Consider the following 65,077-nt stretch of genomic DNA (forward strand, 5'->3'; position numbering starts at 1 on the left):
TATAACGGTACCCCCGATTTACGGTATTTTGACGTTTTTAGCTACGTTTTCAGACCGATTTATCTATAATGTGACATTTAGAGTTATTAAGTGTCAATAAACTTATATAACAAAAGTTGTGGACATAGGTCCACGTTTCGGTATAGCCCCCATATAACGGTACCCCCCGATTTACGGTATTTTGATGTTTTTAGCTACATTTTCAGACCGATTTAGCTATAAATTGATATTTAGGGTTCTTAAGTGTCAATAAACTTATATAACAAAACTAGTGGACATAGATGGACATGGACAGCCCCCATATAACGTTCCCGCCAGATTTCAGGTATTTTGACGATTAAAGTCGCATTTCTAGACCGAATTAGCTATAATTTGATATTTAGGGTTCTTAGTGACCAAAAAACTTATATTCGAAAAAAATTATGAACATAGGAACATGTTTTGGTATAGCCCCATATAACGGTACCTCTGTATAACGGATTTCGGTATCCCCATATAACGGATTTTCGGTATTTTGAGAATTTTACCTACAAGTTTTAACCGAATTATCTGTAATTTGAACATTTGACATTTGAAATTCTTAGTGGTCACCACAACTCTCCACCAAAAATTGTCAAGAAAGGTCGATGTATTGATAAAGCTCCCATTTAAAAGTACCTCCCGATTTCCAGTAATTGGCAATTTTAGCTAAAATTTTTAACCGAAGGTTGTAGTGGTCATCTGCATCAACAATTTTCAACATAGTCCCAATATAACGATACTTCCCGATTTTCGGTACTTTGAGGATTTTACTTAAAATGTTTAACCGAACGTATGTCCATGTTTTGGTATAGCCCCAAAACAAACCTCCCGATTTTCCGTACCTTAGCTTTATTTTTTGGACGAACTTTCTGTAATTTGAAATTTAAAAGCCAACAAAAATTGTTCATTTTTTTAATTAATTTTTCGTTAGAAACGAGCTTAATGACCTAATGATGCGAGTGAAAAAGGGAAGCCGACGATACGAACCCACACAACCACCACTATGTGACATGCATGTTTCGCCTTCGGTAAAGGCTCCTCAGACATATCGGCTGTGGGGCGGCTTCGATATCATCCAACTTTTTCTCTTTCAAACGCAATTTGTTTTTTACAACGCTGAATATTTGTTCAATCATTGTATGGCTTTCATGTTAATTTAAGTTCATATTTTCGTATAGCCCACATACCTCCGAACTAGCTGTTAATGACATTTGAAGTTCCCACGTTATGTACGGATTTTCGGTATTTTGAGGATTCTAGCTACAATTTTTAACCGAATTAGGAGTTATTTGACATTAAAGGCTCCCATCAAAAACTATCAACATAGGTCCATGTTTTATTATAACCCCTATATAACGGCATCGGCCAGTTTCTAGCCCACCAAAAATTGTCGACATACATAGTTAGATACGAGTATAGGCACCATAAAAAGGGCCTACCGAATGAAACATTTTATATACATTATCTGACATTTTAACGTACCCACTTAAAGTTGGGGACAGGAATGAAAACTAATTATTCCAGTTCAGAATATTTTATGGTGGAGGGTATGAAAAGTTCGGCCCGGCCGAACTTAACGCTTTTTTACTTGTTTTTTCTGTTCTTGGGCGAATTGTAGGGATGTGCAAACTGACTTACATATGTACTTGCAGAGACCTCTAACAACTGCTAATAGAATGCAACGAACGGAGTGTCTTTTTAACAACTTTGTTTGAACTGCATCCGGATTCTATTAAAATGTGAGAAATGGATGTCGTTCGTTGGATCGCATCCGAATGCTCATAAAATGTGGGGAATGGAGTGCATTTTTCACAACTCCGGTAGAACCGCATCAAAACATGCCATGAAAGAACTAGAAGTCGTTATACTTAATTTACCCACACCGCACATTTTTAATCAAATATTTATCAATTATGAGCAATTTTGTTCCTATTTAACAAAACCGGTTTTTGAAAATATTGAAAATTTTGGTTAAACGAAAACCGTTTTGTTTAAAAAAATCGATTTCTTGGACACCCTAATCGGAACGCTTGAATCTTTATCTGGTCAACTGTTGTAGCACAGTGTCATTTATCGATATTTTCCAAAAAAATTTGCACTGTTTAAAGGCCAAAACTGCCTGAAGGAGCATTCCTATGCTTTTGCGATGTGCTAGAAAGTTCTTAATTATTGTTGAATCGCAATATGCCAAAATATCCAAAAACTTGGATAAATCGGGAGGCTCGATTTTCACTGTAAACATATGCTCTAGTAGACTATTTTTGCTCAGTACAATCCCAGGAATCAGAAACGCGACGCTCCCCTTAACGTTTTTTTTTTCATTCCATAAAAATCGCCCCGTCCTACTGTGAATATGTAAAAAAGTTTTATATTTAGTTTCCATTCAGTAATTACAGTACTGAGCTCAACCACAACGTCAAGGCTTATTTCTTTGGTGGTACATGAAACATTTATGTCTCGATAAGTAAGCACATAAAATCGATCGAAAATATTTATGGAAGCTACATCCACATCGATATAAATATTAATTGGCATATTTATTTCTAGACCAAATAACGTTACACATTCAAAATTTCATCAGATATGGCGTTTGGTGCATCAGATACCCCAAATATGGGACCTTAATCAAACATAATTTTTGAATTTGTTTCAGTTAAATCTCATCAAAATGTTACGGATATAGCGGGTTTGGTACGCCCAAAACTTTTCATCGGAGAAAAATATATATAGGAGCTGTATAAAAATCTGAACCCGTTTTTATTAAAATAAATAGCGTTCACCCTTTGGGCAAAAAAAATTATGATCTTCTCTAATTTTTATGCGACTTGTACGTTGATTAAAAAAATAAATGTACAGGCAGGCGGACCTGCATAAATCCACTTAAAATGAGACCTTATGTACATATATCCCCCAAAGTAACTATTGGTCTATCTGGTTTCCTTTGGCATGTAACAAATTCACAAAGACATAATACCCCTTATAACAGGGTGGTTCAGTATAGTAGTGGCTAAGATTTACACTTTTTTCAAATGAAATATAAATGACATTTTGTTTACCAACTATAGCGTATAAGTTGGACATTAAACATTTAAAACAAAACGCTATTTAGCTATTCGGAAAATTGTTTCACTCGAATGGAAATTGTAATGATAATTTTCTCGTTCACAAACCAAAACAAATAAAAAGAAAATTGCTGTGGTCAAAAGGGATGGGCGCTACCGGTCATGGTACATGCTCTTGACTTTTTTCACCAGTAATTCTTCTATCCACCATTCAAAAGAAACTGACATTTTGTATAAATTAGAAATATTTTCAAATAATTGAATTAGTTGATAATTAGTAAGGGAACGTGCATCAAACGGGATCAATCAACCTGTACCAATTCTGATTGCTGGTTATCCGGTTGAAGAAAATGTTGAAAAATTTTATATTTTTATATTTAAAAATTCAATTCATGATCCTGTTGTGTCAGGCTTCCCTGCCTGAGGAGGATATTGAAAACAACAACCACAGCAACATCGACGATTGTACAAATAACTCATTGGAATCTATGGTGTGGTGTCGCGGTTCAAAAGCTTTACAAAACGCCCTGAATAATTTAAGTAAAACAAATAAACCCGTTGTCATAGTACGTGGATTAGAATTGGTACATTCAAAAAATCAACATTTGACTAATTACACCTCCGACGGTAGCGATAGCAATCAGGTGAATGCAAATTTCGCTGATAATACGGTTGATAATGGTGACAGCGATGACACCTTCCTGGGACGTTTTTCCCGTTATTTGAAAACACATGAGTTGAATATAAAATTTTCGGATTTATTGGCGGATGTCAGTGAACGTCATTACATGGCACGTGATTTGGATCAGAGTGGAATGCAAATTAATTCAATGAGTGAAGAAGGTAAGTTGAATTTTTGACACGCGACATGTATGTACGTACGTACGTACAAGCGTACATACATAAATTGTTGTCATGCCAAAATGTTATGTTGGTAATTATATTTAATTGCGTAGCGTGCGATACGAGGTTTGTGCACAAAATGTGGAAGTGAATTAAAATAACAATTTACATATATTTGGAATACAGCATAATATTAAAAATATGTATTAAAAATTAAATATAAAAAACAAGTAAAAAAGTATTAGTCGGCTTTACCGACAGAGATATACACTAGTGGATTTTATTTTGAGAGTTATATCGTGCCCACATGTCATTGTATAACTTTTGGACCAGTATGCCACGAAGCATGACTTGACCATGGAAAACATCATTTGGCTGTAAACAGGACCACAACGAACAGCATCGAACAAACCCTAAACTGAACTTAGACACTAGTGCTGAACTTTTGTGGGGGACGTACTTTAAGGAGAGAATCGATATGGGCCATTTTAGAAGTTAAACTAAATTTGGAGAAAAACAGATCCAAAGTTTGGACCAAATTGGTTGCCCGTTCAAGACACATCGGGCATACCATTTTAGTTACATTTTTTAAATATTGGGGGGAAGTATGGGAAGTTGTAGACCCGTATTGCCGATCTTCGAACTGAAACTAAGTTTGGACAAGATACGACGAAGGCCAAATTTTGGACCAAATCGGTTGATCAGTTCGAGAGTTATCGTGCTATCCAGCCATCACATATGGTGTCATAGGAGGATTTACACCTTTCGCGGTTTTTTCACAAGAAGTATGGATTGCCCGTGAAAAATCTTTTACCGTCGTAATTGACGCAGCGAATGCAAGTTGCTTTAACAGAAATCAAAATGGGAAGTACCCGAAAGAGTGCGCAAATATAGTCCATATTCGAACCTGATCTATACCTGGTAGATATATTGGGGTGTGTAAAGTATGGACCAAATCGGTCACTCCCTTCAAGAGTTATAGTGAACACAATTTTAAACAATATTTTTCAACTTTTGTGGAGGATTGGACTGATATGGCTTATTTTCGAACTTAAACTAAGTTTAGAGAAAATATTACGTAGGCCAATTTTTGGACAGAATCTGCAGATCAGCTCGAGAGTTATCGTGCTCTCCAGCTACTACATGTGGTGCCATAGGGGGGTTTTCACCTTTCAGGCTATTTTCTCAGGAAGTATGGACTTGCCCCTGACGAAACTTGCACCGTCGTATGGGGGCAGTGAATACAAGTTGTAACAACAAAAATCAAAGCGATTCGAGACCATATGCTAAACTGAACTTTTCCGAAATTTTGTGTGGGAGGTATCCGAAGGAGTAGACGTATGGAGTCCATATTGGAACCTCATTTAAGTCTGGTAGAAATTTCACTATGTGCAAAGTATGGACCAAACAAATATAGAAAAATTTCGAACTTTATTGGGGAGGTACCGGAAGGAGTGGGTCGATATAACCCATCTTCGAATTAAAACTAAGTTTGTACAAAATATTACTAGAAACAAATTTTGGACCGAATCACTTGATCCGTTCGAGAGTTATCGTGCGCTCCAGCCAGCTCCAGACAGATAGACGGGCGGACATTGCTAAATCAACTCCAAATTGAAACGGATTTCGTCCAAACATACTTGGGGCTTAAAACCATTATTTTGATGAAGCACATGTTGAGGCTATAAACATTTCGTACGAACATAATAGGAGAGACAACGAGAAAGTTTTCAGTTCATTACTACGGCCTGCTTCTTGTCGCACAGTCCACAGGTTTAGTATTTTAAATATTTGACCTTATTTCCCATCTTCGGTGACGTATGGTGGTGTTATAGCTCCCATAAAACTGTTCCTCCTGATGAAGCTTTCAGCGTCATTAACAAACCGATATGGATGAAATTTGGTATATCAGTATAGGTTCACGTCTTCATACCGTCCCCATAGTACACCCCGATTTTTGGTATTTTGAAGGTTGTGACCTCAATATCCAACCTAAATGGCTGAAATTTGGTATTAATTGCCTGTTTCACTAAGACGATTCGAATACAAATTCGTTCGAACTAGTACCAAACTTCTGTTTTTTCAAAAATATTTCAACTGTTCTTATTTTCTATCAAACAAATATTCCTACAACAACAGGAGTTTGGTAGTAATTCGAACGAATTTGAATTCGAATCGTCTTAGAGAAACAGACCATAAGTCTTCGTTGGTGGCAAAAAAACTTTCCACCAGAAATTTGTAGGTGTAGTCCACGTCTTCATATAGACTCCATAGAACGGTTCCTCCAGATTTTCGGTGTTTTGAAGTTGTAGCCTCAATACCCAACGGAAATGGCTGAAATTTAGCATTTTATATTCGTTGGGGGTATAAAACGTTCCAAATGTACTATTATAATAATAATTGTTCTACAAACATACCAAAAAGGACAAAGTAGACTTATGTCATATCAATGAGTGCACCCCGATACACATTATCTCAATGATATGGAGCCTACAGTTTATCACGGAGTCCGAACGGCGTGTCTTAAGATACCACTTTTTGAGAAATTTTACATGACTGCAATACTTAGGAAATGTCGCCAACAATACACTGAGGTATATTTTGCCACCGTTGAAAATTTGATGTTGCCTGGCCTAGGAATCTCACCAAGGCACACATGAAATGAAAAGTTACAGTCAACAAAAAACATAGAACGGACATTTTTTAATACTCAAACAAAAACTCAACAAATGTTAGTGTTTCTTTTATTAAAAAGGTACCTCCTAAAAATTTAAATCACTGATTTCATTTAAATTAAGACAATATATTTATTTTAATTTCTGCCTAGGGTTCTGCGATTTCATTGGATTACCTATGTATTTGTAAAACAAATCAAAAAATAGGGGACTTAGCGTACGTGCGATGAAAATAGAGGACAAATAGAGTGCGTTAACAAGTAAGAACGGTGTTAAGTTCGGCCGGGCCGAACTTGTTATACCCTCCACCATGAGTTGTATTGAAGTAAAATGGAACAATTAGTTTCATTTCGTTTGCGAAGAAGACTAAATACCAAATTTCAACAATTTCAAAATACTGAAATTCTGGAGGTACTGTTATACTGTTATATAAAATTTCGATCAATACCGACCTATACTGATAACTCTCTCATGGAATATTTTATAACCCCATGGAAGACTAAGTAAAAATGGCAGTTATTTCGTTGGGATATTGAGGTCACAACACTCAGAATTACGAAAATCGGAAAGTACCGTTCTATGGTGTCTATATCAAGACGTGAACCGGTACCGAAAAATTTCTGGGGGAAAGTTGTATACCCGCAATGAAGACTAAATACCAAATTCCAGCCATTTCGGAGTAATATTGGGGGCACAACCTGCAAAATACCGAATATCGGAGGTATTGCTCTATGGGGCAATATGAAGGCGTGCACCTATAACGACAATTTGCATATGGAAAGTTTTGTATCCCAAATGAAGACTAACTACCAAATTTCAACAGTTTCGGTGGAATATTGATGTCATAAACTTCAAAATACCTGAAATCCGGTGGTACATTTCTATGGGGGCTATATCGACGCCTCCAAACAATAGTATGGTAAGTCGACTTAGCATGTTTTCAAGTTCTTTACATTTTTATATTTAACGTCCTTTAACTTAAATTCTGTCAAATTTTGGTAATAATCGGACAATCCGAACAGAAGTTATAAACAAATATTTACTTAGCATAGTACTGAAGGTCAAAGAAATTTCCAAACTTTTAGAGCTTCTACTGCAAAACTCAATGGGTGGTAGCATTCTATTGGGGCTATATCAAAACGTGGACCGATATAGCCCATTATCATATTAAAGAATTTTCTCTTAAACACACCTATCACTGCGTTTTCTGCTAGCGCAAGGATCAAGGCTTCAGATCCATACATTAGCACTAGTACTATCAGTACGGCGACCACTATTTTTCGGCTGCTACATAAGTTTCTGGCCTAGGCAACAATACGAGTAACCAGGCGCCATTTCCATTAAAAAGTTCGACACTTTTTTGCATAAACGTACTCAGTATGGTTTGACGTACTACATGGTGGTGCGACTTGAAAAATCAATTAGCCAAAAAAGGAAATAATTTGTGAACATTTTCGTCAAAACGTGGACCGATATAGCCCATTTGCAATACCAAACATCCTAGGAGTAATAGAAACTTCTATATGAAATTACATAGCTCTATCTTAAAAATATCGAACTGTATCTTGAATTCAACAGACGGAGGGACGGACGGACGGACATGATTATATCGACTTAGAATTTTACCCTGATCAAGAATATATAAACTTTATAGGGTATCTGATGAATATTTCGATGTGTTACGAACGGAATGACAAATTTAATTATACCCCCTATATTGTGGTGGAGGGTATAAAAAAAGGTCCGGCACAAACCTCTTTTATTTGTTATGATATATGAAAGTATATGAAATAAAGTTACATATATACTATTAAATGATATATATGTTATAATACGATGATAAAATTGATGACCTTCCCATACCCATGCCCTTTTTTCAGTTAACAGCCTGTTTTTGTAAAAATGCTTGCATGAACACGAACGTACACGTCCAAAATTTGGTTCTTGTAAAATTTAAAGAACCATTCCTCTTTATCTAAAAGCTTTCATCTATTTTGGTAAAGCTTTTATATTTCAAGGCTTCCATAATGTTTATTTTGTTATTCCCGATATCTCCCCCACAAAAGTTCGAAAATATTCGCTAAAATGGTACTCTAAATATTGTCGAAACACAGTTTAAAAAAGCCTTATCTATCGATATCCCCGCAAATTTTTGCGCTTTTATCCTATCCACATTGTCTTGGAAACCCCTCTAAATACGTATGTTTTTTTTTGGAAAAAAAGTATATCAATCCACACATACTGAGGGTATATCTCTGTCCATACTTTTTTACTTGTTTTAAATAAGGTTAGTGTTATAACAGAGAATAAGCTTTCAATTTAATATGATGATCATATAGTATTTGGCGGGAAAAATGGAGCGAGTGAAAATTTTTAATATATAAGAAGACACATTCCACCCACGAGAATTATATTTATAGTAATGTACGTAGTCAAATAACATAGCTGCGACCTAGTATATAGGGGGATGCCATAGTCTTAATTGTGTAGTGTATATTATATAATTACGCTAGAGGTCGCAATTTTTTGCTTAGTACTGACAAATTTGTGCTCGAAGTAAGAGGTTTGGTCAAGGAAAATTACAACAATTTTGAAAAATTATCAGAAAAAATTATCATTTTGGGAAAATATCCATTTTTGGGCGACATTTTAAACTCTGGGGCATATTCCGACCAATTACGAATACAAAACTTTTAAACCAACTCTTGACCTCTCCTTCGATGCAAGTTATATCAACAATAATTAATGAAAAATATCAATTATTTATAGCGTGTCGCAATCATATAAAATAAATTCCATGGAAAAGAGTGTCCAGAGCAAATGGTGTAGGATATCACCTGGTCGGCCTCGTCCGACTATAGCCCTCTCTACACCACTTTGTGGAGGAAGGGTATTATAACTTGGTTTTGGCCCAAAAGTTTGTTACGTATCGAAATAATGGTCGGAGACCTATATTTATATGTATATATAACAAACTGACGAGCTCAGTCGATCTGGCTTCGTGTATCCGTCCGTCTGTCCATCTGAACCTTGCAATCGTGCTACAGGTCGCAATTTTGGTCAGATCGTTTTGGTGATGGTCAGGGGTGGGAATGTCAAAAAACTTATTTGGGGAAAAATCTAAGGTTTTATTCTTATGCGAATATCTCCGCTTCTAATAGGGGTATTCTAAAGGCAAAGCCTGTCAATGGAAGAGGAAAAGATCACCTTTACAATGATGCAAATGGGTTGGTGTATGTGGTCAAACAAAGGATCCAACCCAATTTTTCATACTTGGAATTTTAATTGTAATGACGAATACCACAACCCTGGATGAGGGTCTTCCAAAAGCAAAGCCTGACGATGAAAGTAGGAAATCTCGCCTTTACAATGATGAAAAGTAGGTTGGTGTAGGTGATCAAACAACGGAGATATCGCAATAGTCGCTAATGGGTCCCATTTTTATTTTTTTTTTTTTTATTTAAAATGTAAATATGAATATCGTATCTTTGGTTGGGCGCATTACAACAAAAGCGAGATTTTGAAAAAGGCACTCAAGTACCCAAATTTCCAATTTTTGGGATTTTATTTCCATGACGGATCTCTCCACTTATGTCCAACAGAGAATCAAGGGGAGAACCTTTGTTGTAATCACCTTTTTATTTGCAATATTTAGACTTTAAACTTCGTGCAACTTTTCCGAAAATACCTTGATTTCGAGAGTGCTATAATTATTATACCCTCAGCCTTTAGGCTAGAAAGGATATATACACATTGATACGACCAATAATGTGCCTAATCGAAATAACGGGTTTAGACCCCGAGTATGTTTGGACGAAATTCGTTGCAGACAATTTGGAGTCGATTTAGCCATGTCCGTCCGTCTGGCTGTCAGTCTGCCTGGTTGGTGCACACGATAACTCTCGAACGGATCAACCGATTCGAACCAAATTTTGGCTATCGTAATATTTTGTCCAAACTTAATTTAAGCCACTTAAAATAAGGCCACATCGGTCCACTCCTTCCGGTACCTCCCCCACAAAAGTTCGAAAATGTTCGGAAAATTTGTATGCACAATAACTCTTGAAGGGAGTAACCGATTTGGTCCATACTTTGCACATCGTGAAACTTCTACCAAACTTAGATGAGGTTTCAATATGGACTCAATCGGTCCACGCCTTCGGGTACCTCCCACACAAAATTTCGGAAAAGTTCACTTTAGAACCTGTACTCGAATCGTTTTGATTTTTGTTGTAGCAACTTGTATTCACGGCCCCCATACGGCGGTACAAGTCTCATCAGGGGCAAAACCATACTTCCTGAGAAAATAACCTGAAAGGTAAAAAAACTTATGACACCCTGTATAGTGGTTGGAGCGCTAGATAACTCTCGAACGGATCTGCAGATTCGATCCAAAATTTGGTCTTCATAATATTTTGTCTAAACTTAGTTTAAGTTCGGAGATAAGCCATATCGGTTCACATCTTCAGGTACCTCCCTTACAAATGTTTAAAAATGTTCGGAAAATTGTGCGCACGATAACTCTTGAAGGGCAGGACCGATTTGGTCCATACTTTACGCATCCTACCTCCCACACAAAATTTCGGATAAATTCACTTTAAGACCTGCTCTTGACTAACTTTGATTTCTGTTGAAGCAACTTGCAATCGCTGTCTCAATTACGACGGTAAAAGCTTTTTCAGTGGCAAGTCCATACTTCTTGGGAAAACAGCCCAAAAGCTGTAAAAAAACCCCTATGGCACCATATGTAGTAGCTGAAGAGCACAATAAATCTTGAACTGAGAAACCGATTTGGTCCAACATTTGGCCTTCGTCATATTTTGTCCAAACTTGGTTTAACTTCTAAAAAGGCCCATATCGGTCCTCTCCTTAGGATACCTCCCCCACAAAAGTTCAACATTTGTGTCCAAACGCAGTTTAGGGTCTGTTCGGAGATCCTTTACTTCCTGGCATACTGGTCCAACAGGTGTAAGATAACCCACTGAAATGACTAGTGGGCGCGATATCTATCGAAAATATATGACTCTCAAAATAAGACCCACTTCCGTAATGCACTATGTCGTCCATTCCCTCCTCCGCAAAACTTTTGAACTTTAATCGTCATCCACATTTTTGTCGGCAAGTTCAAATGTCCAAAAAGTGCCACAAAATTCTGAAAAGACTCTAAATACATTCGATCTGTCCGTAGGTGAAAGTTCCAATTCACATAGGCTGAGGGTATATATATAGATATATCTCTGTCGGTAAAGCCGACTGATACTTGTTTAACTTCCAGTTACCATAGAATAACTAGTTATTTTAGTGGTCATAGAATAACTAGTAATTCAGTGCGACATGCCCTTGTTAAAATAGTTTAGTAGGGGGTTTTGTAAGTAGTTTCGGCTGTCAAAAATCCCTTACAAAACCCATTAGTTTGGTAGGATTTTTTTTGCTGGGAAATGTTGAGTTAATTTACATTTATGGTTCCCAGTGATCAATAAACTTCTCCGCCATAAATTGTGGACATAGGTAAACGTTTTGGTATAGTCCCCAACGTTACCGCCCGATTTCGGGTATTTAGAAGACTTTATCGATATTTTCGGCCCAAATTTTCTATAATTTGTAATAGGGTTCCCTTGGTAAAAAAATCGCAGCAAAATTGGGGATATAGGTTTACGTTTTGGTATAACCCCATATAACCCCGATTTTAGGTAAATTTTAGCTGCAGTTTCCGGCCGAATTAGTTATAATTTAGTTCCCAGTTATTAAGATTGGATTGGATTTTTGATTTTGGGTTTTTGATATTTTTAGCTAAATTTTCTGCGAAAACTAGGTTTAGTTTAGAATTTTGGTCCGCCTGAACTTAACGAATTTCTATTCGTATTAAACTTAGGTCCACCACTCCGAGTAACATTTCCTTAACTTTCAAAATAACACTCGTACATTAATGCACACATAAGTTTGTCTATGTTTGCATTAATATTTAATCCATTGACTTACTTTAATTACTCGACAAAACATGTACAATGCACAAAGTATGCTCATACATATGTATGTACGTTATTTAGTTACCTGGACAACGGGTCGTTGGACGACTTTGTGTGTTTGCAGATGGCCGCACGGAAAGTAAATTATTGTACTACTGATATATTGGCACAAATTGTTGTGGTTGTGGGAATAATTGGCTTAATTTTAATGACAGTCACGCACAATGGCATACAAACATGTTTACAACTTCCGTGCACTGAGGCAGAGTAGTAAATCAATTAATCATGGCATGTGAATCAAATCAAAATGCAATGAAAAAGAAGAAAACGACAATAAGCTCAAATTAATTGATCTTATTATAAATACGTTTGTATGTACGATATATGAATATAATAATTCCGTAATTTCCAATAAAACGTGTCATGATTTGTCAAATATGTAGTTTTTAGGTTGTGAACAACAAAAAATAAATAATTGAAATAGAAAATATATTAATTAATATGTGGTATTATATTTTGAGTTACTAAATAATATGGTTTTTATAATAGCATGGATTAGAGTTTATCAGTCCGTTTTTCTATGTCGATAAGCAATTTGAAATTACAAAGGGGGGTTTCTCTTTTGCTTCGTTTTCTAGAATAGCCATAGCTAGCCCAGTCAAAATAGACATTGAAATTGCATTCCCACAAAGATACATTTTGGAGCAGTGCTAGTGTTTGACATTAGAAGCAATGCCCTAAAAGTCTCAATCGATCCCATGTGTGCAAAAAAAAGTTATTCGGGGTCAAAGGTCAAAATTTAAGGTTTTTTAGGTTTTCGGAATTTTTCAAGTAACTGGTAGGACCAATCGAAAAATTGACTAGAGTAAATGTTGAAAAATTCCCCACAAGTTTTGTCTTATGATTTTTTCCTAGAACGAACCATTCTTGAGATATAGCTGTTCTAAAAGACACGTCATTTTGTCCTGATAACGTGTTTTTAATTCGCGTGAAACGCGTGTTTTAGTTCGATTCGGTGAAAAAAGTTTCCACGCCGACTAAGATTTCTAAATCTCTTTTGAACATTTTTATAAAGAGAATTTTGATTTTAGTTTTTGAGCAAACATTTATATATATACATTAGGGTTATGACTGTTTTACAACCACATATCCCTGCATGATATTTCGATGAGCTTTTACTTAAGATTAGATAAAAACTTAGTTATAAGGTGATTTTTTAAAAAAAGCTCACACAAAAAAAGCTTTTAAATTTTTTATATATGAGTTTTTTGGAAAAAATTTGGGTTCACTTTAAGCCCATATATAACTCAAAAAAAGCTTTAAAGCCACACGACATAACCAAAGTTACATAACCTTTTGTTTCTCGCCAATCTTATCGTCATGTCATTACATATATATATCATTTATATCATATATAACTTTATTCCATATATCATGGTTTGTGCTTGACTTTTTTCAATATTAAAATGAAATAAAAATTATTTTTTTTTTGTTTTGCCTTATTAAGGCGAAGGTCATTTTAGAGTGATATTTGAATTTATTCTCTTTCGAGTTGAGCTATTTTGACCTAAGAGGTACATTGAATTAAATGACTAACATAAAAATAAAATAATTCGAATATACAAATTTCGAATGATTTGTAATATAAATGCTAGTTTCCAAGCTTAGCCTTCGTCCACCCACTAAAAACAACATTCAATATGCCTGATGATCGGTCTAACCACCCGTGGTTGAATGTGTGGGGCTTCGGTGGATTCCTAATTTTTCAATGTACCTCTTAGGTCAAAATAGCTCAACTCGAAAGAGAATTAATTCAAAAATTATTTTAGTTATTAAATGGCAAAAGGTCATTTATTCGTGCCACAGTCAATATCACGATTTAAAGAAATTTATGTATTGGACGTGTGTAGAATTTTCCTATATTGGGGATTATATGCAATTTCAATAATAAATAGCTTATTTAATAACGATTTGCTATTGTAATGGAAAACATATAGGAAAAAACTGCACTGAAAAACACTTGTATGCAATCGGTGCGGAAAGTTTTTTAAAGGTGATAATGCATATCTTAATATTTTTCCATGCTCTATTCGGCTATGTGGTGGTATTTTTGATCTTTGCAAAAGTGCAGAAAATTATAATCCTACTCTACACTACTATGTGGGGAGGGTACTATAAGTTGTTTTGGCCCAAAAGTTGATAACACATCGAAATAATGGTTGTAGACTTATAATTATATGCATATACCAAAATGAATGTCTCGACGAGCTGAGCCGATCTTGCTAGGTGTATCCGTCCGTCTATGATCACGCTGCAAGTCGCAATTTTGATCGGATCGTCACGATGGGGGCCCCAGAGGGGAAGAATCTATTGATTTTGGTGATGATCGGAATTTATTCAGGGATCGGAATGGGCAAAAACTTGCGTGGAGGAAAAGTAAAGGTTTTATTATTTTACGAATATCTCCGCTTTTATTGACAAAATCCCAAAAGCGAGTTAGAAAACTTCACCTTTACAATGATGCAGATTAGTTTTAGAGTTGTGCCAAAAGGAACTATATGGAACTATCTCGTTCACTTCGCAGTTCCAATGGCCAACATTTTTTCTTTGGACAAACTGCGTATACTTACTATCACACGTTACATTTCATGATGTTACTCATACGCTTTGGAACTAGTACAAGGAACTAGGAACTAGATTACCCAACTCTAATTAGTTTGGCGTGGATAAATATCGCAATATGTAGTCGCTAATCCATCCCAATTTTTCTTTTTTGGGTTTGAATTGTAACGACGAATGCCGCAGCTTTGGTTGGGGCCATCCCAAAGTAAAGGCTGATAATGAATGTAGAAAATCTCACATCTCGCAATGATGTAAAGTAGGTTGGCGTAGGTGATCCAACAACGGAGAGATCGCAGTAATCGCTAATACTTCCCATGATTCCATTTTTTGGTAATCGCTCTACAGACCGCATTTTTGATCTGATCGTCACGGAATTTTGTGTATTGATTAGAGGTGGGCGCGTGTCGTGGACTGAGTGGAGCGTGTTCGTGCTTTCAAGAAAAACGCCGTGTTTGTGCGTGTCGTGCCGGAATAATTTTTGGTCTTGCTGGAATAATTTTTGGCCGTGCGTGATCGTGTTTTTTTTTTGTTCGACACGATTTAGCACGATCTGCACTATGTGTCACGATCGTGTTAAACTTTTGGGTACAAAAATTCACCTTTAAAAGTCGTGTGAAGAGGTCGTACTAAACACGAAAATTGAACAGCAATGTCAACAAAAATTTAAAACCGACCAAAAAATACCCAAACTTTAGTTTTCGTACAATTATTTTCTTTGTTTGTCTGCTAAGCCTGATTATTTTGCCCCTTTAAAATATCACCAGATGATGGAAGGAGGAAACGACACCTTTTCAATGATGTATAGAAGGTTGGCGTATGTGGTAAAACGGAGATAACGCAATAGTCGCCAATCCAACCCAATTTTTGGGTTTGAATTATAATGACGAATATCACAGCTCAAGTTGGGTACTTTCCAAAAACAATGCTTGAACGTAGAACGTCTCGTCTTTACAATGATGCAAAGAAAATTGGTGTAGATGGTCAAACAACGGAGATATCTCAGTAATTATAAATATGCCCCATTTTCCATTTTTTGTGTAATCGGCCTACAGGTCGCAATTTGATCGGTTCGTCACGAAATTTTATGTGTTGACGGTGGTCCCAGAGATGGAGAAGCCTATTGATTTGGTCAAGATGGATAATACTCAGGGGTCGGAGAAAACTTCAACGTTATATTCCTATGTGAATACTTCCGCTTCAAGTAGCGGTATTCCAAACCAAAACCTTTCAATGGAAGTAGAAAAGACCACCTATAAAATTATGAAAAGTATGTTGGCGTAGGCGGTAAAAAAACGAAGATATTGCAGTAGCCGGTAGTACATCTCATATTTAAATTTTTTGGATTTGAATCGTAATCACGAATATCCCAGCTTTGATTGAGCGCATTTCATCAAAAATAACAAATCTTGAAGAAGACATTATGAGCATTTAATTGATTCCAATGGCGGTAACAAAAGTGGTCAAATACTAGAGATATAACCAAGACGCTCAGCTGTCTGTCTGTCCAACTAAACCTAGTAATCACTCTACATGTCGCAATTTTGATCGTATCTTTAGAAAATTTTGGTGGTTGATGGGCGACCTAGAGAGAAAGAAGCATGTCGATTTTGGTGATGGTGACTATCCCAACTAGAGTTGGGTAATCTAGTTCCGAGTTCATTGTACTAGTTCCAAAACGTATGAGTAACATTATTATATATAACGTGTGCTGTTAAGTATACGCAGTTTGTTCAAAGAAAAAATGTGGGCAATTGGAACTGCGAAGTGAACTAGATAGTTCCATATAGTTCCTTTGGCACAACTCTAATCCCAACTATAATATTTTGAATCTTTTATTTTAATGGCAAATATCTGTGCTTTTATTTGGTGTATTCGAAACATTTATTCAGCTTATCAAGAAGACCAGTAGAGATTTTAATAATTACATTTATGGTCTAATAGATGAACATTTTTACCAGTTTATTGTTGTAACTAAAAAATGGATTCTACAAAAAATTGTGAAAATCGGATGGGATTTTGATATAGCTCCGATAGGCCAATTTTAGGTATTTTGGGTCTTATATAGCTATATCGAAATCTGATCCTATTTTCAACATTTTTTGTAGAATTCGTTTTTTAGCCACAAAATTTCATAGAAATTGAACATACATAGGGTGTTTGGTGCATAAAATACAGGATATCGGTCGAAAATATATATAGGCGCTACATTCAAATCTGAATCGATTTCGATATAATTTTGCACATTTATTTCTGGAATAAATTCCGTCACACATCGCCACGTTTTTGTTCAAAATGTTCTCATACCGACACTGTTAAAGTTTCTTCAAATATTATTTTTGGTACAAATATAAGTATATCTTGGCTATAAGTTTTGATATATAAGTGGCTATAATTTTCTTTTCAAAATATTATTTTTGAGAATTTACGAAATGTTAAAAAAGTGGCGAAGCCTCCCCAACCATGGGGAAGCTTCGCCATCGATATTGAACATTCGCCAACGGACCCTAAAACTGTAATTTACCATACTTCTTCCTTAAATATCAGCATTATGCAAAAAAAGGAACATGTTTTCTATTGAATAATCAAAAATGATTTTAAAATTCACAAAACGTAACCGATTCTAGCGGTTAATTGAAGTAGGTACCTTAAATTTAGGTACAAAAATCATAATATAACTAAAACAAGATACGATTACTATAATATTTGATTTTAACTTCACATTATAGTGTGGTATATCTATGGTATAAAGAATTTAAGTTAAACATGACAAATTACTAACATTAACCAAAACCGACCCACAGTGTTGCCGCTTCCATACAAAAGTGGACAAAAATAGAAGGAGTTTACCTAGGTTGATGAATTTTTGCACAAGTACTTATAAGAGCATAGGAATGAAAAATTTCAACATTGGTCCATATCGGTTCAGATTTGGATATAGCCCCCATATAAATCTTTCCCCGATTTTGTTATAACTCGGTCAATTTTGATCGAATTGTCTTCATATTTAATATGTAATAATGTAATATGTAAGCCCCTGAGGAGCTCTTCCGATTTTCACAAAAATCGGTTCAGATTTGGATATAGCCCCCATATATATATCTTTCCCCGATTTTGCTATAAATCTGTCGATTTTAATCGAATAGCCTTCAAATATATACAGTATCGACCAAAACTAAAGCACCCCCACAGTAAATTTTTTTGAAATGATAATTATACCCTATACCACAATGTGGAAAAGGGTATTATAAGTTTGTTTTGGTAAAAATTCATGTAACACCGCGAAATATTCGTCGGAGACCCCCAATGTGGTATACCAATCTTCATATCTCGACGAGATAAAGCGATTTTGAGATGTGTGTCTGTCCGTCCGTCCGTCCGTCCGTCCGTCTGTCCATTATAAATTGTAAACACGCTCCAGGCCGCAATTATGGACCGATCGTCACGAAATTTTGTATGGAGGTCGGGTTCAGATCAGAATAGATCCCTATTCTTATTGGTGATGATCGAGAAATATTAAGCGGGTGAAATGGACCAAAAACAAAATTTTTATCCGATTTTGTAGCGGCTCTGTATGTCGCAATTATAGTCCGATCGCCTCGAAATTTTAAATAATGTAAGATTATATGACAAAGAAGAAGCTTGCAATTTGAGATGGTGATCGGATGATGTTTAGAGGGTCAAATGGACCACAACTTCTGTGTGAAAATTGTGAAAATTTTTAATATACCGGTAATATCTTTATTCCTGGACCACACATTCCGCCCACATAAATAATATTTGGAAGGACAACTCTTGCCCTTTTAATTAATGTCAATTATGTTGATTTATGTGGTCAGATAACAGAGTTACAGCCTAATATATCAAGTGTTTTGCTTGTAATGTAATCAAAAGCATACTAGAGGTCGCAATTATAGATCAATAGTCACGAAAGTTTGCATGAGGTAGGGGTTAGGTCGAAGAAGATGCCTACAATTTTGGATGATGATCCGATAGTATTTAGCGGTTGAAATGAACCATTACTTTTGTATGAAAAATATACAAATTTTATTTTTGGTCCATATTTTTATTCCTGGATGGCATATACCGGCAAAGTAGTCTACATATGGAAAAATAAATACTGATATTTCTCCTGATGCAAATTGCCGTAATGTGTCTGCTAGATAACGGGCCTACTTCCTAATATAATGGGTTTTGTGTGGAGAACCACAATTTCCTCTCATACTACAAATTGTTTCAATCATGACAGAGAAATTTTCAGTTCAGTTGTCGCCACCTATTTTATACCCTCAGGTTAATACAAAATATACAAAATACGACCAAAGATGTGCCCATCGAAAAAGTATGATTGGAAGAAATTCGTTTCAAACAGTTTGGAGTCGGTTTAGCCCTGTCCGTTCAACTGTCTCTCTTACTGTCTAGCTGGTGGTGCGTACGATAACTCCCGAACGGATCTACCGATTCGAACCAAATTTTGCACTTCGGAATTTTTTGCCCAAACTTAGTTTAATTTCGAATATGGGCTATATCGGTTCACTCCTTCGGGCAACTCTCCCACAAAATTTCAAAATTTTTCTTAAAAATTGTGTGAATGATAACTCTCGAATCCCGAAATCGATTTGGTCCAAACTTTCATATATTATTATTCCTTCCAGATATAGATCGGGTGAGACTATATCGGTCCACTCCTTCTAGTAACTCCCACACAATGTTTGGAAAAGTTAAATTTAAGAGTCCTATCGAATCGTTTTGATTTTTTCAGCAGATTTTCCTTGCGGACCTCTTTACGATGGTACAATTGCAATGGCAAGTCTGTACCTCCAGAGATTATGGCCGAAAAGGTCCAAGAAACCCTGAAAAACAAACAAAAAACTAACTAAAATGGCAAATCCGCAAGATAACTCTCAAGGGGATTTTCTGATTGGTCCAAACTTTGCACATTCTATTATTTCATCCAGTAATGTATCAGGTTGGAACATGGACTATATCGGTCCCGTCCTTCGTCCTTTTGATGATGATCTGATATTATTTAGCGGGTGCAATGGACCATTACTTTTGTATGCTAAATAAAAACATTTTATTTTTGGTCCATATTTGAATCCCTGGAGGCCATATACCGGCAAAGTCGACTATATAAGAAACATTAACTACCGATCTTTCCTCTGATGAAAATTGCAATAATATGTGTGCTTGGTAACGGACCTACTACCTAAGATATAATGAGTTTTGTGAAGAGAACCACATCTTCCTCCCATGCTACAAATTTTCTCTATCATGACAGACAAATTCTCAGTTCTTACAAATTGCGTGTTACCCTATCATATTACCTGTCCAATTGTTCAAAATTTAAAGATGTAGCAGAAATTGCTAAACAACGCCAATTTTCAAATTTAAGAATATTTCTTAAAATGTACTGTATATAATTGTTCCACAAACATCCCAGTAGGGTCAAGGGAGTCTTCTCTCATATCAATGAGAGCACCCCGATTAATATCAGCTCAATGATATGTAGACAGCGGAATTTTATGCAACACCTATTTTTGTAAAATTTGCATATTTTTGGCTTCTAATTAAATTCCAATCGAAAAATATCACATATGCAAAAATATGCGAAATGTATAAATTATGCATATACAAATATTATTTTTGCATATGGAAAATTTCTGTATTTCCCATATTTTCGTATGCTACATATATTTCAATAATAATTTCAATAATTCTGTTTGAAATTCACTTCAGACAAGTCAATAAAATAGAGAAATCTGTAACCAGAGCCACAATCTTCAAAATATCGAACATGAGGAGCCTTTGTTGTATGGGAGCTATATGAACGCCTAGACCCATACCGACAAATTTCAGATGGAAAGTTTAATACCCCCAATGAAGACTTAATACCAAATTTTAGCCAATTCGGAGGGATATTGAGACCATAACCTTCAAAGTACAGAAAATCGGTAGGTTCTGATTATGGGAGCTATATGAAGACGTGGACATACAACGACAAATTTCAGGTGGAAAGTTTTTTTTACCTCCAACGAAGACTGAATACAAAATATCAGCTACTTCAGTTTGATATTGAGGCCACAACCTTCAAAATACCGGGTACCGGGAGGTACGGTTCTATGGGAGCTATAAGAAGACCTGGACCTATACCGATAAATTTCAGGTCGAAAATTGTGATGAACGAATACTTAATAACTCTACTATCAGCCAATTCGATGGGATATTTAGGGCACAAAGTCTTCCATATGGTTTAGCAAATAAAAAACTAGGTCCAGACTAAATGTCCGTTCTAAAATTACTTATTGGCGCCACCATAGTACAATTGTTTGCACACCCGCATTGCACGCTGAAGGTCGAGCGTTCGATTCCCGGCCAGTAAACATCAAATTTCCAACGATGGCAAAATACCCCTCAGTAAAGTTGGCGACATTTTCTGAGTATTTCAACCATGTACGCAACTACAGGTGGTGTTTTAAGACATGCCTTTCGGACTCGGTGATAAACAGTAGGCCCCATACTATTGCTGTAATATGAATCGTGGTGCACACCCTGTCCCTTCTGGGATGTTTGTGGAACAATTATTATATTGCTATTTAAACTTAATGTGATAAGGTTGCAGACTCCAAAAATTTATTTCTTACAATGAGCTTGTTTGTCCAAAAGAAACTTTGATTTGCTGAAAGCTAACTCGCAGGGTAGTGGTGTAGGGTATCGTATGGTCGGCCCTGTCCGACTATAGCCTTTGCTTACTTGTTTTTTTATGAAAACTAAATTATAAATTTATTTTTTATTTTTCTTTTTATTTATTTATATCTTTATAATTGAAAAATACAAAAATAAGGACATCAGAATTTAATAAACAAAAGTTAAAATTCAAAAAACATTTAAGGTCGCAAATATAAGCGGACAAAACTAAAGCACCCCCCTATTTGAGGTACAGCAAAAACTATTGAAATCAATATTTCGTTGCTTATCCTCTATTCTGGATGACACAATCACATCTTATTGGTATAGAAGATACTAAATTATTATTTACTGCAGGCGAAATAATTGATTTTCGGAAAATTTAGCTTAAATCCTCAAAATACTGAAAATCGGAAGGTACCGTTATATGGAGGCTATACCCAAACGTGGACCCAGGTCCACGATTTTTGGTGGATATGTTTAGTGACCACTAAGAACCCTAAGTACCAAATTACAGCTAATTTATTATAATTACAGCTAATTTAGTAGGAAAATGTGGCTTAAATATCCGAAATACCGAAGATCGGAAGGTACGGCTATAAGGGGGCTATACCAAAACATTAGCCGATATTATTCATATTCATCCAAAAATGATGCTACAGCATCCACAAGTCAAATACAATACGCTAACGTTTAAAAATTAGCAAAAGAACGAATTACAGAAGAACAATAGACGCCGGCTTATTCAGTCGACGACCAGCAAAAAAAAACCTTTCATATCGACTAAAAATTAAGGAGCCAGACTGGCATTCGCCAAGACCCATTTGAACTGTTTTCCGATGAATCTATGTTGAATTTAAAGTATTCAGATGGTAAAAGGCTTGGACCAAATGGGCAACCGTTAAATCCTAAATATTGCAAAGACGCTGTAAAACATGGAGGCGGAAGTTTTTTTGCTGGTCGTCGACTGAATAAGCCGGCGTCTACCGTTCTTTTACAATTCGTTCTTTTGCTAATTTTTAAACCTAAGGGATTTAGTATTTGACCAGAGAATGCTGTAGCATAATTTTTGGATGAATATGAACAACATTTCAAAAAAATTTACTGAGGGGGTGCTTTAGTTTTGGCCGATACTGTATATGTGATATTTTCTTAGGCCCCTGAGTAGTTGCACTGATTTTCAAAAAAATCGTTACAGTTTTAGATATATCTCCCATATATATCTTTCCCCGATTTTGGTATAAATTGCTCAATTTTTGATGAATACCCTTAAAATTTAACATGGGATGTTTCCTCAGGCCACTGTTCAGTTTTACCGATTTTGATTTGATTTCGCAAAAATCGGTACAGATTTGGATATAGCCTCCATATATCTTTCTCCGATTTTGCTATAAATCGGTCAATTTTTGGAAAATAATCAAATATAACATGGGATGTTTTCTTAAGCCCTTTTTAAGTTTCACCGATTTTGAGAAAAATCGGGTTAGATTTGGATATAGCTCTCATATATATTTCCGCCCGATTTTATGTATTCGATGCACTAAAAACGCAATGTATGTGAGATATTGATTAAATTAGGAAAATATGACGTAGTTATCCGTAATTGAGTGACATCGGGCGGAATTATATATGGAAGCCATATTCAAACCTGAACCGATATGGACCAAAGTTGATATTTTTATTGTGCCCTCATAAGTACTTGTGCAAACATTCATCAACCTAGGTCAACGGTAAAACTGAACAGGGGCCTGAGGAACCTCCCATGTTAAAATTGAAGGATCTTCATAAAAAATTGAGCGAATTATAGCAAAATCGGGGAAAGATATATATGGGGGATATATCCAAATCTGAGCCGATTTTTACGAAAATCAGTGAACCTATTTAGGGACCTAAGAAAATATTACATACTAAATTTCAAGGCTATTCGATCAAAATTGACCGAGTTATAGCAAAATCGGGGAAAGATATATATGAGGGCTATATCCAAATCTGAACCGATTTTTGTAAAAACCGGTGTAGCTATTCAGGGGCCTAAGAAAATAACACATATTAAGTTGCAAGGCTATTCGATCAAAATTGAACAAGTTGTAGCAAAATCGGGAAAAGATATATATGGGGGCTATATTAAATCTGAACCAATATATCTCAGAACGATGCACGGATGGGCAGAATGTTTTTACACATTTCGCTTCGGAAGAGATGTCCAATTAACGGAAATCAAGAGCCAAGGTGGCAATAGGTGGCAATCAAAAGATATACTCTACAAAATATTAAGAATTTATACTTTTTTATCAAATTTAAATTTTTAGTTCTTGATAACGGTACTTTGCCCATGTGAAGTTGATGTCAACTTTTTGTACTAAATTTTTTTTTATTTATAGCCCACCCATCAATCCCCATCCAAAACTTTTAATATTTTTGTCCACGCGGCAACACTGTACGACCCTATCATGGTGTAGGCGTCCCACCCTTTACATATTTTATAATATAAATATATTAACATGTGCAATTGCTTTTTCATGCGAATTATTGGGATTTATATTCTTCAGTAGTTGTCTTCTAACGGTATAAAATGTGTTTTTGATATCGCAAAAGGTAAAGAAGATATCACAAAAAATACCTACCATAATTATTTTTCCCAATACTCTGAAAACACAAAACCGCGTGCGTCCGCTATCATACCTATGACGCAACTTCCAACGTTTGGGACTCACAATTTTGCCCTTAAAGGATTTTTTCTAGCACTTTTATTTTGCGAGAAAATCGGCGCTGGCCAAGCCGCCCCAGTGGCGAAGGCGCCCCATGTTACCATATATAGCGTGTTTGGTGCATCAAATCGGCCGAAAATATATACATATGGGAGATATATTCAAATCTGAACCGATTTCGATATAATTTGGCACATTTATTTCTATACCTATTGAAATTGGCCATATATAGCGTGTTTTGTGCATTAAATAAGGAAGTCGACCGAAAATATATGTATATGGGAGCTATATCCAAATCTGAACCGATTTGAATATAATTTGATTTATTTCTACATCAAATTCCGTCATACATACCAAATTTGGAGATTGTATCTGTAATAGTTCTAAAGATATTTGCAAACAAAATCTAATTTTTTAGAGGTACCTCCTGTTTGCATGCTGTATCTCCAGATCAAAGCGGAATTTCAAAAATGATATAGCCTATTTTCATTCTAGGCGATGTGGTAATATACTCTAAAAATTTCAGGAAAGTCTGTTCAGCGGTTTTTGAGTCCATAAGGCACAAACAAACAAATGTACAAACATTTTTTTATATATAGCATTTCCAGATTAAATGAAACCTTTTCCAAATTAAATGAAACCTTTTCCAAATTAAATGAAACCTTTTCCAAATTAAATGAAACCTTTTCCAAATTAAACGAAACCTTTTCCAAATGAAATGAAACCTTTTCCAACGGAAATGAAACCTTTTCCAATTGAAATGAAACCTTTTCCAATTGAAATGAAACCTTTTCCATTTGAAATGAAACTTTTTCCAAATTAAATGAAACCTTTATTTTTTATTATAATGAACATTAAATTGATATTGATTTTTATTGTTTTAAAATAAAATAATTATAACAAATATAGTTATATAGGAATGTATTTGTGAATAAGCGTTACAGATACCATTGTTTTTTAATTTTTTTGAGTTATTATTTCATAGTTTTTACTTTAGTCTTAACAATAAAAAACTATGTTTTCCAAACCTTAAAAATGAAATACGGAAATTGAAAATTACTTTAAAAACAGCCTCAGTCGAAATAGAACGAGCCTAAAACGTCGAAGTTAAGAAAAAACAGGCTCGGTATTTTCCAAAATGGATACTTCAACAAAGGGAACATTTAATATTTATAGAAGATAGTGGATTTAATCTTCAGACTGTGCTGCCTTCATTATAAGATCGATATGTAACTCTAATGGCAGTAAATAAAATCGGGGGTTTTGTGTACCATAATATAATTTCAAGTTTAAGTGTGAATGCAGACAAATTCAAACAATTTATAGAAGGTATTTTGAGGAAGATTACACCAGACTTAGAAAACTCGTTTCTGATAATGGATAATCAGCAAATACGTAAGAGGAATGACATAAGAACTTTATTAGAATTAAACAGATATCAACTTAAATTCCTGTAGCCATATTCCCAAAGTTCAACCGATTTAGAATTCATTTTCAAAAATAAAATGCTGCGCTACAACTGAACTTCGAGATCCTTCATCTGACCATAACATAACTGAGGCGATAGAGCGCAGCATTCAACAGAAAAATCAGCAAGATTGTTCGAAAAGGCAATTGTATTGAAAGTTTCCCAAGCAGAAAACTTAAGGGACTGACTACGTAAGAAAAGTATTATGTTAACATAGTCAATTGATATATTTCTCATTTCCAGATCTATATTTAACAAAACAATCAAGAATTTCAGCTTTTGTTTTTTGTTTATTGTTAAAAAAAGTTAAAATTATGAAATAAGAGCTCAAAAAGAGTCGAAAAAAAAAACAAAGATACCTGTAGTGAGATTCTGTAACACATTGCTGTCCTTACCGACAAATGCCGTTAAAATTAAAATGCCCATAATTTCCGATTTTTGTCGGTAAAGGTAAAAATGTGTTAAAAAAAAGCCCACTACTGTAAGGTTTATTCACAAATACATACCTATATAACTATGCTTGTTTTAATTACATCAATTGATGTTAACATTTTAATTTAAAACAATAAAAATCAATATTAGTATCAAGTTCCTTATAATAAAAAATAAAGGTTTCATTTAATTTGGAAAAAGTTTCATTTGAAATGGAAAAGGTTTAATTTCAATTAGAAAAGGTTTCATTTCCGTTGGAAAAGGTTTCATTTAATTTGGAAAAGGTTTCGTTTAATTTAGAAAAGGTTTCATTTAATTTGGAAAAGGTTTCATTTAATTTGGAAAAGGTTTCATTTAATCTGGAAATGCTATATATAGATGCATATGAAAAGTAATTACCAATATTAAATTACCAATATTATGCTTTGTGCAACAAAATATTTACATTCACCTTTTTGATTCAATTATAAAACTTCCAGTTATAAAATTTATTGGGCATTTAATTTACTAAAGAGCACCATTTCTTTGAGAAAAAACACTGATTTATTCACACACTTTACCATCTTTACTCAACGATTGTATTTAGAAAACTGAAGAAAGAAGAACAAAAGTAATTCATAGCATTTTTTTCTTTTCCTCTTCGCTTGCTAGGTTGGTTATCTGAAAGAAACTACTGCTTGTGAAAAAAAAACTCAACACAACAACTCACGAAACACACGCACAAACTTTGTTACCCTCCCGTCTTCGCTTCTGCGTCTCCTATTACACCATACACACAGCTCTTTATTATAAAACAGCATTCCGCAGCCGCGAGAGCTCTGTTTTTACTCTCTTCGACAAAAATCCTCCATAAAAAATATGTTGGTACCAGGGATGCCAGATAAGTTTGGTCGAAAATCGGCACTTTTCGGGTGCCAAAATCGGCAAAATCGGCAAAAATTTTTCAAAATCGGCAAAAAATCGGCATATTAAAAAACATTATTTCAGTTCAAATTGTCGCTTTATTTAATAAGCATAAGTTTAAAAAATAAAATTTTAAGTACAACAAAACAATTAACAATTCATAAACCAAGGCAATAATTCAAAATATGTATGAAAATAAATGGTTTTACCATATGCATCTGTAGTATATATTTATGAGTACGTGAATATATGAGATCAATATATTTTCAATTCAGTCAATCTAAACAAAACTTATACAAATATTGTCTTAAGGGGATAATTAATAAGGTGATTGTTTTTATACCCTCAGCATTTATGCTAACGAGGGTATATAAACTTTCATACGGGCAAAATGTGCCTCATTGAAATAATGGTTTTAGACCCCATGTATGTTTGGACGAAATGTGTTTCAGACAATTTGGAGTCGCCCGTCTGCCTGTCTGGCTGACTGGTGCGCACGATAACTCTCGAACGGATGAGCCGATTTTTTTCCAAAGTTTGGCTTTCGTAATATTTTGTCCAAAGTTCGAAAGTGGGCATTATCGGTCAACTCCTTCAGGTACCTCTCCCACAAAAGTTCGAAAATGTTCGGAAAATTTGTGCGTACGAAGGGAGTAACCTATTTGGTCCATACTTTGCACATCGTGAAATGAGGTTCCAATACGCACTCAATCGGTCCACTCCTTCGGGAACCTTCCACACAAAATTTCGGATAAGTTCAGTTTAGGACCTGCTCTCGAATCGCTTTGATTTCTGTTGCAACAATTTGTATACGCTGCCTCTATTATGACGGTAAAAGCTTTTTCAGGGGCATGTCCATACTTCATGAGAATATATCCCGAGAGGTGTAAAAACCCCTATGGCACGAAATGTAGTGGCTGTAGAGCACGATAATTCTCGAACTGATCAACCGATTCCGAACTGATCAACCGGTTATACAATGACCCACTGAAATGACTAGTGGACGCGATATCTATCGAAAAGATATAACTCCCATGTCGGTCCATTCCTTTAAGTACCACCTCTACAAAACTTTTGAATTTAAATTTTAATCCACATTTTTCGGCAAGTTCAAATGTCTAAAAATGGCCACAAAATTCTGAAAAGACCTTAAAAACATTCGATCTGTCCGAAAAAGAAAGTTTCAATTCACATAGGCTGAGGGTATACCTCTGTCAGCAAAGCCGACTGAAACTTTCTTACTAGTTGTATTGGAATTTTGAAATTTTGGTTTACAATTAAATTCAATTTCTGTAATAAATATTTTGTAATAAATATTTGTAACAAATCATTTTTAATGACAACATTATAACAGTTAGACTTATTTAATTTTGAAATTTTGGTTTACAATTAAATTCAATTTCTGTAATACATATTTTGTAATAAATATTTGTAACAAATCATTTTTAATGACAACATTATAACAGACTTATTTAATTTTAAGTTAAATAATAGATTTCGGCACTTGTTTTTATTTAAATTTACTTGACTAGAAACTCATTCCACATTTGCTGAAGAATGTGGCAAGACTAAAATATGTTTAATAAATTTGGACAAAATAGGGAAAAATGGTTCAGAATTTGCACACACACTGTTTTCCAAAACTCTACGTTTTTATCTTTAAACTAATTTCTGAAATTTAAACGTGAAAGTTCGCGTGATACTTGCTTTTCGTTTATGTTTATAAAGCAATCGTATTCCTTTATAATGTCGAAAAATTAATCTTCTGTGCCATTTATTATAAAACTTTGATTTACTGAAGCTAGGCACTTAGGTTTATTTTCTAAATTAAACCGCTTCAAAATCTGACAAAAAAAAGTTCAATGTAAAAGTTTGTGCAGTTTTTAATCATTTCCACTAACCCAATTTTCGACAATTTCGTTTTTTGAACAATTTCCTTGGCGTATATACTGAAGTACACGTTTTGGTAATCAAGAAAATTCAAACTGTTTTTATAATATGTTAAAAAATTTTATTATTATTACTCAAACTACTCTTGACGATATAGTTGTCTTTGTCATTGTACCAAATTAGTTCTAGCAACCACAATTTTCATACAAAACGGACATTTTATGTGAACAAGTTGCCTTAACTAAAAATCGGCATTTTAGGGCTAAAAATCGGCAAATCGGCATTTCTATTTTTTTGGACTAAAAATCGGCAAAATGCCGATAAATCGGCAAATCTGGCATCACTGGTTGGTACCCAAACAAATAAAATTGAGATATGTTACAACATGTTGCAAAAATATATTTGTTTGCAACCAGTCCCAAACCTAAATTTGTTTGGATCCAAATATATTTCTAACATTAATTTTTCTGCGTGTATATATTAACGTTATATTATTCGCCGCCTATGGACGCTTCCTGTAAACTTAGCTATGATTCCCCTTTGAAGTCGAAATTTATTGTCAATTGATCTTTCTGCTCGTAAACTTATATATATGTTATCTTATATGAAGTTATCGTCGGCATAAGCGAGTGACATGTTTTGTCTATAGCGTGTGATTACTATGCACATTCGCAGTGTGTAGCCTTCAGTTGCAGGATCACAGCATCACAACTACGTTAACTTGCCATACTGCCTTGACATAACCTCACATTGACCGTATGTAAAGCATGCTTTCCTGCAGTTAGCTGTGTTGACGACAATAAGAAGGAGATAGACAGCGACAGGTTTTACGTTTTGTGCGCGTTTGAAGCATTGTGGCGTTTTTTATTGGGATAGCGTTTGCAATTTTGTTTTTTCAAAATAGTCTGGCTTAATCCCATTGTTGTTGTTTTAATATTTTAAAACAACTATTTTATTAGTGGAAAAGATTTGGCATTGTTCGCCAAGGGGTAAGGCAGGGAATACTATAGTTTCGATCCACGCCACTGGATATCATCAGTTCCCTTGTTTCTTGTTTGTGGATATTCTCCAACGAAGTTATTTTTCAATAACTTCTTCGTTTCAAAATCTTCTTTCTTTAATAGTATTTTCACTGAATTTAGAAAATAAATTAATTTCACATCAAATTTTAGACTTGTTATAGACATCATGATCCACATCCATATGGAATTGTACCAACTTTTATGAAAACAAGTAAAAAAGTATTAGTCGGCTTTGCCGATAGAGATATTCCCTCAGCCTGTGCAAATTGAAACACTTTTTTCACAAAAAACGTATGTATTTAGGGGGTTTCAAAATTTTGGTCTCGTATGAACCGACAAAAATGTTGATTAGGATTAAAGTTCAAAAATTTTGCTGAAAAGGTACTTAAAGGAATGGACCGACATAGACCATGGGGGTGCCATAGAGGGTTTTTACACCCTTCTGGCTGTTTTCTCAAGAAGTATGGACTTGCCCCTGAAACAACTTTTACCATCGTAATTGAGGCAGCGAATGTAAGTTGCTTCAACAAAAATCAAAGTGATTCAATAGCAGGTCTTAAAGTGAACTTATCCAAAATTTTGTGTGGGAGGTACGGGATGGAGTGGACAAATATAGTCCATATTCGAACCTGATCTATATCTGGTAGATATTATGAGAATGTGTCACTCCCATCAAGAGTTATCGTGCCCACAATTTTTCCGAATATTTTTGAACTTTTGTGGGATAGGTACCTGAAGGAGTGGACCGATATGGGTTATATACGAACTTAAACTAAGTTTGGAAACAACATTACGAAGGCCAAATTTTGGCCGGAACCGGCATTTCCGTTCGAGAATTATCTTGCGCTTCCACCCATAAACATTGTGTCATAGGGTTTGTTTTTCAACTTTCAGGCTATTTTTTCAGGAAGTATGGACTTGCCCCTGAGGAAACTTGTACCTTTGTATAGGGGACAGTGAATACAACATGGTACAACAAAAACCATGGCGATTCGAGAGCAGGTCCTAAACTGAACTTTTCCGAAATTTTGTGTGGGAGGTACTCGAAGGAGTTTACCGATTGAGTCCATATTCGAACCTCATGTAAGTCTGGTAGAAATTTTATAATGTTCAAAGTATGGACCAAATCGGTTACTTCCTTCAAGAGTTATCGTACGCACAAATTTTCCGAACATTTTCGAACTTCTGTGGGGGAGGTACCGGAAGGAGTGGACCGATATAATCCATCTTTGAACTTGAACTAAGTTTGGACAAAATATTACGAAAGCCAAATTTTGCACCGAATCGGCAGATCCGTTCGAGAGTTATCTTGCGCTCCAACCACTACACACGGTGTCATAGGGTTTTTTGTAACTTTCAGGCTATTTTCTCAGGAAGTATGGACTTGCCCCTAATGAAACTTACAGCGTCGTATAGAGGACAGCGAATACAACTTGCGTAAATAAAAATCAAAGCGATTCGAGACCAGGTCCTAAACTGAACTGAACTAATCTAAGTTTGGTAGAAATTACACGATGTGCAAAGTATGGACCAAATCGGTTATTCCCTACAAGAGATATCGTGCGCACAAGTTTTGCGACAATTTTTGAACATTTGTGGGGGAGGTACCTGAAGGAGTGGACCTATATGGCCCATCTTCGAACTTAAATCGAATCTGGACAAAATATTTCGATACCCAAAATTTGAACCGAATCGATTGATCCGTTCGAGAGTTATCGTGCGCCCCAGCCAGACAGACCGACAGACAGAAGGACGGACATTGCTAGATCTACTCAAAATTGTCTGAAACGGATATTGTACAAACATACTTGTGGTCTAAAACCATTATTTCGATGAGGCACATTTTTGGTCGTATCAAAGTGTAAATACCCTCTTTAGCCTAAAGGCTGAGGGTATAATAAAAAAAACCATACATTTTCTACAAATTTATTTTCTTTTTAAATCTATTAGTTTTATGTTATCTTTATTAAAGTCGATTTTTTTCTCTTTCTTCCATCTAAATCAATAAACACAAAACACAGCTCGTAAAAAGGATAAGGGTGGTGGAGCTATGATGTTAATGGCTGTTATGTTTTCAAAAATGATGGCTGTCATGGGACTTGGTGGTCTTGGTGCCTTAGCAATGAAAGCTTTGGGTGTATCTATGATGGCATTAATGATGGCTGCACTTGTTGGAGTAAAGTCACTAGCATCTCAAGGACACGAATCCACACACAGTGTACAATACGTTACAGCAGATGGTCATCATCACAGGAGACGAAGACGACGCAATGTTGGTATTGTTGCCAACAATAACTATGCTATTGGGTCAGAAGATGTCATGCTACACGAGAATGTCAAATCCACATTGCCGTTGGTATACAGAGGTTGGACACAGAAACTGACAAGATGAACGAATGTAAAGAGAACAAAATGAATTAATAATGATTTCTAGACTAGTAATAATTGTTTCTATTTATTTATTTATACATACTCGTATTTCATGGTGTTCAAAACATAAAATAAAATGCTAAAACATTATGTAAATGCGTCTAGAAGGACTGTTGGTTGCTAGTATTGAAAATATCACAGCATGAACATATATTTTTCATTTCGAAAGATAATATATACAAGAATATACATATATATATATATATATATATTTAAAATATATATATTTTATTTGAAATTTCTAAATTTGAATAATGGAAACATTTCATCGCATAATTTAAAAAGACAAGTAGAAAAAATAAATCGGCATTGTCGACAGCTAGGCAACTTCAGGTATCACTAATTTTAAAAATAAAAAGCGTTTTCGTTATAAGCGATTTCGACTGTACTAAAAGTTTAATGCGAACTTTGAGTAAACGAATGGCCCTACATCTTGGGGCATTTCGGGGTCCACATCAGTAAGTATTGTATTCCCCTAGCAAAATAAAATTTAAGAAATTGTGGGCGAGCCACATGTCCTGGCCTAGGCGATGGTAGCCCCTTTTGTAGTAGTGTATGTAAACATTTTTCACACCGACAATAATAAAGAGAAAATTTCCCAGTTGTTCAATAAATAGCAATTGGCTACTTTGACGTAGTTATGTAACTAGCTTCTCATTGATCCTAGTTACCATATACCCAAAAATGGCACACAAAATAGCATATAGTCTGCTTTTGTCACTGGAAATGGGCTTCCTTGCCTATCATGCCAATTCACTAGTTACAGGTAATGCGGCGTGTAATATATTGACTATTTTATAGATTACAGATGGATAGCGCACTCGACAATGTTTCTCTCTTGAAATCTCTTTTTAATATTATTTCTCTTTTTGAAAACGAAATAGAAAAAATGTTTCGCATTTTGTTTAGATTTTTTTATTCATAACTAAAAAAATGTATTTTGATGTGCTTGTTGTGCAAAAATTGAAGATGCAAAAAAAGAACATGTTACGAGCTAAATTATGGAAAGGATGAATAATTTAAGAAGAATATTTATAATATATGTATCTGTGGTAAGTATTGATAAATTTTTTTATTTTTATCGCGTCCTTTCATTAAACTTTCATACATGTAATTGAATGATCTGAAGGATAGACGGACCAAATAAACATAAGTTGCCAAGGATCAAATAAGCATGAGTCGCAGTATCAATTTTATGATATAACATTTATGCCCACCATGTAATAAAAAAAAGTGTGGCTAATGCATTTATCTGACTTCAACTTACTAGTAATTTTGTCTATCATTTCTGACTACCGAATTGACTGGTTACTGGTAATGCAGTGAAGAGACAATTGCCTTTCACATGACTATCGAATTGGGCGGTTACTGGTAATACAGTGAGGGGACACTAGACCGCTTCCTATGACATCCCCATGTTAAATTCACCAGTCTATAGCATTGCGAGTAGATTGGGTGGTAACTAGTTGTGTTTACCAGTAGCCAGAAAAATTACTAGTTATTCCTAGTTACCCGAACAACTGGGTTGTTTCTCAAATGAGAATTTTCAAAATATGTCATATTTTATTAGAAAAACAAACCCAAAAGACTATAATTGCAGAATATTTTTCCAAACATTTATTTGTAATTTAATTAACTACGAAAAAATTTTATATTGGGAAACTTGAACAAATTTTTATATTTTTAAACAAACACAATTACAAAATGTGTATGTATTCGGTGCCGAGGAAGGATGCACCATGTAGCAATAACGAGGTGACCCTGTAAGCCCAGCTGACGTCTCCTTTTTCAGTCAAAATAAATATTTGCTATAAAAAATAATTAAAAAGTATTTCAGTTTAACCAAAGTTATACTTCTACAACTTCTTTATTTACAAAGCCTTTGGACTTCTGGGTAACCTTACTAAATGAACCTTGGGGCGCACTTTCGAGTATACTTAATATCACACGTTACATTTTATGATGGTACCTATACGTTTTGGAACTAGTTCAAGGAACTAGGAACTAGATTACCCAACTCTAGTGGTCGGAGGTTCAGAGGAGGTTGTTCCGAAGTTCGGAGGGGGGTGTTCGAAGGTCCAGAGGAGGTTGTTCCGAAGTTCGGAGAGGTTGGTCGGAGGTCCAGAGGAGGCTGGTTGGAGGTCCAGAGGAGGTTGTTCCAAAGGTCGGAGAGGGTGGTCGGAGGTCCAGAGGATGGAGTTCGGAGTCACCACAATTTACGATGAACGATGTTGCATATGTCATCCAAAATGCGAAATTATTGAAAGCGTTATGGTAATGCTTAAGCACCAGAATGAACCCAGACTTTAATATTTGAAAAGTGTCAGGGTGTTTCCGCTACTGAAGCCAGGCATGGGTGACGACAGCAGAGGCGAATCGTAAAGGTCAAGTTCCCTTTTGTAAAAAGTAAGGAGATCCTAAAGGCACTATTCCTCCACATGATGAGAAACAGTTTCCCAGTTACCCACAGCAGCATTACACGCCATATCCACACATATTAGTCGAGGACTGAAACGCAAACATGTCATACAGCATAAAAAGCATAAATTAGGCTCTCCCTGGAAATATTGTTTGATGACGTACTGATACCGACTATTAAATACTCCAGAAGTTGGAATAAGGTTCACAAGGCGCGTGGCCTGGCCGAAACACTATGGTTTCGGGTCAATCCGGAACGAAGGAACCCGCTGCCTTATATGTATTCCAAGAGGCCGGTCTGCGGAAAGCTGTTCGGTATGCAAATGTTAGCGCAACGTAGTAGAGGGATATTAATACTTGCCAGAATGCCTTCCTTAGGACCTTTTTCATGAGTAGGCAACGATTTTACCGGTTCATTAGCACAACAAGATGTTGTCAATGCAGTACCTGTTTCGGTGTTATTGCCCTAAACGTCCCTGCCACAATCAGGTGGACAGGCTTCCTTTACTCAGGCACTTCAGGTGAGGTGAGATGAACGAGAATATCTAACCTATCAAGTAGGTTTGTATAGCTGGTGCAGTTGCGTAGGCAATGCGGATATCATACTCCGAGACTAACCCGTCGTCCATCGCAACAGAGGAGTGCCAGCTGCAAAAGCAAACCCGAGTGGACGATACAACCGCCTCAATTCGTATTTGGCATGAATTGATAGCACGATACTCAATCAATATAACGGTGAGATGTTCTATTTTCATAAGCTGGATTTGGAATACCCAAAATAGAAGAGTAGACATTCGCATAAGAATAGTAAGTAAGAAATCAGTATCACACATCTCAGCCGACCTAAAAAAGAAGTGAACACAACACTTCTGACGTCCATAAGGGTTTTTGAGTTTTGGGGCCAACTTCTCAGGAAGTGTGGACTTGCCCTCGGAAAAATTGTACCGTTGTAACTAGGGCCGCATACAACACTATATGTTGCAAAAAAATTAAAAACGATCCCTACTGTATTGCTTGTAAAGTATCTGCCTAGGCCATACAATACAATATTTTTGTAGTTGTTTTCCTTTTATTAAATATTTCAGTGTGCAAGGCCCAATTTACACATTTGCTTCTATGCTGACCGCATTTGAAATTCTGTCTGCCTCAATCATACCTTTAAAAAAAAACAAGTAAGCAAAGGCTATTGTCGAACGGGGCCGACCATGTGATACCCTACACCACAACCTCTAGAAATAAGCTATGTGCAACCGCCTTGCACGCTGAATCAAATTTTCAACGGTGGCAAAAAACCCCATGAAAAACATCTCTACAAGTGGCAAATTAGGACACGCCGTTCCGACTCGGCGATAAAAACTTGGTCACATATAAATAACATAATATGACTCCATTGATATAAGAGAAGCCTCCCTTGTCCCTACTGGGATGTTTGTGGAAAAAATATTCAAAAATTGGAAAATTCACATTGATTAGCCCCTCCTGCTAAATCTTCAAATTATCTTTGAATATCAGGGTGCCTATTCTGTAACTATTTAACAACTTTACTCATTGTTTATTTTACAACAATTTCATTTGTTTGTATTGTTTTTGTTACAATAACAAAAGAAATTTAAACAATATCGATAGTTGTTAAAAGTTACAGAATTTAGGCCTATTTTGTAACTTTTAACAACTATCGATATTGTTTAAATTTCTTTTGTTATTGTTATTGGTTCCTTTTTGGAATAACCTAAAATAAATAAATATACATATATACAATGCAATTTGCTACATCTCTGATATTTGATATTTCGGAAAACTGTGAGTTTATTGAAGATCTATCGTCCTCACGTAGTTTTGTGATTTTCAGGGTATTTCGAAAATAGTGCATTGTGGGTATATATTGTGATATCAAAAATATATTTTAAACCGGTAGAAATAACTACTAATGAATAGAAATTCAAATAATTTGCATGCAAACAAATGTATAAATCCAAAAATTGTTCATATTCAATTACACACCAAAGCAGTTAGTATAAGTCCGCTGCGTTAACGGTGTTTTTCAGGGTTTCTTGAAGCTTTTCGGTCATAATCTAAGGAAATATGGACTTGTTATTGTAATTGTACCTTCGAAAAGGGGACCGTAAGGACAATCTGCTGAAAAAAATCAAAACGATTCGAGAGGACTCTTAAATTTCACTTTTCCGAATTTTGTATATAGTTTTACCCAATCTATCGATCGATTGCTCACTTCGCCAGTTATCCTTCACACAATTTTTCAAAAAAAAATTTGAACTTTTGTGGAGGAGGTGTGGACCTATATGGCCTATATTCGAACTTAAACTAAGTTTGGGCAAAATATTTCGCAGTAAACAATTTTCGTGCCGACCAGTCAGGTAGACAGTAAGAGTGACAGATGAATGGACTAGGCTAAATAGACTCCAAATTGTCTAAAACAAGTTTCGTCCAAATATACTTGGGGTCTAAAACCATTATTTCGATGAGACACATCTTTGGTCGTATTTTGTATGTATCCCCTTTACTGTAAATCCTGAGGTATAAAATAAGTGGCGAAAGTAATGGTCCTTGTCACCCGCTAAATAATATCAGATCATCATGCAAAATTATAGGCATTTTCTTCAACATAAGCTGTTACCTCGTGCGAAATTTCGTGACTATTGAGCTATAATTGCTACCTCTAGCGTGTTTATGCTTACACTACCAACAAAAAACTGGATGTAAAAGGCTGTAACTCTGTTATCTGATCACGTACATCAACATAATTGACATCAATGGAAAGGTCAAGAGATCGTCTTCCAAATATATCTCACGAGGGAGGATTGTGTCTTTCAGGAACAAAGATATAAGCTGTATATTAAAATTTTTCACAATTTTCACACAATAGTTGTGGTCCATTTAACCCTCTAAAACTTATCTGATCGCCATCTCAAATTGCAAACTTCTTCTTTGTCATATACTCTTACCTTATTTAAAATTTCGTGGCGATCGGAGTATTATTGCGACCTACAGAGCAGCTACAAAATCGGATAAAAATTATGTCTTTGGTCCATTTCACCCGCTAAATATTTCACGATCATCACCAATTAAAATAGCGATCTATTCTGATGCGAAACCGACCTGCATACCAAATTTCGTGACGATCGGTCCATAATTGCGGCCTGTAGTTTGATTACAATTTATAATGGACAGACGGACACACGGACGGACGGACGGACACACATCTCAAAATCGCTTTATCTCGCCAAGATATGAAGATTGGTATACCACATTGGGGGTCTCAGACGAATATTTCGCGGTGTTACATGAATTTTTACCAAAACAAACTTATAATACCCTTTCCACATAGTGGTGTAGGGTATAAATATTGTTGAGGAAAACTTTTGGTTTACTTTGTTCCTAAACATATCAATCAATTTCTGTACACAAAAAAGAGGATTAAGTTTTCAAACAAAATGTTCAAGTTCATTGAAATAAAAAATGTCCAAATTCGTTACATTTCCTTACGGCTACCACCTACTAACTATCGAATGTTGCAATAGTTTTGGTATTATTTTTCGATGTACACAAACCAGAAAATATCATATTTTCTGGTTTTGAAAATTGAAATAAAAACTGGTTCGAATGTGTAAGCAGCCACAACTTGAAATTCAGTTTTATGTTTCGAGTGTTTTTTTTTTGTACAACTGATGGAGGTGCTGATAAAGTTGCAGATACAGTTACAAATGTTGTTGTTTTCTGGGTATGTATGTATGTTGGTATCTGCACTAAAGTTTGACCATACACATTTTAGTTATAAATATATATTTTCCATCATGTGTTTTGATATCACAAAATCGGTGAAAGTTGGTTTCGGTCCATTTAGTTTGACAAAGCTGACCACACAATTCTGTTCTGTGGGATGAACAAAAATTCAAACAGGGAGGATTTTTTGGTGTATTTGTTGTACGCAAATGTTGCCATACTAAAATCTGTGTTTATCTTTAAGTTTTGAATATTTTTTACTTGTTGTCTTACTAGTGAGGGAGACACATTTCGTTGCTGTTGTTGTCGGTTGTGTCACCAAAACCAGATTAACATTACAAGAATTTCAACAAGAAATTTTGAATGGAATTTCATATAGCTGGTCGTCACTACGTTCAGTCTTTTCATCTCTGTCTCTCGCACTCTTTCTTCCTAAGGCAAAATGTCGTCGCCACCGCCACCACCATCTACTTCAACTTCATTCACTTTTGTTTTCGTTCATCATTGAAAGCCAAACAACAAAACCAAAAGAAAACAAAAACAAATCATATTAAATTTCTGATAAACCGATTAAATATTATGCACTTTCACTGTGTTCTTTTGTACACAAAATATCATAATTTACTCTAAATAGCATACACAGACACACACACAGCCAGGAGAAACAAACTCAAGCTGAATGGCTTTTAAAAGCCAACAAATGAAGATCATCATTATGATAATGATGATGATGGTGGCGGTGGTGATGTTGCTGACTGAAATCTTTAGATTTTCGGCGACAGTAGTACTGAGCGGTTTGGATTTATTGTTGCCATATAGAAATGAATTTTTTGATAATGACCCAAACAAATACATGGTTTACAACAACTAAATTACGACAATTTTTCACAAAATTTTTTCAAAATGAGGCATTTCCGCATAATTTGAAAATGCAATGCCACTGCAAATTGTTTGTTGCGTTTAGTTTGGGGTCATTTGTGAGTGAGTTCATCTTCAAAAAAGATTTGAGACAAGTTTAATGTGCCCAACGTGTGCTCCACTGTTAGACATTCCTCCCTATAGTTATCGGGTCCATCTGTCATTTTAGTCGACCAGATCTTTTGAACCATTGTTGCAGGAAGCACGGACGTGCGCACGAAATAGATGACTGCTTCGGTAAAAAACTCAAAACAATTATCGAACAGCTCTTAAGCTCTACATAAACGAAATTTTGTAACTTTTGTGTGTGAGGTAAACGAAAGTGTTGTCCGTTAAAGGACTTTTGGGTCCTTGTTGTACGTTTAGAAAAAAACTTTGTCATGTACACATGCTAAGGTTCGAATATTATTCCATCGTGTTGCACATATGTATTCACGGACCACGCCGAGTAACTTACCGCAGTGCAGCCGGTTAGGGAGTTTAGAATGTTCTTCCTACATCTCAGCTGGCATGAGCGAACAACGTGAACATACTGTCAAGCATGACCACTAGAATCGTAGAGTAGGAAATTAAGATCATTGCTCATCTTCGCAGTCCATATGGTAAACAAAACGCCGTAGATTTTATTTATTTATTTTATTTATTGAAACATTTTGTAAAGTAAGCCTGAAGGCCAATTAGTTTTACAATATTCATAAGAAGAGTTCCTACTCCAAAATATAGTAATATAAATAGTGTATACAAATTCATATATAAATACAAGTTATTTATAAGCTAAATGCATAAAGCTAAAACTATAATTTAAAGTTATAAATATGTAATTGTTTTGCCTGTTTATTTAATATAACACATTAATACAACAGGATATGTGAGATATTCTCGTATGTTGATCTAATATATAGAAGAAAGCGCTTTCGAAAAGTAGAAATAGAGAAATTGAACATTTTTAGATTATTGGGAAGGGAAGAGACGAGAAACTCTAACTTGAAACGAATTATCCATTCGTCCATCCAAGCGAGGGATTTTGAGGCTAGTAATTCGTGTAAATCGAGAAAATGTAAAGGAAGTCGCAAGGAAACAAGGACACTGGAATTTACAAATCTTATAAAAAAGAAGGAGGCACCGAAGTTTAATCAGATCTTCAAAAGTGCATCCTAAAAAATCTATTGCGAAAGGCGTTATATGTGAAAAGCGTTTGGTGGAATATAGATAACGCATAGCACTGTTGAAGGCTTTTTTAACAAGTTTCAGTCTGGATGAGGTAGTTCCGGAATACAGCTCAAGACAATATAGTATGTTAGGCATGACTAAAGCGTGAATTAAAGTCTTTTTAATGTCACGAGGTAAAACCAAGTCGCAATTGTAAAGTTGGCGTAAAGCAAAGTTAGTACATGAGACTACTCGATCAATGTGATAAGTGAAGTCCAACTTATTGTCCAAAATGACACCGAGACATTCCATTCTGTCTACGAAATCAATTGATATACCCTTGTATTTCACATCTAAAGAGAAAGTGTGCGAGGAAAAGAGCATTGCTTTGGTTTTGGAAGGGTTAACCGATAGTTTGTTAAGGCCCATCCATTGCTCAACCGAAGAAAGAGTATAATTAATCTTTGCTTGTAAAACATCAGGCGAGTCTATGTTACTCGTGAATAAAATTTGAACATCATCCGCAAACAGATATGGTGAGCAATAAAGGTTCAATGAGGAAAAGATATCATTGATATACAGCATAAACAGTAATGGCCCAATCACCGAACCTTGGGGCACACCACTTTTTACGGGGAGTACACTGGAAGCAACACCATTAACGTATACATACTGTTTTCTATTTCTTAGATATGAGGCAATCAAACGACAAGCGCTACCTTGAAGCCGAAACTGCGAATTCAGTTTATTTAAAAGTGTGCCATAGTCCAATCGGTCAAAGGCTTTTTCCATATCAATAGAGATAAGGACACATTGACTATGATCATTAAACGACCTTCTAATGGAGTCGGTGAGACCAAGAAGCAAGGTTGCAGTACTTCTATGCCCACGAAAGGCGCACTGAAAATCGGTGAGAAGGCTTAATGTTTCAATGTGTTGCGAAAGTTGACGTTTTAAGACATGCTCTACTAACTTACCTAATATGGGTAATATAGATATTGGTCTAACGTTATCGAGGCTGACCGAACTAGTTTTGTTAGCAATAGGGATTATCTTTGCCACCTTCCATTCGGAAGGAAACGAAGAAGTTGTAACTATGGTATTCACAAGATGAAGGAAGGCAACACTAATAAGAGGCAAAACTATTTTTAAAAATTTTAGCGGGTATCCATCATTGCCGGCCACGTTAGACTTAATCGAGGAGAGAGCCAAAAACAATTCATCAAGAGATATATATTTTGTGTCGGATATTTGCATATTCATCGGACGCTAAAAGTAGTAAGATCTGTCAAATAGGAGTTCAACTTTTCGAAAACTACTTTGGGGATGGTACAGCATGTCAAGATCATGGTTGTGTTTTAAACAATCCAATCCTTGAAAATTATTTTTTTAAAAGATCCATGTTGATGGTCCTTAAAAAATATTATTTAAATATACACGTTTTGTGGTCTGATGATCCTTAAAAAAATATTATTTAAAAAATCCACATTTCGTGGTCTCATGGTCATTCAAAAAATATTATTTAAAAAATCCACATTTCGTGGTCGCATGGTCATTCAAAAAATATTATTTAAAAAATCGACACTTCGTGGTCTCATGGTCCTTCAAAAAATATTATTTAAAAAATCCAAGTTTTGTGGTCTGATGGTCCTTAAAAAATATTATTTAAAAAAAATCCATGTTTTGTGGTCTGATGGTCCTTAAAAATATTATTTAAAAAATTACCTCAAAATTATAGGTACCAACTTCCACAGTTGGTTCGAGCTCTATGGACGCTTTGCGCGTCGACACATTCAATTTGGTATTTTCGCAGTTAACCGCCAGACCCACATTCGCAGATTCTGCTTCGACCTTCCTAAAGGTATCAGTTACTTCCTTTACTGATCGTCCCATGATGTCTATGTCATCCGCATAAACAAGTAACATGTGGCTATTGGTGTAAATTGTGCTATTTCTTTTGACATTTGCATCTCGTATTACCTTTTCCAGCAAAATGTTGAATAGGTCACACGAAAGGCTGTCTCCTTGTCTGAAACCTCTTTTGGTACTGAACTGTTCGGAGAGGTTCTTTCCAATTTTAACTGAGGACCTAGTATCAGTTCAAGTCATCTTACAAAGCCGTATGAGCTTTGCGGGGATACCAAATTCAGACATTGCATGGAATACCTTTAATCGGAGGGGACTGTCGAATGCTGCTTTACAATCGACATAAAGGTGATATGTGTCGATCTGCATCTCTTGGGTCTTCTCCAGGATTTGCCGCAGGGTAAATATCTGGTCAATGGTGGACTTGTCAGGTCTAAAGCCACATTGGTATGGTCCAATTATTTCGTTGACCATTGGCTTTAGCCGTTCGCACAATATCCCCGACACTATCTTATCGGCAATAGGGAGAAGACTTATGCCCCTATAGTTGGAGCATACAGTCTTATCTCCTTTCTTGTGGATGGGACACAGGATGCTCAGGTTCCAATCGTCGGGTACGCGTTCTTCCTGTAAGATGGTGCTAACTAGCTGATGCATACACTTTATCAGCGCGTCGCCTCCGGTTTTAAACAGCTCGCCTGGTAAGTCATCGGCTCCTGCTGCTTTATTATTCTTCAGCCGGTTGATTGCTGTTTTTAACTCATCTTGGCCGGGCGGTATACATTCTATACCATCTTCTGGGATTGGATCTGTGGTATCATCGTCTTCGCTACTGGACTGGAGAATTGTTCCTTCCATATCCTGAGCACGCTATCTGTATCTGTTACCAGATTACCTTGCTGGTCTCTACAGGATGATGTGCCTGTACCAAAGCCATCTGTTTGATGTTTCACTCTTTGGTAGAATTTTCGGACTTCATTCTGGCTCCTGTACATCTCGATTTTTTCACACTCCCGCTTTTCCGTTTCTCACTTTTTCTTGCGGAAAAGACGTTTCTCTTCTCTCCTTTTCTCCCGATATCTCTCTCGTGCGATACGCGTTGCTACTGATTGTAAAGTAGCTCTATATGCCGCATTTTTCTCTTCGGTAGCAGCACGACACTCCTGGTCATACCATGAATTCCGTTGTGGAGGTCTCTGGAATCCAAGTATGGATGTTGCGGCTGTTTGCATGGAGTGGGCAATATGTTGTCATTGTATTGTTATGTTATCGGGACAAGGAGTGCTCGCATTAAGCAATTGGGCTAGTTGAGTGGAATATGCTGTGGCCATCTGTTGTGTTTGCAGCCTATCGATGTCCAACTTCCGTGTTGTGTCTGTTCGTGATTTATTTGCAACGTTTGGACGGGTACGTACCTTTGCTGCAACAAGGTAGTGGTCCGAATCAATGTTTGTGCCTCGGAACGATCGTACATCCAACACGCTCGATGAATGTCTTCCATCTATCACAACATGATCAATTTGATTACTTGTTCTTTGATCTGGAGACAGCCAGGTGCCGTTGTGAATATCGAGATGATTAAATCTGGTACTGCTAACTACCATGTTTTTTGCAGCTTCAAAGTCTTTTAGCCTCATACCATTGTCAGATGTTTCACTGTGGAGACTGAATTTCCCGACTGTTGGGCCAAATATATTCTCCTTTCCAATTTTGACATTAAAATCGCCTAGAATGATTTTAATGTCATGGGCAGGGCAACGGTCATATGTTTCTTCTAAGCGCTCGTAAAATATATCTTTGATCTGTTCGTCCTTTTCTTCAGTGGGAGCATGAGCGCAAATAAAGCTGATGTTAAAGAATTTAGCTTTTATTCGAATTGCAGCAAGTCTTTCATTCACTGGGGTAAAGTTGGAAACCAGATGTTTTAGTCTCCGACTAACTACGAATCCGCAACCAAACTCATGCTTTACGTCATGCCAGCTATAATACAGTGCGTCAACTTTAGGTGTTGTTGTGACGGTTTTCCCAATCCATCGGATTTACTGTATGGCAGTAATATCGACCTTGTACTTTTCAAGTACATCTGAAAATGCGAAGACTGCACCTTCTCTATAATGAGTTGGAACATTCCAGGTGCAGATTCGATGATCATGGTCCTTGAAACGTTTACGGGGTTCGTCAACTTTAGAGGGGTTTGTTTTTCTTTTCTTTCGTTTTTTCATAGTAGGGCAGGGGAGGGTTACTAACCCGACGCCCAAACCCAAGTTTTTAACGTTCTTATGGGCACATGTTGGCTCACTACCTCTAACGCGTGTTAAAGGCAGCTCCCCATGTGACACCACGGGGAGGTCAGTGTCTACTTGAGATGAAAGAGGGACCAAGATAAATCCTGGGCTTTGTCTCGTTAAAACCGGTCAGGACCGTTCCTTGGTATCTTCTATCCCCTACGTCTCCCCTTTGTGGTCTGGTGGTCTTTAAAAAACTATTTTATAAAAAAATTTACGATTTGTGGTCTGATGGTCCTTGAAAAATATGTTTTAAGAAATCCACGTTTTGTGGAGTGATGGTTCTTGAAAAATATTTTTTTAAAAATCCACGTTTTGTGATTTGGTGGTCCTTAAAAATATTAATAAAAAAAAACTAAAAATGTCTTTTTTTTAAATCCACTTTTTTTAGTCCGATTGTCCTTAAAAAATATTATTTAAAAAAAATCCACGTTTAGTGGTCTGATGGGCCTTGCAAAAATATTCTTTAAAAAATTCACTTTTTGTGGTCTGATGGTCCTTAATTAATTGATGATTAACGGTGACCATTTTATGATTAAATTACTTGGCTGTATAAAGTACTACCCGATTTATATTACCTCAATGTTATGAGAGTGTCTCTCCATGTACAAGTATTTTAAATGGCTTAAATCAGGGCTGAGCTCGCATGTGTGCTAGCACACAGTCAAATTGTGAAAACGTACTCTTAATTTTTGTGAGCCATGAATAATTAAAAATGTATGCAATTTTTTATTTATTTTTTAGTAATTTGCATTGTGGACGATTTTAGACAGCATTAATGTTTAAAAAATTTTGAAATTAGTAATAAAACATCAAGAAAAATTAAATAGTAATTCTCCCTTAAATTTCACTCTCTCACCATTTTGCTCAGCCCTGTCTTAAATACTCTGGAAATGTCGTCTTGCTTACTCTGAAAAGTATGATATTTGTTGTCGTGCATAGAAATCGGAGATCACTCCGACCAAAATATGAATTCCACATGGCTAAGTAGACAAACGCAGACGGCAACTCTTATTTAGTTGTCTCTCATCGTTTTTGTTTTATCTTAAAAGAAGCTACTATATACCATGCATGAAGAGCTATAATAGCAGAATATACAATGCGCTGATTTGTATTCAAAAATAAAAACGCTAACTGAATTTGCATATTCTTTATTATGTAAAAATTTCAACTATAAACAAAAATGTTGTGAAACTAGCAACCAACGCAAATTTATATGTATATAAAAAACACAAAGGAAGTGAAAACAAATTGCAATAACAGGCAATTTGTATAAAATAATGAATTAAGATTGTGTGATGCTGATAAAAGTGGGTGGTATTGGACCTTGGACCTTTCATGTAGAATAGCCATTTCTTTGATGTATTGGGCAAACAGATTAAAAACATGAGTAGCAAGGTTGAACAATTGATAACCTATCCTAAGGTTTATAGTTAAATCTAAATAGTATATTTTACATCACATGGGATGGTCGGCATATTATTTTTCAATTGTTCGGAAAACGGAAACTGGGAAAAAATCTATCTTCCTGTACCTTTAATGCATTTTCTATTTGTTTTTTTTTTTTTTTAATTAAACAAATCACCTGAATGAAATAAACAGAGCATAAAATCCCCATTTATTGCGACAAAAGTGGCAGAGCTAGTATTTTATTCAAGAAAAAGTTCAAGCTAAATTACTCTAATGTGGGAACTCTAATGTGGGAAAATCATTATTTTATTCAAGTTTTGTTTATTTTCTTTTTTGTCCGAAAACTTCATGCTGAATTTTCTATTTGTTCAATGAGAAATTTGCATAACAAAAGAGAACATTGGTGGTGATGGCGGTGGTATTGGTGACACATTTGACGATAGCATTAAGGAACGTGCCAATATTTTAAACAATTCGTTAAAGATGAAAGTGAACCACCAGAGACAGTGACAAGTGTACGTGTATCCCACATAATCGCCATCAGCTACTACGTAAGACCACATTGAAGAATTTTAGGTATTTAGGTCAAATATGAATTAACATCTTTTTAAGGCCTCGACAACGAAACGATGCCAATGAATAATATCAACAAGGTGTGATGATCATATTCGGAAAACGATGTTTATATATTTAATCGGACACACATTGTTGATTTTTGTTAATTGAAAAGTGAAATTTTTATTACAACAATAAATGTGCGAGCGACACTTAAAAAAATCCCAAATGTAAAATTATTTAAAGTGAATATTTTTTAATTACACAACATTGTGTAATTTTACTTCACAGAATATTTATTACATTTTTTTAATTCAATTAAAATTTATATTTTTATTGAATTCAATGTTGAATGCAATGTTGTTTGCATTGAGTTAATTAGTTTGTATGCGATGTACTTGCAATGCAGCTGGCTCTGAATTTTCATACCCGTCATCATAGTGTCAATGAGTTTTGATCATGTTAAAATTCTGAGTCGATCTATGCATGTCCGTCCCTCCGTCTGTGGAAATCACTCTAGCAACCAGAAAAATTGAGACTGGAAGCTGAAATTTTGGAAAGATGCATCTATCTGCCTACAGACAGGTCAAGTTTGATGATGTTCTATATCGGTTCATGTTTCGGAATAGTCTCATATAACAGTACCGAAGATGGGCTATATAGGTCCAAGTTTTGGTATAGCCCCCATATATCGGTTCCACCCGATTTAAGGTATTTTGAAGATTTTAACTACATTTTTGACCGAACTAACTGAAATTTGACATCTGAGGTTCCCAATGGCCAATAAATTTCTCCATTAAAATTGTCAATATAGATCCACGTTTTGGTATGGGGGCTATACCCCCGATTTTAGGTATTTTGACGATTTTAGCTACGTTTTCCGCCCAAATTGGTTCCAATTTGGCACTTGGAGTTTCTAGTGGTCAAAAACTTTTGCGCCAAAAATGGTGGAGATAAGTCCACGTTTTGGAACAGGCCCCATATAACGGTACCTCCCGATTTAAAGTATTTTAACAACATTTTTTACCGAATTAGCTGATATTTGACATTTAGGGTTCTCAATGGCCAAAAAAACTTCTCCACTAAAAATTGCCAAGATGGGTGCACGTTTGGGTGTATCCCCCATATAACGTTACTCCCGATTTAAAGTATTTTGAGGCTTTTAGCTACATTTTCCAACCGAATTAACTGAAATTTGACATTTGATGTTCTCATTTGATGTTCTCCTCAAAAATATTATTAAGATAGGTCCAAGTTTCGGTATAGACTCCATACCGAACTAGCTGTAATTTGACACTTGAGATTTTCAGTGGTCACCATACGTCTCCACCAAAATTTCGTTTTGGTATAGACCCCGTGACGTAGGGGATGGAAGATACCAAGGAACGGTACTGACCGATTTTAACATGGCAAAGCCCAGGATTTATCTTGGTCCCTCTTTCATCTCAAGTGGACACTGACCTCCCCGTGGTGTCACCTGGGGAGCTAACATATGCTGCGCGTTCAAACATAAGATCGTTAAAACATTGCGTTTGGGCGTCAGGTTAGTAACCCTCCCCTAGAAAAAACAGCCTACTATGAAAAAACGAAAGAAAAGAAAAACAAACCCCTCTAAAGTTGACGAACCCTGCAAACGTTTTAAGGACCATGATCTGCGAATCTGCACCTGGAATGTTCGCACTCTTTATAGAAAAGGTGCAGTCTTCGCATTGGCAGACGTACTTGAAAAGTACAAGGCCGATATTATTGCCATACAGGAAATACGATGGATTGGGAAAGGCGTCACAACAACACCTAAAGGTGACGCACTGTATTATAGCTGCCATGACGTAAAGCATGAGTTTGGTTGCGGATTCGTAGTTAGTCGGAGGAAAGACTTGCTGCAATTCGAATAAAAGCTAAATTCTCCAACATCAGCTTTATTTGCGCTCATACTCCCACTGAAGAAAAGGACGAACAGACCAAAGGTATATTTTACGAGCGCTTAGAAGAAACATATGACATATTCTAGGCGATTTTAATGCCAAAATTGGAAAGGAGAATATCTTTGGCCCAACAGTCGGGAAATTCAGTCTCCACAGTGAAACATCTGACAATGGTATGAGGCTGATAGACTTTGCAGCTGCAAAAAACATGGTAGATAGCAGTACCTGGCTGTCTCCAGATAGAAAACAAGAAATCAAATTGATCATGTTGTGATAGATGGAAGACATTCATCGAGCGTGTTGGATGTACGATCGTTCCGAGGCGCAAACATTGATTCGGACCACTACCTTGTTGCAGCAAAGGTACGCACCCGCTTAAACGTAGCAAACAAAGTACGAACAGACACAACACGAAAGTTGGACATCGGTAAGCTGCAATCAAAACAGATAGCCACACCATATTCCACTCAACTAACCCAATTGCTTAATCAAAGCACTCCTCATCCCGATAACATATCAGCGCAATGGCAAAGTATTGTCCACTCCATGCAAACAGCCGCAAAATCCATACTTGGATACCAGAGACCTCCACGAAGGAATCCATGGTATGATCAGGAGTGTCGTGCTGCTACCGAAGAGAAAAATGCGGCATATAGGGTTACTTTACAATCCGTAGCAACGCGTAGCGCACGAGAGAGAGAGATACAGGGAGAAAAGGAGAGAAGAGAAACGTCTTTTCCGCAGGAAAAAGAGAGAGATGGAAAAGCGGGAGTGTGAAAAAATCGAGATGTACAGGAGCCAGAATGAAGTCCGAAAATTCTACCAAAGAGTCAAGCATCAAACTGATGGCTTTGGCACTGGCACATCCTCCTGTAGAGACCAGCAAGGTAACTGATACAGATAGTGTGCTAAGGATATGGAAAGAGCATTTTTCCAAACTGTTGGTATCCAATAGTAGCGAAGTCGACGAAGATACCACGGATCCAATCCCAGAAGACGGTATTGAATGTATACCGCTCAGCCAAGATGAGGTAAAGACAGCAATAAATCGGCTGAAGAATAATAAGGCAGCAGGAGCCGATGGCTTACCAGCCGAGCTGTTCAAAACCGGAGGCGACACGCTGATAAGGTGTATGCATCAGCTAGTTAGCACCATCTGGCAGGAAGAACGAGTACCCGACGATTGGAACCTGAGTATCCTGTGCCCCGTCCACAAGAAGGGAGATAAGACTGTATGCTCTAACTATAGGGGCATAAGGCTACTCCCTATTGCCTACAAGATCGTGTCAGGGATATTGTGCGAACGACTAAAGCCTATGGTCAACGAGATAATTGGACCATACCAATGCGGCTTTAGACCTGGCAAGTCCACCATTGACCAGATATTTACCCTGCTGCAAATCCTGGAGAAGACCCAAAAGATGAAGATCGACACCTACCACCTTTTTGTCGATTATAAAGCAGCCTTCGACAGCCCGCTGCGTTCAAAGGTATTCCAAGCCATGTCTGAATTTGGTATCGCCGCAAAGCTAGGGATTTTAGCTACAATTTTTAATCGAATTAGCTGTAATTTGACATTTGAAGTTCTCAGTGGGTATTTTGAAATAGTCCCCATATAACGGTACCTCGATTTTCGGTATGTTGAGGATTTTAGCTACAATTTTTACCCGAACTAGCTGTAATTTTACACTTTAGGTTTTCAGCGTTTAACAACTCCACTAAAAATCGTCAACAGAGGTCCATAAACTTCTCCACCAAAAATCGTCCGCATTTTACATTCGTAGTGATGTCATTTTGAATTAAGGATTCAAAGTGGTTAGAAAATTTCCCAATTAAAAATTGTGGACATAGGGCAGTACCGCCCGATTTCGGGTATTTCCAATGTTATAGCTGACCAAATTAGTTACAATTAAATTTGGAGCTCCCAGTGGTCAAAAAACTTCTCCAAAATTTTGGGTATAGTATACATATATATGATGTTGATTAAAGTTGATGTATCTTGAAGTTTTTATCTAAATTTTTGCCCCAAATTTTCTGTAATTGTAACTAGGATTCCCAGATGTTAGAATTCAAATTGTGGACATTGGAAATGTTGTAACAGTGTGGACACGCTCACAGCACTTCGGGCAATGTTAATTGGAGATTCATGTTTTTCCAGCAGATTTTCAATCATTAAAGAGCCTTTCGGTTGTTATTCAGTGCTACAGATAGTTCTTCAAAATCTTTAACCCGGAACAATTGACTAATGGACCAATGATCCGCCCATGAGTATGAAATTATTAAACAGATTTCACACAACTTGTTCCGCGTTTCAGGCATCAGAATAAACACAAGACGCGCTACATTGGCGCGAGAGTTCCATCTTGCAGTGTACATGTTTGAGATCTACTTAAACTAAAACAAGTGAGGTGAAAGAGAAAATTCATATTCATAATTCATGTCTCTGCAGCTACCTGTTTCCTTAATCTCAATTTTACCATTGCTGAAAGCTGTTTTTTATTGAGCATAATTGCTCATCAATCCTGCCCAAAGAAGTATACTCGATGTTTGCTGATTTAGTGGACACATGGAGCTCATCCTCCATGACAATGCGAAGAATGCGATCAAGCACATGATGCTAAACTTGGGTGTGGGTTACAACAGTCATCACAATTGCTCCCCACTGGTTGAACATATCTAACACATTCTGGAGTGCTTCTGCGATTGCTTGAGCTGTTTTTATGTTTCAACTTTAGCGGAATCATAATTTCTATAGATTCGTACATATTCGTACAGGGTCTGATACTCAAAGCTCTCAAGGTATTTGTCATAAATGTGCATATTCCTTTTCTATAGATAAAGCGTGCGTACCATGTACTCCTTCACCCGAGCAGCTTCATTGTAGATAGTCTGGTAGATTTCTGATTGATATGGGGTTGGGATTTCAGCTGTTTTGTGGGACGACAAATTTGAGCTTATAACTAAGCGTATTGCAATTCGCGTTGGGTTATGCTTCCTGATGCGACATCGTAATACTCCCAAGGACTATCTGCACTGCTGTCGGATGAGTTCGTGCTATTTTCGGAACAATTAGGTATCGGTGGTAAGTGTGGATGGATAGATGGTATTGGCACCAGCAGGTTTGCCGCGGATTTTTTTTGCACATTTTGCTTGATCAGATAAAAGCTGCAAATTCAACGCGTAAATCAATCTCGGTTTATAAATTTGGTTTCTCTGAAAAATTAGCCCTAAGAGATAGCTAACGGAAAGCACGCAACAATAAAAAATGCACTTTGCTGACAACCCCGCAAACGGTTTAAGGAAAATTGTATGTGAATCTGCACCTAGAATGTTCGAATATTTTATAGAGAAGGTACAGTTTAGCACTGTCAGATGTAATAACAAAGTACAAGGCTACACAGGAAATACGATGGATTGGAATAGGCGTCACAACAACACCTAAAGGTGAGAGGCATCGGGAGAAAAGGAGAGAGGACAAACGTTTTTTTCAACAGGAAAAATACACAAATGACAAATTGGAAGCGTGAAAAAAGTCAAAATAATGTTGATTGTTTTGGTACAAGCACATCATCATGTAGAGACGAACAAGGTAATCTGGTAACAGTTACTGATTGTTAGCTTAGGTTATGGAAATAACATTTTTCTACTATGTATCCAATATTAACGAAACAATGAACATATCATAAATCCCATCCCAGAAGATGGTATTGAGTGTATATCGACCAGCCAAGATAAGGTAAAGATAACAACAAACCTGAAATCAGCTGACGAATGACAAGGCCTCAGCAGCCGGGCTGTTGGAGACTAGACCCCACACACTGATAAGGTGTATGCATCAGCGGGTTACCACTATTTGACTGGAGCGAACCTTATGATTGGAACGTCAGCATCCTATGTTCCATCCACAAGAAAAGAGATAATTATAGTCTGCAAAAGTCTGCTTTATATTGCATATCTGGGGTATAGTACGAAAGGTAAAATCATATGGTTAGTGGCATAATTGGGTCCTATGATGGAGCATTTAGACCTGCCAAATCCACATCTGAAAACAAATTAAATGTTTTCCAAAATTAAATAAATACTCTTTGGGTTTTAATAAAACTCATATAACTCTTATAAAAACTCATATATTAAAAAATGTCTATTTGTGTCAAATAGCTATAATTTATATGGGAAACGGTATGGAAAAACACACATTTTTACCCATGTAATTTCAAATATTAAAAAAAGTGTTAAACGGACGGAACGGGTGCAAAAGTATATATGACACCCTAGGCATCATTCGTGTTGCTCTTTAAAAGTTCTAGTCCACTAAAGTTGTAATTTCACTAAAATTTGATATCTGAGAAAAAATAGAATAGCCCAATTCTTGTAAACGCTTCGGTAATTTATTAAAACGGTTCTCAAAGTCAACATCCTATCTACATACCTAATAAAAAATAACTATAACAATATCTGTTATAGTTTCTGAGAAATAGCTATTTCTTTCTTCAGAAATTTGCAAGAATGACGCATTTCTAAAATTGCGAAAAAAAATTGGTCGCCTTTAGGAGCACGCCATGCCCAAACCTTCCAATATTTCGACCTAATTTTTTGGTAGTATCAATAAGTGAACATATTAGAATCCAATATATAGAATCCAATATAGTAAAAAGGGTGTTTTGGCAAACTTTCACTAGGGACAGATTTGAACTTGCCGACAAAAATGTGGATTAGGAATTAACTGCACTAAGATACAAATGTTGAACCTTTGTGGGGGTGGACCGATATGGGCCATTTTAGATGTTAAACTAAATTTTGACAAAATATTAGGAGATCCAAAGTTTGGACCAAATTGGTTTCCCCATTCAAGTGATATCGTCCTAGCATTTAAGTGACATTTTTAAAATATTGGGGAGAAGTACAGGACGTTGTGGACCGGTATTGCCCCATGAAACTAAGTTTGGATATAATATGACGAAGACCAACTGTTGGACCAAATCGGTTGAACAGTTCGAGAGTTATCGTGATCTCCGACAGCCACATATGGTGAAATAGGGATTTTTTACACCTTTCGGGCTGTTTTCCTAAGAAATATGGACTTGCCCCTGCAAAAACTTTTACCGTCGTAATGGAGGTAGCGAATGCAAATCGCTTCAACAAAAATCAAAGTGATTCTAGAGCTGGTCTTAAAGTGAACTTATCCGAAATTTTGTGTGTGAGTAAACAAATATAGTCCATATTCGAACCTGATCTATATATGGTAGATATATTAGGTTGTACAAAGTATGGATTACATCGTTCACTCCTGCACAGTTTTCCCGAACATTTTTGAAGTTTTGCGTGGGAGGTACCTGAAGGATTGGACCGATATGGCTTATCTTCGAACTTAAACTATGTTTGGACAAAATATTACGAAGGCCAAATTTTGGACCGAATCGACAGATCCGTTCGAGAGTTATCTTGCCCTCCATCCACTACACACGGTGTCATAGGGGCTTTTTGCATCTATTTTCTCAGGAAGTATGGACTTGCCCCCGATGAAACTTGTAACGTCGTATGTGGGGCAATGAATACAAGTTGTTGCAACAAAAATCAAGGCGATTAGAGAGGTACCCGAAGGAGTGGACCGATTGAGTCCATTTTGAAACCTCAACCTTTGAAACCTAAGTTTAGTAGACATTTCACGATGTGCAAATTATGGATCAAATCGGTTACTTCCTTCAAGAGTTATCGTGCGCATAAATTTTCCGAACATTTTCGAACTATTGTGGGGGAGATACCGGAAGGAGTGAACCGATATAGCCCATCTTCGAACTTAAACTAAGTTTGGGCAAAATATTACGAATTGGACGTAATCGGTTTATCCATTCGAGAGTTATCGTACGCTCCAGCCAGCCAGGCAGCCAGACAGACAGACGGAAGGACATGGCTAAATCAACTCCATATTGTCTGAAACGGATTTCGTCCAAACATACTTGTGGTCTAAAACCATTATTTCGATGAGGCACATTTTGCCCGTATGAAAGTGTATATACCCTCGTTAGCATAAATGCTGAGGGTATAAAAATGCGGGTTTAAAAGATTTCGACTGTAATTAATACCTTCAGCTACCTCGGCAACGTCATAAACACAACAACCAATGATAGATAGTATTGACCCACATATGCTACTTCGGCTAAAATAACAAATTTAAAAACAAAGCCACGTATCGTCAAACAAAAATAACACTTAAAACCAGTAAGGAATGAATCAAAGTCGGGCGTGGCCGACTATATGATACCCTACACCACTGTGAAATGGGTGCCACCGTGGTGCAATGGTATGCACACCCGCCTTGCACACTAAAGGTGTGCAAAAATTTCAACGGTGGCAAAATTACCCCTCAGCAATGTTGGCGACATTTCCTCAGTATTTCAGCCATGTAAAACTTCTCTACAAGTGGTGTCTTAGGACACGCCGTTCGGACTCGGCAATAAACAGTAGGTCCCATATCATTGAGCTAATATGAATCGGGGTGCACTCATTGAAATGAGAGAAGTCTCCCTTGTCCCGTATGGGATGTTTGTGGAACAATTATTACACCACTGTGAATATGTAAGAAATACATGGGGACTATATTCAAATCTTAACCACTTTCAATATAATTTGGAACATTTTATTCTAGAACAAATACAGTCACACATTCCAAATTTCATCAAAATTTGACTTATATAGCCTGTTTGGTGCACCAAATACTCAAATTGGCTGAAAATATATATGGGAGCTATATCCAAATCTGAACCGGTTTCAATAAAATTTGGCGTACTTATTTCTAGACTAAACTCCATCTCACATTTTAAATTTCATCAAAGTTGAACAGAAATAGCGTTTTTTGTGCAACAAATACCAAATTGCATCAAAATTGGAGAGATATAGGGTGTTTGGTGCATCAAATACCTCAAATCGGCCGAAAACAGATATAGGAGTTACGTCCAAATCTGAACAGATTTCGATATAATTTGGCATATTTATCTATAGACCTAATTCCGTCACACATTCCAAATTGGACGGATATAACGTGTTTGGCGCATCAAATACCTTAAAACGGCCGAAAATATATATGCGAGCTATATCCAAAACTGAAACGATTTTCACCAAATGCTATATCGTTCTTCCGACGGCTCAAAAATGATCTTCCCCAATTTTCAGCCAAATCGTACAATAAATTCGACCTGTACGTTGCGAACGGTCGGACTGACGGACATGCATAAATCGACTCAGAAAGTGATGCTGTGCATATCCCTAGAAGGAACTATGGGTCTGTCTCTTTTCCTTATGCATGTTACTTACAAATGCACTAACACATAATACCCCTTACCACGGTGTGGTGTAGGGTATAAAAACTCTGATATTACCCGTGCTAATGTATGGTTTAGAAATATGGATATTTGCTAGAGTTGTGTCAATCCATTTCAATTGAACTACTTCGCTTGTATGAAAAGACTGCATATACATAATATCACATGTTAGTTTGTTTGATATTACTCATATGTTTTGAAACTAGTACAGTGAACTCTGAACTAGATTGGCACGACTCTAGTACAAGCTTAAAAAACAGTACTTGGTGTTTTTGAGAATAAAATTCTTCGAAAGATCTGCAGGCCAAATTGAGTTGACGATGACTTGAAAGCAGCCGCGGGTAGTGATGTAAGGTCAAAAAAGGTCGTTCCAATGTCTATATGATTTTCATTAGGGATTTTTCACCCATTTCGTTCTGAATTCGGTGCGAAATGTCCCTTCGAATATCCTAATGTTTCTGTTCCGATTTCGATACGAAATCGCTCCAAATTTTCGGAGCGAAATGTCAGAAGTAAATTTTCCAAAATTAAGCAAATGTTTTTCTTCCGATTTCTATACGAAATCATGTCAAACACTCCACACAACATTCGTTACGATTTCACATCCAAAATTCGTATCAATCTCGTTAAGATTGGTTTGCTGGGTATTAGACACCACATATATACACGGAAATAAGAGCTTGAGGCATACTTCCTCTTCATTATTGATTTGGGATGTTTTCTTACGATAATTTTGTAACTGTCAGCTCTTAAATAGCCTACATTCACTTCAAACTGAACATGTGTCCCGTGGAGTGATGCCAAAAATAACGGTTTATGTTTTATGCAATACATCTTTGGCAATCACCAACTGAGAGTGTTAAATAAATTCTGTTAATTCTATTACACAATATGCGTGAAATTAAATTAAACATTAATCGATTGAAGACATGCTGGTCATATTCGCTGATACTGGGTTGGGTCTTTTTGATTTAAAAAAAGTTGTTTTGCTCCATTGGATACGATAAATCAATGTTTCTTAGGGAATTCAATATTACTTACTGTTTTGTTTTGTTATTAGACTTCAACATGTTGTTTTCGACACTACCTACTGTTGCTAATTGCCAAACATTAGAAAAAAATAAATAAAATAGTTACAAAAAATCTTCACCGTCATCATCGTTATGGTCATAACTTTCCCTTTTCATAGAAGACAATGATGCTGCTACGAGACTTAGCCATAAACACATCGAACCACAGACAACTAAACAAAACGTAAAATACATATTTTGTCAGTTCATATAGGTATTTTGTTTTCAACCAAACTATGGACTTCGAGCAGCGACACAGAGATGCTCTACATGTGGTAACTGCTGCCATGTTCACAGCTTTAAGTCTGTTAACAGTAACCGATTATTGATGGCACAAATTGATTGTCCACATTAATTTGAATCGTAACAAATGTTTGGCAATTAAAATACGAAAATTTAAGAATTATTTTGTTGATATATTTAAGTACAGTGGAATCCATATAATTTGTTTCGGATTGCCGAATGTTTCCAACAAATTGTTAAGGGTTTTCAATTAAAGGGGAAATAACAAAAGGAAAGAGCTTCTAGAGACCGGTAGTTTAATACAAATTATAGAGGTTTCATGTTATATTGAATCTACTGTATTTGAAAAAAAAATAGTTCATAATTAAAATTGTTAGCTTTTTCTTTTGCTTTCTCAGCTTTAAGCTTCAATGTTTGTAATTTATGTGTGATCTTTATGTCAAATATCAAAGATGGATATCTACATACAGGTACATAATTTAGTCCATATTTATTTTAGGAAAATTTCCTTGCGCCAATTGTCAGTTTTATGGCGCCTCAACACTCTCTCTCTGACAATTGCCGCAAAGAAAATTGCCTAATATAAATACACAGAAACAAATTGTAACCATTTGATAAAAAAAATTCAAAAATCTGATTAATTTTTAATTGATTTTTTGCCGATAAAAGTAATGATCATACTGACAATCATCGAAAAAAAATTTATTGTTTTCATTGGAAATTATTTTGATAAAACAATTCTCATATTAACTAAGAATTTTGTTGAATATTATTTTTTCAATCGATAAAATAGTTTTCATACCAACAAACTTGTTAATCGATTTTTTAATTTTTATTTCATAAAAAATTGTCACATATCAACCACCATTTATAAATGATGGTTGCTCTTTTATTGAAATGTATAAATGCCAAACACAAAAAAGAAAACACACACAAAAGCAACAACGGACGCTAGGTACATACACAATTATAAATCGTACAAGAAATAACAAATAAAAGAAAAACGAAATGGAACAATTTATAACAAAATAATAATTTAGAGTCACACTTAAATTAAAATAAAAGAAAACAAATAAAACACTTTTAAATATGAAATACAGGAATCTCGTTGAACGCTTCTCGTTAGGTGTGAAATAAAACAAATTCTCCTGTTAATTTAAAAATCATCAGTGGAAAATCGGCATCTGGAATAAAATGTAATAAATAGGTACAACATATTTAAAATATATAAAATAGTATCACAGTGCGACAGCATCTTCGTCCAATAAAATATCCTAATATGGCAATATTTGGGTTCTTTTTTGTTATGGCAACATCAAAAATGTTTTTTGAAAGCAATTTTAAAAGTTTATCTATGATACACTAGCTACTTTAGCTCATACACTAGGGTTATGACTTTTTGAAAATTTTTCTCAAAATTGATTTACTGTAGTGAGAATGAATGAACTTTTGCCTATTAATGCCTAAAATAAAGTTAAATCCATTTTTTAAAAAAAAGGTTCCGCACAAATCACTTTGAAATTTTTTTTTTGTTGAAAAAGTAATATGAAACGAAGGAATGTTTTTCCAAAAAAAAAATATTTCTTTTTGCACGAATGAATGAGCTTTTGTCTATTAATTACAAAAATAACTTTTATTCCATTTCAGTATTTTAAAAGGGCCCACACAATTCACTTTAAATTTTTATGATATCTGAAAGTCCTATATAATATAAATGATATATGTATATGTGGCAACAAGTAGATAAATAATCTAAACGCCACACACATTCCCTCCATATCGCAAAAATGTCCTACCCATGCTTTGAAATAAATATAGCAACGACACACACAAACACATCTCATTGTTGTAGCGGAAAATCTCTCTGTACCATAAAAAGTTATTTTCTCTCGCTCTTGAGAGCGAGAACATATGACAAACGTTGAAAACCATTAAAACAACAAATATTGGTTAAAAAAACTTAAAAACTTTCAATAAATTAATTGTTTGAACTCGTTTATTGGTCGCTTTTTAGTAACATTTTCATGTTTGATAAATATTTTCCCAATATGTTTGAAATATTCGACATTCAACAAAAATATGGTGATGAAGCTTTTAATCAAAATTTTCGGGGTGTCTTTTTATATCCTCAGCATTTATGCCAACGAGGGTATATACACTTTCATACGGGCAAAATGTGCTTAATCGAAATAATGGTTTTAGACCCCAAGTTATGTTTGTTTTTAGACCCCAAGTATGTTTGGACGAAATCCGTTTCAGAAAATTTGGAGTCGATTTAGCAATGTCCGTCCGTCTGGACGTCTATCTGTCTGTCTAGTGCGCACGATAACTCTCGAACGGATGAACCAATTTGGTCCAAAATTTGGCTTTCGTAATATTTTGTCCAAACTTTGTTTAAGTTCGATGATGGGTTATATCGGTCCACTCTTTCCGGTACCTCCCCCACAAAAGTTTGAGTTTGAGTAACAGATTTGGTCCATACATTGCACATCGTGAAATTTCTACCAGACTTAGATGAGATTCCCACACAAAATTTCGAAAAGTTCAGTTTAGGACCTGCTCTCGAATCGTTTTGTTTTTTGTTTAAACGACTTCTATTCACTGCCACGCTTACGACGATACATGGCTCATTAGGGACAAGTCCATACTTCCTGAGAAAATAACCCGAAAGATGCAAAAAAAACCCTATGACACCGTGTGTAGTGTTTGGAGCGCAAAATAACTCGCGAACGGATCAACCGATTTGGTCCAAAATTTGGCCTTCGTAATATTTTGTCCAAACAAAGTCTAAGTTCGAAGATAAGCCATAACGAACCTCCCCCACAAAAGTTCAAAAATGTTTGGAAAAATTGTTCGCACGATAACTCTTAAAGGGAGTGACCGATTTGGTCCATACTTAATATAATAATTATAATTGTTCCACAAACATCCCAGGCGGGACAGGGGAGACTTCTCTCATATCAATGAGTGCACCCCGATTCATATTAGCTCAATGATATGGGACCTACAGTTTATCGCCGAGTCCGAATGGCGTGTCTAACACACCACTTGTAGAGAAGTTGTACAAGGCTGAAATACTCAGAAAATGTCGCCAACATTACTGAGGGTTGTTTTGTCACCATTGAAAAGTGTTTGATGTTGACTTGCCGGGGAATCGAACCCACGACCTTCAGCGTGCAAGGCGGGTGTGCATGCCATTGCACCACGGTGGCACCATACTTTAAACATTCTAATATATCTACCAGATATAGATCAGGTTCGAATATGGACTATGTTTGTCCACTCCTTCGGGTACCTATCTCGAATCACTTTGATTTTTGTTGAAACAACTTGCATTCGCTGCCTCAGTTACGACGGTAAAAGTTTTTTCAGGTCCATACTTCTTGAGAAACCCGCTGAAAGGTGTAAAAACACCTATGGCACCACATGTACTGGCTGGAGAGCACGATAACTGAAATGACTAGTGGTCGCGATATCTATCGAAAACATATGACTCCCAAAATAAGATCCACTTCCATAATGGACTATGTCGGTTGATTCTTTTAAGTACCACCTCTGCAACCCTTTTGAACTTTAATCCTAATCCATATTTTCGGCAAGTTCAAATGTCCAGAAAAGGGCACAAAATAGTGAAAAGGACATAAATACATTTGATCTGACCGTAGATGAAAGTTGCAATTCACATAGGCTGAGTACTCTGATAACTTTTGACTTGTTTCTGTGTAGGTTCAGTAGTTTTGGAAAAATATGTACTGAAAAGAGTGGGAGTGATAATCAGTTTTCAAGATATAACATATTTAAAAAAGTGGGCGTGTTCCGGCATTTTGGCTCCAAATATGTACCTAGGGTACACACAACACCACTTCCTCCCAAAATTTATGCTGAAACCAATATAATCATAAGATTGGCTTTTACATATAGCGTTAAAAAAAGCGTGGCGAAGGTACCCAGCCTCCTCCGAAATTAATAATATATACATAACAACGGCAAAACTTGAGCTGTCGCTGCAAATTTCATGAAAATAGGTTCAGTAGTATTGAATATATAACATATTTAAAAAAAAAAAAACAGGCGTAGTCGGGTCTTTAGGCCCCAAAGAAGTACCTGGATTGTTGATTAATTCGTAAATTTTTAAACCGATACATTCGTAATTTTTGCAAATATAACGAACGACATTTGTATTTGATTTATATACATATAGCATTTTTAAAGAAATAGGGTATAGGGTAAGTCCCCCACCCCTTCCGAAATTCAACAAATTATGTAGCTTATCTCCATTGGGGCCATCGCTGCACATTCCCTGACAATTTCAGGAAAATCAGTTCAGTAGTTTTTGTAGAAAAGATAAAAATTGAAAATTAAAAAAAGTTGGCGTAAAAGTGGGCGTGGTCAAAAGTTCTTTGCATAAAAATCTATGTTGTCGAACATTTCTATAAAAGAATTATCCAACGTACAACATTTGATTTTTATTTATACAGATTATGTAAGCTTGATGTGATAAAGTGGTAAAATTCACAAGATTATTTCCTACAATAAGTTTATTTGTTGAATAAAGGAATATTGATGTGCTAGTAAGCTAGCAAGCCAAGCACATTCCATTTTCATCGGTAGCGTCTGACCCATATTGGGCGGCTACAAACAGCATCTGTATTCCAGAGGAACGGCTAAACAAAAAAGACGGAAAACTATAAACCCTTCAGAAGGCAACGGGAAACCACTGAAGTATAATCCCTTGAAAACCATACAATTACAATGAATACAGGAAATAACAAACGGCCCTCAGTCTCCGGCAATTCGAGGGTGCTAAGAATCCTCGGAGGTAAAACCAAACTAAACGTAGGAACGTGGAATGTCAGAAGTCTTTACGAACTTGGGAAATTGGACAATACCATAAACGAGATGAAAAGGTTACAGACAGATGTGCTGGGCATTAGTTAAACTTGGTGGACCGAATATGGAGAATTTGTATCTCATGATATAAAAGTTTATCACTCCGGAAATCCTGAAGGAATTCATAGAAGAGGTGTCGCAATTCTGATTAAGAACAAAATAGCTGCCAGCGTCACTGGATGGGTTCCAATATCAGATAGGGTCATGATGGTAAAAATATCTGGAAAACCAATTAATATAAACATAATACAAGTTTATGCACCCACCTCTGATAGCAATAACGACGAAGTAGAACAATTTTACAACGACTTGGAAAAATTGCTGAAAATGACAAAACCGCACGACATCACAATAATCCAAGGGGATTTTAATGCCAAAGTCGGGCAAGAAGTAACAGCTGAAGTTACAGGCAAATTTGAACTGGGAAAACGGAATGAAAGAGGAGAGAAATTGATTCAGTTTCGCCAAGAATATAAATACAAAATCACCAACACATTATTTTGTCTTCACCCTAGGCGACTTTATACGTGGAAATCACCTCAGGATAATAGTGGCAACATAGTAAGAAACCAAATAGACTACATTTTAATAAATAAGATGTACTGTACGTGTGTGTCAAAATGTTCTTTTAATGTGCAATTTAAGAATTAAACTTGCTACCACTCGCAAGGAAAAGCCGGAACCAAGAATCAATATTGAAAAGCTGAATGACCCATTAACGAAACAAACGATAAAGGAACAATTAAATGCCGATCTCACTGAAATAAATGCAACAATATGTAATGTAGAACACCTATGGAACCAAGTGAAAAAATCCATAAAAGATGTCACAAAAAATATAATCGGAACCAACATGCGCAAAAAAGAAAGAAAAGAAAGAAAGAAGTAAACACAAAAATGTAAACTTTGAAAGATATTGGGAGATAAACCAAGAAATTAAAATCGCAACACGTGCTGCAAAAAATGAGCAAATAAATAAGCAATGTCAGGAAATTGAACGACTTAAAATACTTCATGACGACTTCAATCTACACAAAAAATTAAAAGAGACATCTGGTATTTATCCAAAGAGATCGTCCACATTTATCTACAATGATAATAAAGTAGCAATTTATGAAACTGCAGAAAAGAAAAAACAATTGGAAGAATATATTAAGCAATTATTTATCGATCCTTATCCAACTCTGGGGATGAAATTAATTTTACAGGGACACCCATTACTGATAATGAATTACAACTAGCTATTATGTCAATGAAAGATAAAAAGGCAATGGGTCCAGACGAAATACCTGCCGAGGTACTTAAGTTAATAGACGGAAATAACACCAAGCTTCTTTTAAAACTATTCAACAATATATATATATATAAAACATGACAATATCCCCAAGATTGGCTCAAATCAACATTTATCACAATACCCAAGAAAAATAATGCGAAGACCTGCAGCGACTATAGACTAATAAGTCTAATGAGCCACGCTCTTAAAATATTTTTAAAAATAATACATAGACGAATCTATCCGATCTGCGAAGCACACATGGGACAAACACAATTTGGATTCAAGGAAGGCATGGGGACACGAGAAGCGTTACTAGCTGTACAAGTATTAATACAAAATTGTCGAGAGGTACAAAAAGATGTATTTTTATGTTTCGTAGACTACGAAAAAGCGTTCGATACGGTAAATCATGATAAATTGATAGAGATCCTACTTTCAATCGGATTGGAAGACAGTGACATAACATACATACATACATACATATGTTCCCACAACATCCCTGAAGGGACAAGGGAGACTTCTCTCATATCAATGAGTGCAAAACTTCTCTTCTCGACAGTGACATAAACTGCATTAAAAACCTATACTGGCAACAGATAGCAAACATTCAAGTAGATAATGAATTAACTGACGATGTTCCAATTTCAAGAGGCGTAAGACAAGGCTGCATATTGTCCCCTCTTTTATTTAACATATATTCCGAGAAAATATTCGAAGAATCTGTACGTGGAAAGAATACTGGTATCCAACTAAACAACACCTTAATAAATAACATACGCTATGCCGATGACACCGTATTAGTAGCAAGCAGCATAGCTGGACTACAAAAATTAATAGACGCAGTAACACAAAATAACGAAATATACGGATTAAAAATCAACGTTAAGAAGACAAAATATATGGTACTAAGCAGGAATCATGCCGACAATAATACGCCACTAAAGATAAATAACGATGAAATAGAGCGAGTGACAACCTACAAATACCTCGGAATTCAAATCAACGATAAATGGGACATATCAAGAGAAATTAAATGCCGAATAGAAATGGCAAGAAACAATTTTTTCAAACATAACAAAGTTTTACTTAGCCACGACATAAGTCTTACTACAAAAATACGATTTGTAAAATGTTACATATGGTCCGATTTATTGTACTCTGCGGAAACATGGACTTTGAAAGCTGTAGATGAAAAAAGACTGAACTCGTTTGAAATATGGATATATCGTCGAATTTTAAAGATCCCATGGACCGAGCGCATTACAAACGACGAGGTGTTAGAA

The 65,077-nt window shown here is 35.9% G+C and overlaps 1 protein-coding gene across 1 annotated transcript; it reads left to right on the forward strand.

Moving 5' to 3' along the window:
• The first annotated feature begins 3,375 nt into the window (after positions 1–3,375).
• Positions 3,376–32,772, forward strand: Osi5 (Osiris 5). Its single transcript, XM_073964170.1, has 2 exons — positions 3,376–3,926; positions 32,318–32,772. Exons 1-2 carry the CDS (start codon positions 3,434–3,436, stop codon positions 32,686–32,688), a joined length of 864 nt encoding a protein of 287 aa, XP_073820271.1. The 5' UTR covers positions 3,376–3,433; the 3' UTR covers positions 32,689–32,772.
• Positions 32,773–65,077: the final 32,305 nt, after the last annotated feature.

The sequence above is a fragment of the Musca autumnalis genome, unplaced genomic scaffold, assembly GCF_047663935.1.
Source record: "Musca autumnalis isolate F117 unplaced genomic scaffold, ASM4766393v1 scaffold_1, whole genome shotgun sequence".
NCBI classification, from domain to species: Eukaryota; Metazoa; Arthropoda; class Insecta; order Diptera; family Muscidae; genus Musca; species Musca autumnalis.

Bases quoted from the DNA above. Each gene is read 5' to 3' on its own strand.
- Osi5 (XM_073964170.1), top strand. From the start codon at position 3,434: ATGTTGAAAAATTTTATATTTTTATATTTAAAAATTCAATTCATGATC. The intron at 3,927-32,317 runs GTAAGTTGAATT...CACAAAACACAG, and splicing joins TAATTCAATGAGTGAAGAAG to CTCGTAAAAAGGATAAGGGT.